We start from the raw sequence: 72,089 nt of genomic DNA on the forward strand, positions 1-72,089 counted from the left end.
TCTCGTTGCTAGAATCTTTGCTTCCATGAAAAGGTAAAAGAGTTTGGTTTTTATAAAAGTGAAGATGAGTCTTGCGTGTATGTCAAAGCTAGTGGGAGCATAGTAACCTTTCTAGTTTTGTATGTGGATGACATAATCTTAATAGGAAACAATGTTCCAGCCTTACCAGAAATAAAGTCGTGGCTTGGGAGATGTTTCACTATGAAGGATCTAGGAGAGGCTACATATATTCTTGGTTTAAGAATTTACAAGGACAGGTAGAAACGTTTACTAGGACTTAGTCAGAGTACATATTAGAATAAAATATTGAAAAGATTCAATATGGAAAATTCCAAGAAATTGAACTTACCCATTCATCATATTGTTAAATTGAGCAACGCTCAATGCCCCAGTAGTGATAAGGAAATAGATACTATGAGTCAAATTCCATATGCTTTAGCTATATGATCGATAATGTATGCTATGACATGTACTCCACGTGATGTGGCTTATGCTTTAAGCATGGTTAGCAGATATCAGGGAATCCTGGTTTAACTCATTGGACTATAGCAAGAACATTCTTAAGTATTTGTGAAAAACAATAGATATGATCTTAGTATTTTGTAGCAAAGGTGATCTTAAGGTGAGTGAGTATAGTGACGCCAGTTTTTAAACGGATTGAGATAATAATTATTCTCAATCTGGCTAGGTTTTCTTATTGAATGGTGGAACAGTAACATGGAAAAGTTCCAAGAACCAAACGATGGTTGATTCTACTTGTGAATCAGAGTATATCGCAGCATGCGAGGCAGTAAAGGAGGCTATGTGGTTAAAGAATTTTATTAAAGATCTTGGAGTTGTTCCATCAATCTATGAACCAATGGAGATGTTATGCGACAACGAGGGTGCGGTAGCTTTAACAAAAGAACCTAAATATCATGGCAGATCTAGGCACATTGAGAGGAAATATCACTAGATTAGACATAAGGTTGAAGACGGTGCACTCGTTTTGAATTGTGTATCATCAAAAAAGAATCCTATTGGTCCTCTCACAAAGGGTCTATGAAAGGTCAAAGACTTCGAGCATGCTAGGAGCATTGGGCTGAGAGAAGATATTATATTTTAGATTTTAGTTTATTATTTTTGAAACATGGTAACAATGATAAATTGTAAACGGGTGGTGATTAATTAAATATATATATTTATTTATATTCAGTGTGTATGATGTTGTTTGTCAATTATTCTGTCATTGTGTTTCATTTTGCATCTTTTACTTCCTGAATATTAAGTTATTCGAAACACCACATTCGCTCATGCTTTGGGAGTAAGTCTTGTTTTAAGACTGTCATGAATTGTTTGTAGCTTATCCATAGAGACTGGACATTGCATTGGATTGCTGCAAAATTCATGAGTACTCAAAAATAGAGAGTTTGAGTATTGGTTAAACTTGCGCTTAGAGATTACTTTATTGATTTAATCACAAATAATTCTAAAGACGATAGTATCTTATATTCTTAAAACATAGATATATAAGTCATGTTTTATGAATCGGTTGTGCATTGGTTTACTCTAACACATCTCATAACTGGGTGATATAAAGTGTAATTCCATGTATGACTCGATAAGATTGTATGATTATATAGTCAAAGTTTATTCGTTCCTTTTTCCTTAATAGGAAAAATGATATCTTTGGGCCCCTTGGTGTTTTGATGTTGACATTATAGTGTGGGGACCAACCAGGACTAAAATGATGTGTTCGATTGGTCGTCTAATGACATCATCCTTAAACTAGATTATCGGGAAATAGAATCTTGGTCAAAGAGATTGATTCTAATCCATGTCTCATGTTCATACGATATTGAGAAAAACGAAGGAATAATTGATTACTTATTTTAGGACCAACAGAGTCTGGTAGTGTCTTTGAAAACACTCTAAACTAGTTATTTGGAGTTATACTTGCAATTGTAGTTAGCGACTTATCCAAGTGAGAGACTGTTGGATTAAGGCGTCTAAGATCCTAACTAAAATTGTATAATATTGAAAAATAAAAGTAAAGTTCTTTTTGGGTTGTCCTCATAACCAAGAAATTTTTTAGATTGATTATAGGAGAGGGATACATGATTTATTAATATATCATATGGTTGATATATTAATTAGAAATAGTTATAATAAATTTAGAATTCACTAGAATTAATTTGTAATTAGTTCTGGGTTAATTAGAATTAATTAAATGTTGAAGGACTAAAGTTATAATTGTTCAAAGGCTGAGTATATGTGAGGTTCCAGAACATTCCTCCAACGGACGGTTTTTAGGAGACCCTCTAGGTTTTCTGGAAGCCTCCATTTTGATAATCAAGAAACTCAATAACGGCCTTACTTGAGATAATATTATTTTATGTTCAAATTAGTGTTTCCAGATGTTTTCTAATCAGCTATAAATAAGGTCTTATGCCTCGAAATTTTCGGCCATTCCTATTGATATACCAAATCCAAAATTTTGCTCATCTCTCCCCTCTCTCCTAATATTTCTAGGGTTCTTGTGTTGTGGGTGTAGACCATTAGAGACCCGCACACAATTGGAGTTTGTTTTCAAAGAGACTTTTGTTTGGAATCAAATGATTTATTTACAATAACAAATCACATGTATGTAACTCTTATGAATTCGATTTCTAGTAGGGTTTAAAAGCTTTGTTGTTCAATAGTATTTTGCTTCATTAGTATTATGACATAGATCAAAATTAGGTTGCATGTACCTTACATGTAAAACCGATCACTCCTTTCACCACGTCGTGACACAAGACTTTTCTCAAGAGCTTTACTTCTAACCCCTCAAGACCTTCCACACATCTATTTTGGGAAACAAATGTTATAGAGTTGGGGTCAGGGACCACTGGTGCAACGAAATCAAACCACACGGGCCAACCATATTACGAAATCAAGGGCCAATAATATGAATTGGGGCAAACCATAGGGACCAAATATGTAATTTACTCTAGATTATAGAAATTATAATATTACTAGTCGGTCGGTAACACTTCCATAAGACTAGACAATTATTTTCCAACTACAAAATCATAATTGACGATTGGGTTGAGTTTTCATAGTTTTTTGAATGACGAACACAAAAATATATTACGAAACGAAAAAAAAAAACCATGACGGTGGAAAGGTACATTGTCAAATAAACCAAACACGGGTAAACATATTGAGTATCTATATAAAGCCGAATAGTAGAGCAACAAAACACCTAATTACTAAGAACAAAATTCAAATTAATAAATAGCCTAGGGCAACACCAGTTATTATAATTCTTCAATAAGGGAAGACCATTAATATTTTTGTGTTTCTTGATCATCGGGGTGTTTGGCTTAGCTTTTTAGAGGCCAAAAGATCTTTTTGGAAAAGTTACAAAAAATCAGGTTTTCCTGACTTTTCCAAAAAGTTGATTTTCCTTCTTTGCAAAATCCAAAAGTAGCTTTTAGAAGTCTTTTGCCAAACATCTTTTGCCTATGATCTTTTTCTAAAAGGACTTTTGGTCATTCAAAAGATAAGCCAAACACCCCCTAATAGAGGCCGAGCTAATGGAGCCTCTCACATAATCCACTCGCCAAGCATTGTCTTCAAACGGTCAATAAACATCACATGGATAAATTTCACCAAAAAATTGTGTTTTCATAGGTTCATCAAGCTTTTTGATGATTTGACTCATGAGCTTTCAAAACCAATTGTTGTATTTTAAACTTAAAATAGAAATATAATTCGATGATAAATATTGTGAACTAATATCCAACCGTTAGCAAAAAAGTTATTAAATAGCATTGAGAATTACATGTTAGTTTGTTGTAAATAATAATTCTTGGTATAATATTTAATTACCAAATTTTGTACAAACATCAAATTAATCCATCATGATAAAATATGATTATAAGAAAGCTACAAAAAGACTGACCAGATGTCAGAATTAAAAGGTGAGATAGAAAAAATAAAACGAACCTACAAATCGTAGATTATTGACCGTTGAAAGTTGCATGAAATAACTTAAAATTTTGATTTTAAGGTTTTATGTCACTTTATGACTGTAAGGTTCACCGTAAAACCTAAAAGTTAGATGCAATTTATCATTTTTCATAGTATAATGCTAGTTTTAATTGGTTATAGTCTTTTAAGACGTATTTAACAAAACTAAATGAAAAATGTTTTTTTTTTTTTTTTTTTCTGAAACGGCAAATTTAACGTGAAGTTTCTTAAACTACACCTTAAATTCATCTAAGTCCACAACGACATTTGAACACTCAACTTAAAAAAAAAAAGAAAAAAAAAAAAAAAACATTAGATACTATTAGGCTATAAAGCGTTCGGTACCGAATGAAAAATGTAACTTCTATTTTTAGAGTTTAGAAGAATAACACATATATCCGAATCCGAGTTTTTTACATCAACATAGTATTTACCAAATATATTTACAAACAAGGTGAGTACCCGCGCGTTGCGCAAAAAGACATATATAGTTGAAATCTTTAAAAATATATGTTTTTTTAAATATAACAATAAGGTTGTTGTTAAATTTAATATAATAATTCGTATACTAAATTGATATAATATATTGATTATTTTGAATTATATGATAATATATACATCTATTATAAACGTACAATTTCAATTGTTTGAATGACTTCTACCTACGAGTTACTCATGAATAAAATTAAATGTAATATATGGTTTAATGTTATTTATAGTTGTTGTTATTGTTAATTAATTTTTTAATATTTATTTGTTTAACGTTTTAATTTCTATCATTATAATTATTTAAAACATCAAACATTGTTTTTTGATTTTAAATATGACAATATAATTATTTATATAGAGTTATTTTTAACTATTGTTATGATAAGTTATTTTAAGCTACTTATTTGAAAATTTTTAACGACTATAAAAATATCTTTATGAAATATTTTAGTTAAATTGAGATTACAATTTAGTTTTTGCATTTAGCACTACAATTTATTACTTTTAACTATTCATAAAATATTCATTGGGTTTTTAAGTAGATTTGAAATTTATATATAAGTTGACACTGTAATGTTATATTTAAATTAACAATTTAAGTATTTTGTCCAAACTGTTCTAAAGTTGCAGCTTTAAACTGATAATGGTTTACATACAACAACATATTAAATTTAATAAATTAAGTATAACATGTTAAAAGTTAAAGTCATAACTTTATAAGTAGAAGTAAATATATTACTTTAATATTAAAATTTAGTTTATTTATGGTTACACTTTAGGTTTGATATTTATTTAACCTTATTAACCAAATTATAATTATTATTAGAAAGAAACTACAATTTATTACTTTTAACTATTTACAAAATATTCTTTAGATTGTTTATGTTGAACTAAAATTTATATTTAAGTCGATCATGTAAGGTTATATTTAAGTTAACAATTTAAGTATTTTATATAAATTGTTCAAAAGTTGTAGCTTTAAAATGATAATGGTTTATATCCAACAACATATTAGACCTAATAAATTAAGTATAATATATTAAAAGTTAAAAACATAACTTTATAAGTAGAAGAAAATATATTATTTTAATGTTGAAATTTAGTTTATATATGATTACACTTTAGGTTTGATATTTATTAAACCAACTTATAATCATTATTAGAAACAAATTGAAAAGTCATGAGAGTTTTAAATGAATGTGGTGAAAGGAAAAATGCATGAGAGTTCCAAATGAATGTGGTGAAATGAAAAATGGTAGCTTTATAAGATATATAGATATAAATATTGATATAGATATAGATATAAATATAGATATAGATAGATATAGATATAGATATAGATAAATGTATTGTACTTCCGAAAATATTTACCAAAAAGTGGTAAAATTATCGTAGCCCACTAGACTTAATGTTTTTAATTACTTATTAGTTAATTATCTATTAATAAATATGTAAAATTATTAGACCAATCAATCCTTTCATCTTCCTTCTCTCCTGCAATATTCATTCCCCAGTTTCATAATCTTGAATCATTTAGCCATTTGCCATTTTGTTGTTAAACCGGAGGAAGCATGGAGAGTGTTGATGGAAGGTCCATAAAGAAGCTCTCATCATGTAGTGGTAAAAAGTCCCAATAGACACTGATGATGAACCTCCAACATGGGTGTAGTATCGGAGAACCTACAACACTGATGAATCATCTTCCCACAAAGCACAGCCGGCTTTCCCACCATCTTTTTTCACCCTTCTGTCATCTTCTTTACGTCGGCTGCTACTCAGTACATAAACATAAACTACGGTAATCTATCAATCCACGTGTTTTGTATTTTAAACTTGGAAACAATTTTACGAGATCGATATTCAAACCACAAAGTCGTGGTTTATGATTTATGTATAGCATGTGCTAGCCAGATTCAAACATGCATCCCGTTTGTGTGAAAACTAATTTCTCAATTTTAGTCGCGGTTTATGATTTATGTATAGCATGTGCTAGATAGATTCAAACATGCATCCCGTTTGTGTGAAAACTAATTTCTCAATTTTTGTATGTCTGTTGATATTAACATGAATGAGCTAAAAAGAATTGAAAGCATACACATGAAATGCTCAAGGGATACTAATTTCTTATTTCTTTTCTCATAGTCGTGTTGCTTGTAATGTCTTCTCCTAGACCTTCGATTCATGCCATATGTAGCGTTTTTGTTTAATGTTAAATTTAATTTTGATTATTATTGATCTTGTATGTTTTTATTTGCTTTCTGTGCCGGAAAAAATGGATGTGGCCGGATATTATGTTAGATGTTGAAAAATGGCGATGGTGGCGATAAACTAGGACAGATTAACTAAAGTTTTTTCAAATAATAAAAACCATTATTAGAAAACAATTTACTATATTATTGTAATTAAGTTTGAAAGTACTATGGATTCGTAAATATTTTTTAAAAATACAATCCTTGTGTACAAAACTCAATCCGAATCCAAAGCGGCATTACTTTTCAGGGCAATTTAAATGAGGTTACCATAAGCCAACATTTTAGGGGCTTCAAATATTAAAAAATTGAAAGTACCGAAAGTACAAAATCACCCTCTAAGTTTTACGTGTATTAATAATGTTCCTCTCATTGGTTTAAAACTGACCCCCCACCAGTAGTTTCCACAGGTTACTTATTCCACCCTACCCGACCCCCACCTCCATCAATCATCTTTTAATTTCTTGATTAGTCTTGAACAAACTGATTTCGCTCTCTCTGGCCGCGCACCATTCTCTCCATCTTCTAACACACGAACACACACACACAGTGAAGGACAACGGCGGAGGGAAGAAAGAGATGAGCCGTAATTGTGGTGGCCCATGTGGAGCATGTAAGTTCTTAAGGAGGAAATGTGCAAAAGGGTGTGTATTTGCACCCTATTTTGAGCCGGACGACCGTGGTTTGACTGATTTTGAGGCTGTGCACAGGGTGTTCGGAGCCAAGAACGCCGCCAAGCTCCTCCTAAGAACACCGGAAAACAAGCGCCTTGACGCTGTTGTTTCTCTGTGTTATGAAGCTCTCTCTAGGGTTAGAGACCCTGTGTATGGCTGTGTTGGTCGGGTCTTTAACCTCCAACAACAGGTCTACTTGCCTTTAATTTCTTCTAGTATAATTTGTGCTTCTAAAATCAAAATATTAAACTAAAACCTTGTTATTTTGATATTTTATACAACTAGTTATCGTGCTTTTCATGTCGAATCTTATGTGTTTATATAAAAATAATGATGTTTTGTATATATATAAACTCAGGTAGAGAAGTTGCAGGCTGAGTTAGCATACGTTCAAGCTCGTGTTTCGATCTTGAAACATCATCCATCCAGCTGCCAACCGGCGACAAACCGTCCGATGTTGTCAACTGAGACGTTGATATCTAGTTCTATGCTATCGTGCGTACACTTTGGAGTTGAACAACCTTCACCTGTAACACTAACACCATGTTTTTCTAGAGAAAATGATGCATCGATAGAGGAGACATTATTTGAAGAAGATAATATTGAGATGTTAGCTCGAGAGCTCTTGAGTAAGTACTTACCGGTTTCAAAGATTCGGCATGAAAAACACGATTACTATTGAGGAGGAATAAATACTCTATTTTGGTAATTATGAGGGTTGTCTTTGTAATGATGTTATATTATTATTTTAATAGAAAATGGTTTTCGACCATAAATTTGTATTATAGTTGTAGATTAACCCGTTTTGCCTATTGGCCTTTTCCACTAACGCAATATCATTAGTTTAGGTTATGTTTGTGTTAGTGGAGAGTAGCTCACTAAAAAACCTCCAACCAAACATTTGTATATAACTTACTTGATTGAGGATCGATGGATGGCTAGCATCCTTCTTTCACAATAAAGGAAAAAATATTACCTTCTCTATAACCCACTTATTCTGATCAATGAAATGAAGGGAAATTAAGAACAAAAATGCTATTGGATTCACTATATTCCATTACAAACATTTAGTGGGTTACTCATACTTACAGATCTTGATAAGTCTTTCTTGCTAAAACTGCTCACCAAAAACAAAAGTATTTTGCTATGAAAGTAGGATGCTTTATAGTACATTTCATGAAAGAGGATGCTAATTTATTAAATAATTTGGAATTTAAATTAGGTTATATGGGGACAACTTTTTTACAATTTGGTATTTTAATGCAAAAACAAAAGAATTAATTCAAATTCTTACCACACACCTTAGGAATGATGAAGTGAAGTCCTTTAAGGACAGATTTTGAAAGAATCACATCCAAATTTCCAAACCAATTTTTTTCATTTTTAAATTCGTATAAAAACCTTGTTCATAAAAACCATATCAAGAAAATCACAAATGTCAAATACAGATCATCATCAAAATATCATGAGTGTCCCAAAATATTTGGATTCATAAACTGCAAGCGAATGTGTACAATCAAGTCTTCGCCTTCCTGCAATCCTCAAAAGTACTTGATACACATTTAATCGACAACTGTAAGCATGAAACTTAGTGAGTTCCCAAAATACCATATACAACACATCACAAAATAAACAGCTATGGGTAATCAGCAATCCTGGATACTACCCGGAGTCTTATTGGACAAATAACAGGCCCTATGGATTATCAACAACCCTAGAGACTACCCGAAGTCTCAACACACACAATAACATATATCATAATAATAACACAGAGACCCAGTTGGCCATTACATATATAAATATATTCCACCACACATGTAAGATTACTAAAGCGACTCACCACGCACAGATGTTGAAACATGAAGTGACCCTCGTAACTTAGCCTACCACAGCCCACAAGGATCCACAGTCAAACTCACATCAGCAGCCTCATCCGGAGTCATCTATCCAACCGCAGTCTTCTTACTTACTTAGTTTAATTTTATCTATCTTTCCTGTAATACTCTCTATTGTCTAGTATGTCTTGCATGGCTACTCTTAGAGAGTGAATCACATGTAATTCTTGAGTCTCTATAAATAGAGCTCATTCCTTCTCAATTAAACAAGTCTTTCACTTCTATCTATCTGAACTATCTTCAAGCATATCAATTACATTACGCATCTCATATCTTTCTTACTCTAAATCCTCTCGAACATAACTGATAAATATTTCTCTTCGGAGCAAGTCATTCGTGACTTTATCACTAAGCTTGATCTCACTCACTAACTTGGTTTGAATGCATTCCATGTTATGAACCAACTTATATGTTTACTTGATATATCACCTGCTTTCATTTATGCTTCCTTACATTTCCGCAATTAACTATCTAACCATCTAACTCATTAACTTATTATTTTTGAGCTTTTAGATCCTTTGAGATTAACTAATTTCGCAACTATACTTGTTCTAATGTTTGTTCAAGTATGTCTCAAGTTTTTCTCTCAACAATTGGTATCAGAGCTATAGTGGTTGCTTTTTGAAAAACAAGACTCTGATTTTCAAAGGGCCTTCTATACCACTGAAGCTCATTTCTTAAAAAAAATAATAAAAAAAAAACAAGGAAGAATGGCACAAGCACTTTCTCTGAATGTTTCCAACAGTGTTGGTGGTTCAAATCGAACTCCAATATTGGTGGCAAATGAATATCATCACTGGTCTCAAAGAATGGAAAGATACTTAAGGAGACTTGGTAGAGATGTTTGACGATCTGTTGAAGAAGGACCACATGTTCCTGTTCTTACACCTGTTCAAACTGATGGCGCCACAGCCAGATTAGGAGGAGGACAACCCGTCATGAATCGTCTCACCAAAGATGATCTTGATAAAATCGAAAATGATGCTGTTGCTTTTTATGAAATCTCGTGTGGAGTTGCTCCTGACAACTTCGACATTATCATAAACTGTAAATCAGCAAAAGGGATCTGGGATGTTCTCAAGTACTTGTATGAAGGTTCAGAACAAGCTCAAGATAAGAAGCTTACAACTGCACTCAATGAATTCAACAACTTCAAAGCTCATGCTGGCAAAAGTTTAGAAGACTATTTCAAATGGTTCAATCTGATAGTCACTAAGTTATCAAATGCTGGCACCATCCGTAGTAACCATGAAACAAACCTTCAATTTCTCAACGGTTTGGGAAGACATTGGACTACTGCTAAGATGATAGTTCAAGGAGATAGAAAGATTCATTCCCTGTCTCTCTATAAGCTCTATGGGGAATTATAAGCACAAGAATTCACCGTACTCAAAGACTGTGCTAACTTCGGAGGACCACTTTCTCTTGTAGCACAAGCTCCTCATAATCAATCTTACTCTCCCTCGTATGACACTACACCATAGTCATATGAAGCTGACTCAGAGTATGATGACGAAGAGGAATTTCAGAAGGCTATTGCTCTTGTTAGTAAACAGTTCAACCGGTTGTCACCTCATTCTTTTCGCAAGAATCAACAATGCAACAAACCTCCTTTCAACCGTAACTTCAACCCACAAAACAATCACTCTCATTATCCTAAAAATTCTCACCCACTACCGCAATCTCAAAACACTCAACCAAAGGAGACACCGCAGTCTATTCAAACCTTTGACTCCGGTACTCCTTCAGAAGATAAAAGTGATGTTGTAATATGTCACAAGTGCAACAAAGAGAATCATTTTACAAAGGATTGCAAAGCTAATGTCATGAAAGACAGAGCATTCTACCTTAGAATGGCTCAAGAATTGGAGGAAAAGGAAAAGGCTACGGCATATGTGGCTCATGTCAAAAGAGACCATCAAGTTTGGTCATCTGGAGATGAAGAAGAAATCATCAGCAATATCAAAAGAAAAGGCAAGATCTGCATGCTAGCAACTGCTGATGATGATGGGTCTACAAAGCTGGAAAAGAGCTAATGCTACATGGAAAAGGATGGAAATCTAAGCATCGTCGAGCAGGTAAAACTTTTGATCCAAACTCTAAACTATAACATGCATGACTGTCAACCTTTCGTAGACAATCTTAATGACACTTGTGTTGTCGTCCTTACAGACTACAACAAAGCCTTAGATGAGAAGAACATAGCGTCCCAAGAGATGTTTCATGTGAGAGGACCACTGGACAACAAAAGACTCAAAATGGCTATGTTAGAAAGAGATTTAGAGTTAGAAAAAGATGCAAGAATGTTGAGTGAAACACAACTAGAAATAGCTTTGAACCAAAGAGATTTACCTCAAAATGAGATTGTATGCTTAAATCTATTAATAGAAAAATTGTTCAATGAAAGTGAAGCTATTGAGAATTTGGTTAATAATGGACCTGTCGAAAATACATACAATTGGGGTTGGTCCAATGGATATCCTACCGTAGAGGATTCCTCACCTCGGTTTAACAAAGATCGACTTTATGTCTCTTCGGACCGAGAATTTCATTTTCCAGTCAATGACAAGACTTTTCCCGAAGATATCAGAACCCACTTCGGTAGACTTCATAATCTAAGTAATAATTGTGTCATTGAGAAAATTGTGTCTGAGGCTTTGGATCACACATGTGATCAAACTCCTATCTATGGCACAATCAACTCAAATTCTCAAAACTCATCTGTTGTTGATGAAGAAATTGTCATATAAAGTCCCAAACTCTTACAGGACTTTCCACCTTTGTCCTCAGACCACAATGTCTCTCACTGCGGTCATGATCCTCAGAAAAATCCCACTCAGAATTACGCTACGGTAGCTAAGACTTCCTTACCAAAGTTCACAATCAAAAGCTCTATGACTCTTCAACCAATTCATCATGATCTACCCATAGAAAACTTTGAAGTAGGTTAATGCTCTCAAAATCCTGAATTTTCAAGTTCTGATGAGTCAAGCCCTTGTTGTCAAAACCTTTCAAAGGTTTCCAGGAAACCGTAGTTGAATACTAATGACTGCGGTTATCCAAAAACGTTAGCAAAAAAGGATTTTATTAAGGATATTCGATCTCGAGGCACAAATCGACATACTTTTTTCTAAAAATAAAAGACATACCAGATTTCCAAAATCTAAGAGTCCAGAAAAGTTTGTTTTTGATCATTATGTTTCAAAAAACTCTCCCATCAAGAAAACATGCAAAAAGGAATGTGCAGTTTCAACATCCATTCCTAACTCATCTGACAAAACCCAAAAGAAAGAAAAGTCCTTTCGAAGCAATAGTTTTCAAATCTATTACTCAGATGACCCAAAATGGAAGGGTATCTTACCCACTCCAACACTTTTAAAATCACATCAAAATTTCAACAAGAGGAAGGGTATTTTACCAAATCCCAAGAAAAGGTCCAAAGTATCTACACGGGCTAAATCTTCTTCGAGACAAACTTTTTCTAATTCCAACAGCACACATGTCAAATCTTACCAACCTCGGACCAGTCACAAATGAACCACATCCTTCCTACCGTTGACCAAACAAAGTGCCGAAACAAAAGAAAAAATTTCAACTTGTCAGTGTCAATGTAGTTGTCAGAAAAGGTTATCTCATGTCACAACTGATCCTTTTTAGAAACCTCGTAACTTTTCAAAAAGGCACAACACTCCAAAAACTCACAAACACCCAGGACTAGGATTAAAATTTGACACGTAACCAGTCCCTGCAACCTCGTCTCATGCATCAATCAGAAACTCATCTGTTGTCCCAGGCTCCAAACTAGTTTGGATGCCTAACCTAACCGTGTAATTTTCAGGCCTTGTGCAAGGAGGAACAACAAGAAGAAGAAGAATGGTTAATCGACAGTTCCTGCTCCTTGCACATGACGGGAAGGTTAGAATACCTTCTAGATTTCAGGCTAATTTGCAATGGTAGTAATGCCACATTCGGGAATAATGCGAATGGGATAATCCGAGGTTATGGTGCTCTTACTACGGGAAACTTCTCTATTCAAAAGGTTGCTTATGTAGAAGGCCTTAAACACAATCAAATCAGTGTTTGTCAACTATGTAAAGCAGGCCATCGTGTTGAATTTGATGACCAATTTTGCTATGTAATGACAAGCGATAGGAGCAATTGTCTGATCAAGTCCAAATCCGAAGGTACTATGTACCCTTTGGATGTATCTCTGATCATAGGCAAACCGCAGTTTTGCTTCCTATCCAAAGCTTATCCGAAGTCAGCTGGCTATGGCACCGCAAGCTCGCTCATCTTAACTTAAGATACATCAACAATTTGGTCACCGGAGAACTAGTCAAAGGCCTTCCAATCCTCAAGTTCAGCAATGATACTCTCTATCCTACATGTGAGTGTGGAAAACAATTCAAGGCAAATCACCCTGTGGTGATTGACTCCTCAGTTTCAGAACCATTGGAACTCTTACACATTGATCTCTGTGGTCCATCTACCATAGCCAGTCTTCATCACAAAAAACACATACTGGTTATAGTGGACGACTTCACTCGTTTCACATGGGTCTTCTTTCTTCGACTCAAGTTAGAAACACCGCAGGTGTTGATCAACTTCATCAAGGAAATCGAACTTCAGATCAAGTTACTACTTAAAAGTATTTGAAGTGATAATGGAACCGAGTTTACTAACCATCTCCTAAATAGTTCCTTGGTTTCCAAAGGAATTACTCACAACTTCTTAGCTCCTTACACACCACAACAAAATGGGGTAGTAGAACGAAGGAACCGCAATCTAGTAGAAGTTGCCAGATCTATGCTTAACTTTGCACACCTTCCTCTCTACTTCTAGGCCTAAGCAGTGGCCACAGCCTATTTTGTACAAAATCGAAGCATTGTGTGCTAACGTCTCAACAAAACACCATATGAGGGCCTTAACAACCGCAAGCCAAATGTCTGATTCTTTCATATATTTGGGTGTAGATGCTTCTTAATCAACAACAATGATCACCTCAACAAATTCGCACCAAAGTTTGATGAAGGCATCTTCCTTGTCTACTCCACGAACATGGTTGCTTATCGAGTTCTCATTAGACGCACAAGGTTGATAATTGAAAGCCTCGATGTGAAATTTGATGACTATCACGTCCGCAACACCGCTCCTTCAAAGGAAACCACAGCCATTCCAGAAAGTGATATTTCTGCCTCTTCGGGTCCATTAAATCTAGTTGAAGTAAACTATGATGATCTCTTCGATCCGGTAGATACAACCAAGTTATCCAAAGTTCTCGAGTCTCTAGAAGCTCAACAGCAGCATGCTGATGTATCTGGTCCAACAGTGTCCGAAGAAGTATCACTAAACGCTTCCACCTTGCCAGTTGAGGGGGAAAACTCAACTCCGGACTATACAACAACCATCGAGGTTCAAGTACCAGAAGATGAAGCTCCAATCCGTAGAGAGTTTAAACCATCAAACGTCTCTTCGGATTCAGATGACGAAAACATAGAAAACATTGACACAAGAACATATTCAAGGATTATCACACTCCTATCTGAAGCTCTATTTATAGCCAAATTTGGGGTGTACGACGTGCAAAAAGGGTGCACGTAGCGCATTTTAAGGCTATGTCTCCCCATCCACGTTGTGCCACATGTCAGGCTCTCTGTGGTCCACGTTTTCACCTTCTAGAAGCACACAACATGCACCCAACGCACACCTGGTGTGCACTGTACGGGGTGCAAATCGCAGATTTTGTAAATTCCATAACTTCGTTATATGGACTCTGTTTTTGACGTTTTTTCCGCGCGTAGCTCTGGATGAGTACTACAACTTTCCTTTAGGTTCCATCAGTAATTCTAACATTATTTTTAGCCATTATTTTTATACGCTTTAATGATTTTGCAAACATTTCTATCTTAAAGAGTACTACGACTTTTATTTTGATGAATTCACCCAAAGTCAACTATTCTTTTCGTACCTTTTAACATCACACATTCCTTATGCACGACTGACTTATATATATATATATATATATATATATATATATATATATATATATATATATATATATATATATATATATATATATATATAGAAAACATATATTATATCTTAATTGCTTAGCCCGATTTTGTGGGCGATACACTTTTGCTACTACCCAAGACCTACAAAAGATATTACCAAATCAACTAAAAATAACACCTTAAAGCAGTTAATTATCCCTTAAAACTTTCTAATAACTCAAATATATCTAGAAACATTAAAAGTGTAACTTTTTTATTTCCTAGTATTTAGATTATGATTACTATTTTCTACTCACTTATTACACAATCACAATCTTTTTATAACTGACATGATGTTCTCAAGTTTCTCAATTTGAGATCATGTAAATCATTAACATTTTCCCTAAATTTGAAAAATGGTGGCTAATGATGAAAAAAAGTAAGTCAGCTTACCTGGTTTAACCACATGGCAATTAGTTAGTATAATTCCCCGATTCTTATCAAAAATAGACCTCGTAGCATAGCTAACACCTGCATATGGATGCAAACTGAAACTTAATTTTACCCGAAAATCTTGATATCTTTGGATTGAGCCCCAAACGACACCCATCAACTATGATGTTAACCTCCATATCTCTGATTTCTTGAGTCTTTCACTTCTTTATGATGTTTAACATCATGTTCGAGAGGATCAATATATGAGAAATTATTTGATTTTTTTAATCTTCTACTGGTGGTGCATCGGTGACCGGATCCCTACCCAATCGATAATGGTTTGCTCATCTAATACTCTTGAAATCAATAATTATTCAGTCAACAGATATTTTCAGGAGATGGAATCTGCAACGCAATGATTGATGGAGAGGGAAGAAGAATGGTTTAAGAGAGAAGATAGAGAAAGAAGATGTATTTAGCGAGCTTCTGGATCTATACCATCAGGATTTGTGTGATTTATTGATATTACATCGGATTTCAAGCAATTAAATGAGGAAGTAGTATAATGTATTCAAAGGAAATAAGTAAAAAGTAGGGGCATTTTAGGAAATTCATTTTGAGAAAAATGGGGGCTAAGGAGATGACACATGTCAATATGGTATTCTTTTATTAGAATAGGGATATCAACCCAACTCTCTCTCTCTCTCTCTCTCTCGATACACACACACACACACACACACACACATATATATATATATATATATATATATATATATATATATATATAAGTAGGTTCATTTAAGAACATAAATTAGTGTGATACGTGAGGACGATTTACAGCTAATCAAATTTTATCATTTAAAAAACTAATTAAATTTAATTTTAAGGTTAAGCATGTCAATTTACATAAAATTCAAACAAGTAATTAAAACAAATTGCCTGAAAATATGTTAATTGATCTTTCCATAATCCACAACTGCAACCCAAGTATTAATCATTTCGTATTATCAGTCGTATGATTCATCGTTCTAGAAACGATTTGATTATTCTATCGATCCATATGGATGCTCATACAGAAGGTGGCGGCCATGCTGATTTCGATTCAATGCAGGATGGAATAGATCATACTTATCATGATAGTCTGGTCGATGACCAACATCATGGAATTGATCAAAATCCAGGTTTAATTTCTTACACTTTTTCGGAAATGTTAACTTCATTTTCTCTCATTCTGGTTGTATATTTCTGTTAACTCATCATCATTTCTTTTAAGGAGAAGATTGTGATATTTATGATAATATTGATGAAGATGTAAACGATTTACATGATATTTCAATTGAAGAGGAGACATTGGGTGGATTTGATGATAATCAATCTAATGATAATCATCAACATTCTAATCATCGGCATGTGATTATTAATGAAAAACAATATTGGATTCCAAAGGTACCTGATGAAGTTAAGCCAAAACTCAAAGCCATTACAAGTCATATGAAGATATGACATATATGTATTACAAGTACACTCTTGCAGCAGGTTTTGATTGACAAAAACGATGAATAGAAAAAATAGACATGGTATTATTAGATTGAGATACCTCGTGTGTAACATACAAGATCATCCTAATACAGCTCATGTTGATACATTGAACCCAAACAAAAGTAAGGTTCAAAGAACGACTGATAGTCAAACGACTAGATGCAATGCTTGTATCAGATTTAGTATGATAAAAGGAAGCTTTACATAGTTTCTATAGGAGTTTGTAGAGGAACATAATCATGAAATTATGTCTCAAGATAACATATTGTTTTCTCGATTCCATAGACAGCTTAATTCATGGCAGTAATCGTTCATTATCAGTCTTTCTAATTAGAACGTTGGTACCACCCAAGCTCAAAGGCTCTTTACTGCTATTAATGGTGGATAAATATATTATTGGAGGCACGGTTGATGATTTAAAAAATTTGATGAGGGATATTAACTACATCATAGGTGGAACTGATGCTCAGATGTTAGTCGATAACATGACTAACAGAACAAAAAATGTTCCTAATTTTTCAGTCGACTTTAGAGTTGAAAATAAGCATCTCGACGCTATATTTTAGGCTGAAGAGACCTCAAAAACTATAATGTCTCCTTTGATGCCACATTCCGAACCAACAGGTTATGTATATTTTATGTTTATGTTTTTTGTTTTAATTTTAATTCCTTAAACTTTTCAATTTAAATTTTACCACTTTTTACGTATAACATGATATTTGTTCCTTTCACCAGAATCAACAATCACAAAAAGTGTGTTACTTTTGGTGCTGGTTTTCTTAGCAAAGAGGAAATCGACTCATACACATGGTTGTTGAAATCTTTTCTTAAAGCATTTGGTAAACAACCAATATTGGTGTTATCTGATGAAGACCCGGCGATGAAAAACGCTATAGCCAAGGTTTTCCCAGAGTCAATTCATAGGTTGTGTATGTGGCAAATCACTTCCAAATAACCATTGAAGGTTACATGCTTTTATTTAATAAGCTTTCAGTCAAAGTTTCATTTATTTATGAATCACTGTTATTTTAATTTTATATTCTGAAAAGAATCATTGATAATAGTTTTGTACTCTAACATATAGTTCTACATTGAGTACTGGTGTATAATATTATTATACATTCAATAACATTAGTGTCGTTTGCCTTTATATATTCTCGATTGATTAAACGATTTTGATTTTTAACACTTTGCACATGTTCTCATTGTAAGGTATCATTGGATATTGTCAACGACGAGGAATTCAAGTTACAATTCAACTCCTTGATTTTGAATTCTAAGCTTGAAGAGAAAGATTTCGAACAGGGATGGAAAGCACTATTGGATGAACATGATCTTAACGATAATACTTGGTTAAGGAGAATGTACAACTTGAGACATTCATGGATTACTACCTTTTTCAAAAGAGTACATATGTCAGGTTTCATGAGAACAACATCTCGTTCTGAGAGTCAGAACTCAACCTTTCATCAAAACACTCATTATGGATCAACTTTAGTAAACTTTATTATTTCGTTTGAATCTGCCACGAAACGACCTGAGTCCGATATTGATAGTGATGATGATGATGATGATGATAAATTGGATAAGCTGATAAAAGACTCTATATATACGCTATTATTTTAAATTTTTATATCATTTTTTTTGCACGCCAAATTTTGCATATATATATATATATATATATATGTGTGTGTGTGTGTGTGTGTGTGTGTGTGTGTGCGTGTGTGTGATTATTTTTGTATTCAGGTTAAATTTGACCAAAAAGAAGACACATTCATTTGTAGTTGTATGAAGTTTGAACAATCTGGGATTCTTTGTCGCCACATTTTTATTGCAATGAAAGCCTACAACATCCAATTCATACCAACAAAGTATCTTCTAACGTGGTGGCAGAAGGATATTATTCCACCTGAATTGTTACGAAGATGTTTCTGGTAGTCAGATTCTGATGAGAATATTCAAAAAGTTGCAATCGACATATTTTCAATGGTTTGATAACTGTCTCTCTTCTTTCAGCACCAACAAAAAAAGAGTTGAAGAGTATTATGAAGCACTTAAGGAATTGGAGAGCAAATTTATGGCTAGCATTACTATGCATGAACGCCCAAACAAGTCAACGGACTTTGGAAATTTACTTGGTGTGTCGATACCCGCATATGTTTAAATTCAAAACCCCACTGAAATTAGGAATAAAGGGTCTAGAACTAAAAAAAAGGATTAAAGGTGCTCAAGAAATTACGGTTCAAAAATCACGTTGTAACTACTGTCGTAAGGGTAACGATCATGACTGACGGAATTGTCCTTTTAGAAAGGAAGATGTAACGCTCGGTTCCTGTTATGTATTAAATAAAAAATGTATTCACTTTTGTATTGAAAATCAACAAGTTGGAGGCCCCAAAATCGTCGAGTAGGAATAGAATTAGACGCGGGTTGTAAAGTCTACTCAACGAGTTGAGAACCTCAACTCGACGAGTAGGACTGACAGAGTGAAACCCTCATTTTCAAGGTTTTTCACCCTATTTAAACACCTTAACCTTCAACAGCTGGCCTTATTTACAGCCTCCAAGTCCCCAAACCCAAAACCTCGAAGCCCGAATGCATTTTTTGAGTTTCTGAGCCATCCTTGAGAGAATGTTTTGTGTTTAAAGCTTGTGTAAGAAGAAGAAGAAGTGTGAGGACTTAGGAAGGAATTAGTAGATCCAAAAACTTCACCCCATCCTTGTTACTTTTTGGTAAGCAAGTCTCAAACTTGACAAATGATTGCTTAGATCTCTTTCTTTACACTTTATTAAGTTTTAGGTCCAAACATCTTGATCCTTGGGAAATGGACGTCCCAAGTGAATACCCTTTCAGATTTAGGACCTTGAAGGACTTTCATGGCATAAAAGTGCAAACTTTATGGCCATTGTAGCCCCATGCAACCTTTAGGATGTTATTTTGGCCTTTTAAGCTCCCAAAGGCCATGCATGGAGAAAAAGTCAAACACTTTACATGTTCATGTAGTGTCTAGGGTCTAGATATCAGTTTGTATGCCTTAGATTGAAGTATTAATGGCTTTTGGATCAAGATCTAGGTCTTAAAGAGTTAGGGTTTGAGTTAAATCCACTAAAGAAGGGTATTAATGGGTAACGTGGGAAACTTTACCCTTCTAAGGACATTTCCAGTCTATATCTAAAGTATGAAGCTTAGATCTGAAGATTAGCGACTTAATCCAATAAGAAAGCTAAACAGACTGAAGAACTGGACGAGTTCATTGAGAAACTCGCCGATTTGGGTTGAAGTGCCCCGATTCTGTAAAGGGAGAACTCGACGAGTTAATTGGGGAAGTTCTGATTTTGTTGGTAGGAGGGACTAGACGAGTTGTGAAAGAACTCGACGAGTTGGATCGCGATTCATGGTTTTATGATTCATGGAACTCGACGAGTTGATGGACCAACTCGGCGAGTTGAGTCAACCCAGGATGTTGACTTTGACCATGATGTTGAATTTGAATTTGACTATGACCAAAGTTGACCCTTAAGGGGGTTATGAGTATGAAAGGGGTAACTAAAGGAAATCTTTTTATGTATAGGAGTTTAGTGGGGTTGATTTCAGAGCCAAGGACAGTTCAGCTACTTCACGACATTTGAGGTAAGTTACCTTCTAGTAAAAGTGGGCTGAAAAGATGATTTTCTTTGTGATAATTGTTTGGTATGCCACTATCTGTTATGCCACTATCCATGAACAAAAGAATGAAAAGCTAAAAACCGATACGGTTGTATACACCTATATATATATATATATATATATATATATATATATATATATATATATTTATATATGAACCGAATACAAAAACCACAAAAGGCCCAAGCCCATCATGACCAAAATTACCAAAGTGATTTCGGTCCTTACAACTGTTAACAAAATAAACCCAATAATAGATTACTATTCTAAGCTAAAGAACAAAATTGTTGGATAAGGTGTCTAAGTCCATAACTATTTCTGGTCAGTACTTGACCCGACCCTGCATGGTCCATTTGGGTTGCATGACACCATTCAATTAGATAGACTAAATGAGAGAAATAAAACTTGGAGATTATTAATATATTATAAGTTCTAATATATTAATAATATTATTTGATTAGTTTGATCAAGAATTAATTTAGAATTAATTAAGTGATCAAAAGATAACTAATTAAATATATGGGTTGATTATGTAAATCATCCATATCTTGTACAGTGGGCTAAGAGGCTCCATGGATTATCAAGTTGGGCACCCATAGGATGCTCCATGGGAGTTACAAACCCATGGGTCATGGAGATGAAGAGTCATGACACATTAGGGTTTACATGGTGTAACCCTAGATGTGTCAACACTATATAAGAGTCCCATTCTCCACCAAAATCGGTTACACACATATGAAAGAAGAGGGCTAGGCCGATTTTAAGAAGTGTGTATTCTCTCAGAAGTCTTTCCAAGAGCATTTGGTGTTGTGTGAAGCATTTGAGGCATCACACTTGGGGTGCTAGGCTCACAAGGTTTCAAGGAACATAAGCAACAACAAGGTAATTTATTCTATCTTTCATTCAAGTTAAAAATTGTTCCCTATGTATGCTAGATAGGAATATAACCTTGGAATTCAACTTTGCATGATAATTAGACAAACATAGATCAACGGTTATTAGGGTTGCATGTACACTTAGGAAGTGTTAGAATGCTTAAAACCCATCAGTGGTATCAGAGCCTAGGCTTGTTTGTTTGTTATTTGTGCTAAATTGTTTGAAAAAGTCGATATTGTGTAATGTTCCTGATGAACTCGCCGAGTCCATGGGGGGACTCGCCGAGTTCATGTGTATCTTCATCCTACTCGCCGAGTAGGTTCGTGCACTCGGCGAGTAGGAGCCTCAGAATGCAGATTTTCGACTTTAGTTGCTGGAAATGGACTAGAAACATTACCCTAAACTGTTTTGGTACTTGAAAACTTGTTTTAGATGGTGTAATGTCCTTGCTAATCCATTTACAACAACAAGTTATCAAAATTACAAAGTTTTAAGTGTAATTTTGATTCATGAAAGTGTTCATGTTCATGGTCTTGATCTTATGATGTTTAGATGATCATAGGAATTGTTTGTAACCTATGTGGTAGATTAATTCTTGATCATTAAGTGTTTTAATGGAGTCCATAACTTGCCCTCAAGTTATGGAAAACCAAAAGTCACTTTGCTTTAAAACCATTAAAAGAACACATGGGTTATAAAAATGAAGAGTCTTCATTTTTAATACCCTAATAAACTCATAAGTTACAAGAAATGAAAAGTTTTGAAAGTTTACAAAACTTGCCCTCAAGCTTTGGAACAAGTAAAGTCATGTTTAAACTTTAGTTCCAACCCTTAGAATTTTAAAAGTTAAGATTCAACCCTTATACTTATACTATTATAAGTTAATAATAATATATATATGTATAAGATCAAAGTCGTCTTACCGCTAGTACGCCTCATTCACGAAGCCGGTCTATAAGGTGGGTATAAGGTTGTTGCCTATAAAATGGCAACTTAATGGGTGTCCACTCTCACCCACCGCTTGCTTGACTGGTGGAGGGTCGTTAGCCGAACGTGTAGGACAAGGACTTATAAATTCTCATTAAAAGTATGATGAATATTATAAAGTAACTAAATGTTTTTATTAAATTTCCAATCTTAGTTACTTTAGGAAAAATGTGAATAAGTTGCTAATCCATGAAATTACACTTTACACTTTGTTTAAGTCGTTGGTGGAGCGTGTGTGGTTAACCGGCACACTAACTTGGACTTAACAAGGTAGGTAAAGGGTGACTTAAGGTTTATCATAGTATCGGTGGAGCATGTATGGTTTACCGACACATCGATTGAGTGATAAACTTTAAGGGTACCAAGTGATTTGCATGGTTACTTCACACCTCGTTTTGTGATCGTCGGTATCCCAGTCACAAAACTTGGAGGGCACACTCGAGATTGAAAGATGCCTTTGAAAAGTTCATTGAATCTCAAAAGAATCTAGGAATTTCTAAGAACCAATCAAAAACCTAATATTTAATATTTCGGTTTTCGTGGTGGAAATTGGTGAATCGTCATTCACCTACCTTTCAAATATGTTATAGCTTGGATTACGGCATACCTCTTCTAAGTTATAATATATTGTGATTGGATCCTAGCCTTAATATTACATTTGGGTGTTTTATTAAGGACTCTCTTAATATCTAAAATAATATTGTCCTCTTCCTTCAGATGTCTTCAAACAATGCTGCTTCTGGCTCTAATCCTAATGGCTCCTTTACCCTTATGAACTTGTGTGGGAAAGTCACTTTTGATGGATCCAACTTCAATGAGTGGATCAGAAACATCAGAATGATTACCCGCTACGAGGACAAAGAATATGTCCCCGACAAGGAGCTTAAGGAGATTGATGAGACCACTGCAACTCCCCAGGAGATCGCTGACTTTCAGGCACATGAAAGGGATGCTACCAAAGTGGCATGCATCATGATGGCCACGATGACAGCGGAACTCCAAAAGTACTATGAGGAATTCTACCCTTTTGAAATGCACCAAGATCTGATGGAAAGATAACATCAAAGTTCACGACAAGAGAGGTATGAAATCATCTACTCCATGATAACAACCATGATGAAGGACTGGGAATCCGTCACGAGCCACATGCAGAAAATGCAAAGGTATGTGGATTGGTTGCTGAAGCTTAATGTGAACTTCCCTGAGGAGCTTGCAATAGATATCATTTTGCACTCCTTACCATCGTGCTATGATCAATTCCGCATGACATATCACATGAAGAAGGAAGAGATCACACTCAGCAAACTTCAGGGTCTTCTCAAGACCGCAGAAATAGGTCTTAAGGGGAATTCGGTTGTTAACACTCCTACTCCAAACTCCGCTCCGGTTTTGGCAATCACAAAAAGTCGAGGGAAGTAGAGAAAGAGCTCTTCGAAGGGTACCAAGGCTAGGACCCTTGATGGCTCTTCTTCAAGTGGAACCAAGAAAGGTTTCGTCACTCCTTCTTTTGATCCAAAAGAGGCTGAATGCTTCTATTGCCATGAAAAATCACATTGGAAGCGAAACTGCCCAAAATACCAGCAAGATGTGAAGGATGGGAAAGTTAAACCCAACTATGTAGGTATTTACATTATCTTATCTAATAACTCACCCCATTCTAACTCTTGGGTCCTTGATACCGGTTGTGGTATTCATATCTGTTCTGATTTGCAGGGACTAAGAAGAAGTGAGAATGTGGAGCAAGGAAGAATAAACTTAATCATGGGGAATATGAAAAGCTTTACCTGTCACCAAGATTGGAGTTTATACTTTATCGCTAAGTAGTGGGTTTAGTTTAGATTTGAATAAGTGTTGTTATTCGCCAGAAATGGCAAGAAATATTATTTCCTTTCATGCATTGTATAAACAAGGTTTCACCTTTTCATTTGATAATGAAGTTGGTTCGATTAATGCTTTCTTTAATAATGCTCTTTATTTTAAAGCATTACCTTGTGATGGCGTGTATGAAACAGTATTTGTGGTTGATAACCTAGGAAATATGTATTGTGTATTGATTCTGTTAATAATAACTTGGATAAAGCATCATTATGGGATTATCGTCCTTGACGTATAAGCAAGAAACGCATAGGACAACTCCAAAAGGATGGAGTCTTGGAGTCATTTGACCTAAAGTCAGATGATAGTTGCGAATCATGCTTACTTGGAAAAATGACAAAGTCACCCTTCACAGGTTCTTGTGAAAGGGGTGAAGGTTTGTTGGATCTTGTACACACAGATGTGTGTGGGCCCTTCAAACACGCCACAAGGGATGCTAATCATTATTATTTGACTTTTACTGATGATTACAGTAGATATGGATATGTCTACTTAATCAAGCATAAGTCAGAGACTTTCGAAAAGTTTAAGGAATTTAAACAGGAAGTCGAGAATCAATTGGGCAGGAACATTAAGATGCTTCGATCTGATCGAGGTGGTGAGTATCTTAGTTCAGAGTTCCTTGACTATCTTAGGGAATGCGGGATTGTCTCACAATTGACACCTCCCAGGACACCGCAGTTGAATGGTGTGTCTGAGAGGCGTAATCGAACCTTGTTGGATATGGTTCGTTCCATGATGAGTCGAGCTTCTCTACCAATCTCATTTTGGGGGTATGCCTTAGAGACTGCCGCCCATATCCGTAATCTAGTCCCTACAAAGAAAGTTGCCAAAACTCCTCATGAGATGTGGACTGGTAAAGTACCCAAACTAGACCACATCAAGATTTGGGGTTGCGAGGCTTTTGTGAGACGCGAGACTCATGATTAACTCGAACCTCGAAGCGAGAGGTGTATTTTCATCGGCTACCCACAGCAATCCTTTGGTTACCTCTTCTACAGACCTAGTGAAAATGTGGTCTATGTAGCTAGGAGGGATTTCTTTAGAGAGAGAGAGAGAGTTCATAAGCCAAGGAAACAGTGGGAGGCAAGTTGATCTTGAAGAAATTCAAGAGTCAAGCGGTAAAGGAACTTAAAACCCTAGCACTCAACATTAGGAGGAAACTCCTGTTGAGCCAATTGACAAGTCTGTACCTCTGAGGCATTCCACAAGGGTTAGGAATGCATCTGAGCATTACTATGGATTCCATATTACTGCAGAAGGTGATACACTTATCAGTGACGAGACCCTGATAGGTCTGGATGAACCTATCAGTTATGCGGAAGCCATGGCAGGCCCTGAGTCTGCTAAATGGAAAGAGGCTATGGATAGCGAGATACAATCCATGTATGACAATCAAGTCTGGAACTTGGTTGAGAATGTACCAGGTCGTAAGACAGTAGGGTGCAAATGGATCTTCAAGAAGAAGACCGACATGGATGGTAATGTACACACTTATAAGGATCGACTGGTTGCAAAGGGCTTCTCTCAAACTCCTGGAGTGGATTATGATGAGACTTTTTCTCCAGTAGCCAAGATTAAGTCTATTAGGGTTATGTTAGCCATAGCTGCATTTCATGACTATGAAATATGGGAAATGGATGTCAAAACCGCTTTCCTTAATGGAAAGTTGGCTGAGGATGTCTACATGAGTCAGCCAGAGGGTTTTGTCAGTACAGAGTACCCTACTAGAGTGTGTAAGCTTGAGAAATCCATTTATGGATTAAAGCAAGCACCTCATACATGGAATCTTTTCTTTGATGAGTAAGTCAAAGAATTTGGCTTTTCTAAGAGTGAAGATGAATGTTGTGTATATGTCAAGGCTAGTGGGAGTATAGTTAGCTTTTTGGTATTGTATGTGGATGACATACTACTCATAGGAAATGACATCCCAACTCTGCAGGAAGTTAAGTCCTGGCTTGGGAAGTGTTTCTCTATGAAGGACCTAGGAGAAGCTGCCTATATTCTAGGGATAAGGATCTTGAGAGACCGGAGTAAAAGACTAATTGGACTTAGTCAGAGTACCTACTTGGATAAGGTGCTGAAGAGATTCAGCATGCAGGACTCCAAGAAAGGAGAGTTACCCATCCAAAGTAACGCCAGATTGAGTAAGACACAAAGCCCTAGCACTGAGGATGAGATAGCAGAAATGAGTCGAATACCTTATGCTTCGGCTGTAGGATCGATCATGTATGCTATGACCTGTACTCGACCTGATGTAGCCTTTGCCCTGAGCATGGTTATCAGGTATCAGGGGAACCTTGGCAAGGCACACTGGACTACGGTAAAGAATATCCTCAAGTACCTATGGAGGACTAAGGACTGGGTCCTTACCTTTGGTGGGAGTGATGACTTGAGGGTTGTAGGGTATAGTGATGCTAGCTTTCAGACTGATAGGGATAATTTACGCTCTCAGTCAGGCTGGGTCTTTACCCTAAACGGAGGAGCAATTTCTTGGAAGAGTTCCAAGCAAGAGAAAGTTGCTGATTCAACTTGTGAATCAGAGTATATTGTAGCTAGTGAGGCAGCAAAGGAGGCGATATGGCTAAAGAACTTCATTGGGGACCTTGGAGTTTTACCGGTTATTAAAGAGCCAATGGAAATTTTCTGTGATAGTGAAAGCGTTGTTGCCTTAGCCAAGGAACCAAGGGATCACGGGAGATCCAGACACATCGACAGAAAATAACATTTTATCAGACATCAAATAGAAGAAGGACTCCTCGTGGCAAAGAGGGTATCATCAGATGAGAATCCAACAGATCCCCTCACGAAGGGACTGACTCGGGTTAAGCATCTCCAGCATGCTCGGAGCATAGGGCTGAAGGATGATATTAGATTTAGTAGTTAGATAACCTCGAAAATTTTAAAGTGTAATTGACATTAGATGATGAAGAAAAGGTGTTTTATTTATGAGTAAAGTGTTGCTATCTCTTGTCGATCGTTTACTATATTTCTTTTGCATGTTTTAACTTCCAGAATAATAATGTTTGGTATATAATATTATTCAAACCTCCACAGTCGGTCATATGTCGGAAGTAGGTATGAATCAAGACTGTCATGATTTGTTGCAGAGGTTTAAGGTGTTGGACATGGCTACAACAATCATGAGTGCTCATAAGTTCTGAGCGTTGGACTCAACCCACGCTCACTGGAATCACTTCATGGAATTTATCTCGAGTGATCGTGAGACGGTAACATCATATAATTCGTCAAACCTAGAGATATGATTTGTTACTTACGAGTTGGTTATGCATTGATTGTACGAAAACGCATTGGTAACTCGATGTTATAAAATGTGCTTTTGTGTATAATTCAATGAGTGGTAGAACAAACATATAAGTCGAAGTTTATCTGTTCCTTCTTGGATTAGAAGCTGATATTTGGGCCCCTCGATGATTTTGTTTTGACCTATGTACCGGGCCCGGTCAGAACTAAGTTGATGTGTTCAATTAAGTTCTTTGTCAAACAAATCGGAAATTGGGAAACAAACTGCTGGACAATAAGTAAGACATTGTTCCATGTATTTGTCCGGCTGATATCTAGAACAGAGGATTATATGATCACTTATCTTAAATGGCGTATCATAATCTTCTCAGTTCCAAGAGACCTTGAAAGAGCTACGATTGCCGGTCGGTTCCTGAAGTACTGGAATTATAGTTATTAGACTTATCCAAGTGGGAGACTGTTGGATAAGGTGTCTATGTCCATAACTATTTCTGGTCAGTACTTGACCCGACCCGGCGTGGTCCATTTGGGTTGCATGGCACCATGCAATTGGATAGACTAAATGAGAGAAATAAGATTATTAATATATTATAAGTTCTAATATATTAATAATATTATTTGATTAGTTTGATCAAGAATTAATTTAGAATTAATTAAGTGATCAAAAGATAACAAATTAAATATATGGGTTGATTATGTAAATCATCCATATCTTGTATAGTGGGCTAAGAGGCTCCATGGATTATCAAGTTGGGTTCCACCCATAGGATGCTCCATGGGAGTTACAAACCCATGGGTCATGGAGATGAAGAGTCATGACACATTAGGGTTTACATGGTGTAACCCTAGATGTGTTAACACTATATAAGAGTCCCATTCTCCACCAAAATCGGTTACATACATATGAAACAAGAGGGCTAGGCTGATTTTAAGAAGTGTGTATTCTCTCAAAAGTCTTTCCAAGAGCATTTGGTGTTGTGTGAAGCATTTGAGGCATCACACTTGGGGTGCTAGGCTCACAAGGTTTCAAGGAACATAAGCAACAACAAGGTAAGTTATTCTATCTTTCATTCAAGTTAAAAATTGTTCCCCATGTATGCTAGATAGGAATATAACCTTGGAATTCCACTTTTCATGATAATTAGACAAACATAGATCCAAGGTTATTAGGGTTGCATGTACACTTAGGAAGTGTTAGAATGCTCAAAACCCATCACAAATAACAATATAAGCCCAGTATAAACCACAAAAATAAGACCCTACACTCTCCCCCTTGGTTTATTGTTGGCTAGCTTTATGGTTTCACCACAAGATGAACATCAGAACCAGCTAAAGCTCCTGCCCACAAATTCTGATCAATAGTCTTCGCGATCGTGCAGTTAAAGTGTGTATGTCATGTTCACCAAGTCTCAGCAAATCTATAGGATCAACAATATGGAACTGATCCTTTTCCATCTTGATCACCAAAGAGGTTGTTGCCTCATCATATACCAAGAATTGAAGATTATTTAAAAAACCATTAGGTATAGGCTGAGAGAAAGGAATCTTTTTTGTTTTCTTTATAGGCGGCCACATAACGTTCATCATGGTTTTGTTGGTGCGCGAATCGATAACACCTTTGACATTTCTAACGAATGAGGACGCTGTCGACAGACCTGCAAAGTTATACTTCGATTTGTCTTCTAGAAATTACTTAAACTCCCAGGCATTGGGATCATTTGTAGGATTGTGAAAGGGAGCATGGACTAGCTCTGCAAGATCAACCTTAGTCCAAGAAAAAAAATCAACCTTCTTCTCATAGTATTCAATATTTCTGCTCCTCCGTTTCACAACCCGCATGTTCTTGTCAGCTTCAAATCCCCACATGTGAATACCTGAACGATCGTCGTATCTATCAGCAAATTTTCTTTTCCCAACTTCTTTGATGAACATCTGAGGTTGACCACCAGTTACATTCTGATTAGAATTCTTCATTAGAAGCATTTTATTTTTCTTTAATACACTTACTATATTTTGCTTCTCCCTTCTCTCTTCAGCTGTAGTAGGACCGGAAGACAAATATTGATCAATGTTGGAATTTGGGGCAGGTCTAACCACCACCCTCTTAGAAGTCTCAGGTGCTTTTCCACTGTCAGAACTAGATCACTTGAACTCATCACCAAAATTTCCAATCATTTTGTCTTTGAGATCAAAGTAGAAAGTTGTTAGTCCACCAAGATTAGCTTGGAGTTCTGAGATATGTTTATTCTTTTGAGAATTTTCTTGTTCTAGCTCTGAAAGTCTCACATCAACTTCTCGATTAGCAAATCCTTTTCAATTGAATCCTGCTTCAAAATCAATATCTCTTGTTTAAGCTCAGAGATAGTATGTTGTAAGTCCTCATCACCTCCTTGTTCGGAACCAATACATATACCCTTTCCTCTAGACAGAGGAATAGAATCTTGAAAGGAAAGAATCTTGGCCAACTTAATTGATGCAACATCGTGCTCTGGAGGTGGTGGAGCAGAAGAACTTCCTGAAGCAAAAGTTTCCTTATTTGCTATCAAATTAAAGTCATCGTCAAAATTAGGGCTCTAAATGTTTTGATGAACCTAGGCTGATTGAGCAATTGGGCCTTGAACATCTTCTTGAACCTGGGTTGGTTCAATGATTAGGATTTGAACATTTTCATGAACCTGTGTTGGTTCAATGATTACGCTTTGAACATTTTCATGAATCGGGGCTGGTTTAACTATACAAACTGATTGTCGTACTATCTCAGGGATAAGCACTCCCGGCCTTGGATCTCTCCATCTTCGCTTCTTTGGCATCAGTGAGGCATTTGGTTCATCTTTATCCCTCCAATATGGAGATTCAACAGTAACAAAAACTGCTTGGGGAGGCTTCCTTGCAATAGACTGTAGTTCGTTGATAAGTGCATCCATCTATTCGGGCGTTGGAATATTCGGTTTCCTGAAAATAATGATTTCAGTCTCTGTCTCAGCCGAGGTAATCACGACTTCGTTGACTGGATCCTTTAGTGGAACAAACAAATGAAATCTCATATCATCAATATCATCAGAATCATCATCATCATCATTGTTATCATCATCATCATTATTATTATTATCATCATCATCATCATCAGAGACTTCAACCGAACTACTGATATTTGACCTTGACGGTGTCATGTGTTCTTCTGCCACTATAGCAATTGGAGTATCAGAAACTTGGACACCTTCTGTCTCTGCAAAATTTCCAAATTTAACCAACTCTTTTAATCCTTGAAAGGAAACTTTGGCAGATTGTCTTGATTGCTTCATGAGCCTAATGGTGTTAGGACCCAAGGCTTTCATGTCCAAAGTATCAGAAGATCTCTTGATCTGAGGATATCTTTCATTCAGGATCATCTGAAGAAACTTGGGATACTTTAAGAACGAAGCCTTCTTCCTCCCTTGGAGATTCCTTTTCATTTCTTAAAAAACATAGTTTTAAAAGTTGTAATCCAGTTCATTGTTAATGCAACAATGGTTGTGGTTGCAGTATGACTTATCTAATCAAACCCTCTTGATATTTGCATAATTAGTCATATTTTTAGCATGCATTTTTACTCATTTTTAGCTAATTATGTGCATAATATGGACAAAAGGTACTTAATAATTCTTAAATTATGTTTTCAGTCCAAAAGGGCATGTTTGGAAGTAAAAGGAACAAGGAGAAGCAATTAGAGACCAAAGATTGAAGAAAGAAGGAATAACACACTCCTACTCGGCGAGTAAACGAGAGTACTCGGGGAGTAGACGAGAGTACTCGGCGAGTACCCAAGAAGATTCCCAAAGATAAGTCAAGACTCCTGGCAACATACGGATTGTACCTGTACTCGGCGAGTCCATGAGTCTACTCGCCGAGTAGCCCCTGTTTTGTGATAACTATAAATACCAAGCCTTTATCCGAATTGGGGGATTTTTTTCTGGCTTTTTGGAAGGTGCATCTGCGATTGAAGAACCCTTTGAGGAGCTGAGAAACCCTAGTTTTCAATCCTTTGAAGAATTAAGCCAATTTAGGTGATACATTCCACTTAATCTTAGAGATTCATCATGTTTAGCTTAGTTGAACTTGTTTTTGTGTTTGTTTTTACTGCAACTATGAACTAAATTCATTTTTGTTTCTGTTTGGGAAGACCAAGTAACTCCTATGGTTTAATTATTACTTTTTGATTGATTGTTTATTGGTGATCTATTAAATTAAGTTTGTTAAAGAACCTTATGCATTAACCACAACTATTTTCTGTTAATTGGAAGACAATTAAGCTGCATGAACATCTCTTAGTTGTTAACCTCATATGTTTATGTGAACACTTATCATATGCTTAGGAATAATGAATATGAAACTAGGATTAACAAGAGAATGGGTAAATTAATGTGTGAGCTTGTTTGAGAAACCAACAAACAAGAGGTTAATTGAAACACCAATTTGATTAACCAATTATAAATCTTATTTAATCCAAATAATTAAACTAGGGAATTAATTAGTTTAAACACTTGATCACTGCTTGAATTAATTAATTGTCTAAGGGTTAGTAGTAATGAACATGAACTTAACCACTATAGTTGGTAACCAATTGCAATTAATCTATCATAAATTCAAAATAACCATAGGAGTGAATTGGTTGAACCTAAACAGAAACATCTTTATCAAATTTGGTGAATTAGTTACTTGTTTTCGTTATTTAGTTAATTAAGTGCTTAAGTGGTGTGTTTAAGTTTCTAGTGTTGTAAAACTAGAGAAAAACCTGTTTACTTTTATTACTTGCTTAGTTGAAATTAGTTATTAGTTTAATTTCCATTCCCTAAGTTCGACACCCTACTTATCCAACTATACCACTAAAAGACAGGTTCACTGCCTTTGTGTGCTAAATTTATTAATTAAAAGTTGGAATAAAACTAGTGCATTTTACACACATCAAGTTTTTGACGCCGTTGCCGGGGAATGGTTCCAAAGTTAAATTTAATTCCTAATTTTATCGATCCTTTGTGTGAGTTTTCTTGCACAAAGTTATATTTTTCAGTAATACAGTAATTAGGCTAGGTTTTAGAAATTATTAGTTTAGTTTTAGAAGTCTTTTAATTAGCTTTAATTTTTTTAGTTGTAAACAGTCCACTCGTCGAGTGCAATCGCACCTACTCGGCGAGTTGATCGCTGTTTACAAAAGTATTTTTAATTTTTGTACTGTTTTATTTTTGTTCTTCTTACGCGTTTTTTCCTGTTTGTTTGCAGTTGTTTCATGACCCGAGGATCTGAATCACCTCTGGTCCCTCCTCTCGAAGACCCAGAATCCGCATTAAGGAGGAGCAAGGGAAAAGTCGTTGGAGAATCCGCTTCTTCAAAGAATTCTCCACTAAAGAACCTCAAGTCCATTTTCAGCAAGAAGAAGAGCAACAAATCAGGAGCATCCAGCGCCTCTTTGACAATCGAAGACCCGATTAAAGAAGACACTGAGTATGAGACCGAGGAAGAAGAAGAACATACGTACGAGCACGGATCCGATTTTGAGGATGAGTTAGCTATCATGGCTAATATCGATGAAGTCCCCATGGGGGAATGGAAGAAGAGGATGCGCGATGACACTGGCACGGGACTTGTGCAGCCCGCAATTCCCGCGACTGCTACTTTTGAGCTCAAGGGTCATATCCTAGCTTTACTTAAGGAAATCCCTTTCACTGGCAAAGATCACGAAGACGCCTACAAGCACTTGGATGAAGTTAATGATGTAGCTGATTATTTCAATGTTCCTAATGTGCTTCGGGAAACTCAGCTACTTCGCATGCTTCCGGTTACTTTGAAGGGTTCTGCAAAGGATTGGCACAAGTCACTAACCCACGGATCCATCACTACATGGGCCCAGCTGAAAGAAGAGTTCATTGATCAATTCTGCCCACCATCCAAGATATCCAAGATCAAGAAAGCCATAGCCAACTTTGAACAACAAGCTGGAGAGTCACTATATGAAGCTTGGGAGAGGTACAAGAGCTTGTTAAGGAATTGCCCACATCACAACCTCAATAGTCAGCGAGAAGTCTTCATCTTTTATGATGGAGTAAATGTTAGAACAAGGCAATTACTTGACTCGCAAGGTCCACTTACGAAGAAGGCACCTCCAGTGATAAAGCAGCTAATTGAAGAATTCTCTAAGCATTTTAGAGAATACCATAATCCAAGAAATGATGTAGCTAGGGGGTACGCCTATGCAGCTTCAAAAGACTTATCAGCAGTGATGGCCATGTTGAAAAACATGGATAGGAGGATGGACAAAATGGACCAAACGATACATGCTATACGGGTGGGGTGTGAAAACTATAATGGGCCTCATCTTACTAGAGACTGCGACTTGGATGAAAATGGCAACAAGAAGGTGCAAGTTTGTTACTCAAGTGGGGACCGATATGATGAAGATTGGCGAAAACCAAAGAAAGAGTGGATCCCTTATGAAGTGTACAAGAAGGATAAGGAGGAGATGTTCAGGCAGAAAGGAAGAGGTTTTTACCAAAAGGAGGAGCCAGAACAAGAAAGAAAACCAAGTTTGGAAGAAATGCTAACCAAATTTGTAGCTGCTTCAGAAAAGAGACATAGTGATCATGATGCTGTAATTCAAGAAACAAGGACCATGCTTAGAAACTAGCAAGCATCTATCCACAACATAGAAACACAGCTAGGGCAACTTGCTCAACAAATAAACCAAAGATCACCAGGCGAACTTCCTAGCAAAACCGAAAACAACCCACGAGGCGCGCACATAAACATAGTCACAACAAGAAGTGGGAAGATAATCACTCCTCTGGCCCCTATTTAGAATGAAGCACCAACTGAAATGCAGAAGGAAGATGAAGAAACTCAAGACAAAAGTCAAAACCTTCAATCTGCAGATCCTACTCGCTGAGTCCAGAATATGGACTCGATGAGTCCACTGCCAAATCCGAAAAATCAAATTCCTAAAAAACCCTTTCAGCCTCCAATGCCATATCCAGCCCGAGCTAAGAGAGAAAAACAGGAAGAAGAGTACCAGAAGTTTCTTGACCACATTATGGCTCTTCAAATCAACATACCCTTCATTGAAGTTGTCGCACAATTGCCGAAATATGTGAAATTCCTTAAGGAACTTCTTACAAATAGAAGGAAGATGGAGGAAGTGAAAAAGGTGGTACTTAATGAGAATTGTTCAACTGCCATGCTCAACAAACTACCAAAGAAGAAGGGTGACCCGGGAAGCTTGACTTTGCCTTGCCAATTTGGCAACTTAGCTACCACTCATGCTTTGGCTGATTCAGGAGCAAGTATGAATTTAATGCCTTATTCATTCTTCAAAAAGCTGGATCTCCCGGAACCAAGACCAATTCGTATGGCGATTCACTTAGCAAACAAGACAGTCACTTTTCCAAGAGGAATATGTGAAGACTTATTGGTCAAGGTAGACAAATTTGTATTTCCCACAGATTTCATAATTCTAGACATGGAGGCGGATCCTCAAGTCCCAATCATCCTTGGAAGACCCTTCCTCAACATGACAAGTGCTATAGTGCACATGAGAGATTCGAAGCTCACTTTGCGGGTAGGAGATGATTCGGCTACTTTTGGGGTGGATCAAGCTATGAAGCATGCAAGGAATAGTGATGACATGGCATTCTCAATTGACATGCTGGATGAATTGATGGAAGAAGGTGAAGATGAAGATTCCAGCAAGACCACCATTTTTGATGAAGAATTTGATGCTGAAAAAGACTTAATGGAGATCGAGAGGTTGTTGGAAGAAGCTGAGTATGAAGAAATATTGAAGCAATCTGAAATATCTACTCGGCGAGTAGGGCCGATCTACTCGCCGAGTCCAATCGAAGAAAAAGCAAAATTTGTGAATTCAGCTATAAACTCGCCGAGTACCTTACCTGCACTTGGTGAGTCCCTCATGCAGATTGAAAAATCATAGCTTGAATCGTTACCAGATCATTTGGAGTATGCTTTCCTCGAAGATGGTAATCAAAACCCAGTGATAATAGCATTTGACCTCTCTGAATCTGAAAAGGAAGAGGTAGTGCAAGTTTTGAAGAAGCGGAAGCGGGCCATAACATGGAGCGTAACTGACATCAAGGGGATAAGCCTCTCTTATTGTGCTCACAAGATTAACCTGGAAGAAGGAGCAAAGTAGGTTGTGCAGCACCCAAGAAGACTAAACCCAAATATGCAAGAGGTGGTCAAGAAAGAATTGGTCAAGCTTTTAGATGCGGGAATCATATATTCCATTTCCGATAGCCCGTGGGTGAGTCCGATCCAAGTGGTGCCCAAGAAAGGAGGGATGACGGTCATAGCCAACGAGAAGAATGAACTTATTCCGACACGAACGGTAACCGATTGGAGAGTGTGCATCGATTATCGTAAGTTAAACGATGCCACTCGTAAAGACCATTTTCCCTTGCCTTTTATTGATCAAATGCTAGAAAGATTATCGGGCCATAGTTATTATTGCTTTTTGGACGGGTTTTCGGGTTATTTCCAAATACCCATAGACCCAATGGACCAAGAAAAGACCACATTTACTTGCCCAAGTGGGACTTTTGCTTATCGACGCATGCCCTTTGGGTTATGCAATGCACCCGCGACATTTCAAAGGTGCATGACAACCATATTCCACGATATGGTGGAAAAATTCATGGAAGTCTTTATGGACAATTTTTCTGTCTTTAGATCTTCCTTCCATGATTGTTTCACGAATATTGACCTAATGCTTGCTAGGTGTGAAAAGACCGACTTAGTCCTTAATTGGGAAAAATGTCACTTTATGGTCAAGGAGGGTATAGTTTTAGGCCGCAAAGTTTCCAAATTGGGAATTGAGGTGGATAGGGCAAAGATTGACACCATTGCCAAATTACCCCCACCAACTAATGTGAAGGGCATAAGAAGCTTTCTAGGACACGCGGGTTTTTACCGGCGTTTTATAAAAGTTTTTTCTAAAATAACTAGACCTCTAACATAATTGCTTTTAAAGGATGAACCATTTAATTTTACTAAAGAGTGTTTAGAGGCATTTGAATTCTTAAAAGAAAAATTGACTAATGCCCCAATTATTGTTGCCCCAAATTGGGATTTACCGTTTGAAATAATGTGTGATGCTAGTGATTTTGCATTAGGAGCTGTCCTTGGTCAAAGGGTTGATAAGCACTTTCGACCCATATATTGTGCTAGCAAAACTCTAAATCCGGCCCAAGAGAATTACACCACCACTGAAAAAGAATTATTAGCTGTGGTGTATGCCTTTGATAAATTCCGTCCTTATTTGGTTTTATCCAAAAAAACTGTTTTTACTGACCACTCTGCTATCAAGTATTTGTTTGCCAAACAGGATGCCAAGCCAAGATTGATACGATGGGTTCTACTTCTTCAAGAGTTTAATATCGAGATACGCGACAAGAAAGGAATGGAGAATGTAGCAGCCGACCATTTATCGAGGCTAGAAAACCCGCAATTGCAAGAAGATAAAGTTGGAGATGACTTCCCGGACGAGTACATTATGGTGACCGCGGGAGAAGAGCCATGGTTCGTAGATATATCTAATTACTTAGCTACCAAATACATCCCAAAAGATTTTAGCAGTCAAAAAAAGAAGAAATTCTTTTCTGAATTAAAGTATTACTTTTGGGATGAGCCATACCTCTTCCGAAGCTGTGCGGATGGGATCATACGAAGATGCGTGTTCGGGAAGGAAAGCCGAGAGATTTTGGAGCATTATCATAGCGGGCCCACGGGTGGTCATCATGGAGCACATTACACTGCTAAGAAGATCTTTGACATTAGGTTTTATTGGCCCACGATTTTTAAAGATGCAGCCCAATTTGTCAAAGAATGTGATGCATGTCAAAGAGCGGGAAACATTTCATCCTGAAATGCAATGCCACAACAAAGTATTCAAGTGTGCGAAGTATTTGATGTGTGGGGTATCGATTTCATGGGACCATTTCCCATGTCCAAAGGCAACAAGTACATTTTAGTGGCGGTAGATTATGTATCCAAGTGGGCGGAGGCACAAGCTTTGCCAACTTGTCACAACTGTAAATTTTGAGCCATGTAATCTATACATTCAAGTTAATGTGAATCAAAAACTTCAATCAAATACATCATGCAAGTACTACAAATAGTCATCAAACAATTGGAGACCCTAGAAGTTCTTATTAAGTCTAATTTAGGCTAGAACTTCCTTATTGGATCCAAATGGGCCAATAAGCTTCCAATTAGACTATCATGGGCTTAGAGCCCTAATTGGACTCTAATTGGACCCACACTTATTTATTTTAACATCTTAGGCCATGTTGGGCCTAGAATGAAATGGATTAAGAGCTTTGGTACATGAGAAACCTAAAACTAGTTCAAGAAAAACATAAAAATCCTACTACATTCTCTTAAGCTTAAAACACACCCTAATTAACACTAATATTGGGCTTAGGAGCAAAAAGCCCAAAAATCTTTTTTTCTTCCTTCCCATTCTCGGCCCAAGGCCCAAACCCAAGAAGGAGTTGACTTTCAAGTGACACCTCATCTTTACCCATAGGATATCCATGCATTTTTCTCATTTCTCCATGCATTTCACTTCAAAGATCACTTCCATTCTTCCCTCTCCCTCCCCATTCTTGTTTTGGCCGAGAGCATCACCACACACACACAAAACACTCACAAACTCTCTCTAAAATTCACTCAAGACTTCTTCCTCTTCCCTCTCCAAAATCTCGAGTTCTAGGAAGCTTTCAAGAGGAAATCTCTACAATATTCTTCATCTAAGGTAAGATTATGCATAGATCTATGGTTTAAATTCTTTTGTTATCAAAATCCTTCCCTAATCTATACAAAAATCGTGATCTTACACCCTAGAATCATCTCAAAACTCAAGATCTTCATCAAAGGGAGCCAAGGCCAAAAACACTTCATTCTTCTTCCATCTTTTCTTCCAAAAACCGAGTCAACACCCCAAGGTGAGCTTCATACCCCCTATTTTCTGTTTTTATAAGTTTTGTGGGGGGGGGGGGGGGGAATACAAGTGAAAGTGTAGATCTATATGTGTTTTGTATGCCTTGTATGATTTCCATGCTTATATGTATGCTTTTATGTGTTTTTATGTTGGATCTAGCCTTAAAACCCATCAAAACCGAGATACATCTTGTGTTAAATGATTTTAGCTTCAAATATATTTCTAAACACAAAGTGCTTCAAGAAAAATGGCTAAGTGGTTTAGTAATAATTTTCTTTGGGTTAAAAACACAAATTTTGGGCCTAAAATGTGAAAAATGCAAAAATAAGGGCCCAAATTGACATTTCACAGATTCTGATGGATGAAGTGTGCCAAAACAGTTTCTATAAATAAATTTCTGGAAATATACTCATTTAGGGGATTAAAAACATAAATTCCAAGCTTAATGGGCTAAAAATGAAAATTTCGGCCCAATAAGGCCCATTATGCGAATTTTTCTGTTTTGGAGGGCCAAAACTGTAACTTTCTGTAAAACAGTGGACTATAAGTGTTCCAAATCCTTTTCAAAGGTTTAAAATGCTTTTTAAATTTAAAAAGGACCAAAGTTGCAAAATTTTTCCAATTTGGGCCAAAATTGTCAAAATTGCGAAAAGATGGGCTAAAACCGAGAAAAACTGCATTTTCAGGGACTTAAACTGTTTTCTATGAAAAATATGCTGAAAAATATTAATTTCAATAATTTTTGGTGTTAAAATGTCAAGAAAAATAGTTTAAGGACCAAACCGGGAAGTATTTAATAAAAAGGGTTGAAAATGTAAATTTTACAAATAATGAGGGGCTGAAAACAGAAACATTTCAAGGCTAATTCAATATGTACAATTTGATCAAGTAATGACACCTCGAATATCAACGAAATACAACTCATTACAATACCAAAAGTCGTTGTTAAACGAATTGGCTCGGTCTCGAGCCAATGGAAATCTACAACTACTAACTCTTCGACACTACGAATCATACAAGTAACGTTTGGTAATACATAAACATGCGAGTGTGCACAGACGTCTACGCACCATCTTTGGGCCCCACAAGTGTAAAATCTTGTTCGTTGAGCCTAGCTAGCCCAATGACCTGATCTTAAGGCCCGAAGACATTTTTTTTACGGAGTGTTGGGTTTTACCGATCCGACACAACGTAAATGGACTTTCAATGGCTTGTATACTACTGGTCCCCAAGGGTCCTTTGGTATTGCTAGTAAAGTCTACATTTCATGCGAGGCGGGTCGGGGACCCCTCGTACATTTTATCCCCAACCGGCTAATGGAGTTACCGGGGTCTTCGTGACCTCTTTCTCTTCGGATGTGGGACTACACCTAGTCAGGGCGATTGGATAACGTGATTAGTACGGACGACGCCTTCGGGTTCGTTAGTATAACTATAAACTGGGCGTTTGTGTAATGCGGGTTTGTAGTAAATAATCATGCTCGAGAACCTTCCAACGTCGCCCGGGACTGACACTATACGCTATGCAATGGTTTCAATGTAACATCACGTAATTCAAGGAACTAGGAGAACATCGGGTTTTCCTAGGGTTTTCAACACGTACAAATTTGAAATGCATACATATTCAATGAACATTTTTTTTTACAAGTATAGAAACAAACAAGCATACCTATGGATCTTCACAAATGTTTTCAAAAGCTTATCTTTTCAGAAAATATCGGATTTTCTGGTGGTTTTTCAAACAATACAAACATTCGATTTCAAACACTACTTATGAACTCACCAACATTTCATATGTTGACGTTTTTCAAAATACTTGTATTCTCAGGGAACCAGTGAATCAAGGGAAATCATATTCAGTGACGGTTGCAGTTTATTTTGTATGAATTGAACAAATTAATTTTTGGGAAATGTAATGTTTAAACAATGTATGATATGTAAACACTACTGGTTGTACTATGTTGATGAATGGTGACGAATGTTGTTATGTTTCATATATATTCAATGTTATGGTATTCAATTGAGTCACGACAGCCCCCGGACGTTTCCGCCGTCTGGTTCGGGGGTGTGACAGGTTGGTATCAGAGCTTTGTTTATAGTGAACTAGCATGTCGAGCCATACATTGATATGCAACTATAAACCAAAAGAGGGACTAACATAACTCTGAACAGAACAAGTAAATAAAACACACTTGCTTGCATTAGGAATAAAGATCCAACGCTGAATCAAACACCATAATGCTGGTATCCCGGTTAACTCGGGAGTGTTCTTAGTGATACCAAGGAGTGAATGTAGCCTGATCAACTACATTCTCTCCAAGGTAAAACTAACACATGTCTTGATGAGATCGGAATAGCCAGGGAACCTAAAAATTATACCCTCTATCACCCAAAAAGAGAATAATTGCTTAGCCTGTGTAATAGTCATAGTACCCTAGGAATAATGTAGCATAATTACGTACTCGCGCAGACAGCATGGCTGGTTTTCATCACCCTGGAGACCCCTACTTCCCTAATCAGGGAAACAACGGGTGGCTAGAGGAGGAGGAGGAGCCCGAGGAGGAGCAGCAGGGTATCCAGTTTCATCAGGCCTTAGTAGCTCACGGGATGCTTGTGGATGAGCCAGAAGGGAATCCAGGCGAAGCACGCGATGTCGGACCCGACGGATACGTAGACACTGACTACGAATTTGGAGAGCTCGACGATGACGACGAAGACGGCCGGGTCGGGGACCAGGACCCCATCCCGCCATGCGAGGACGAGGCACAACCAGATCACCCTGCCCCACCAGTGAACCCCCCAAGAGAGAACCGTTCCCTCGAAGATGAGATCGCTGCACTGCGACAACAGCTGTATGCTATGGAGGCTCGGGCAGTGCAAGCAGAGCATGAGAGGGATGAGGTTATAGGAGACATGGCAGAGATGGCGCAGCTACTGGCACAACATTTCGGCATATGACTTCGGCACCACCTCCTGACGCAGCTCATCGCGGTTAGGGATAGACTTATCATAGTAGGTTACTAGGAACTATGTTATGTACTCCGGCTCTATGTTTAAGTGACTACACTACTCATGGAGCCGTTATGCTGTCGGAATAGTGTTACTTATGTATGCTCCTACGAGCAAATTTTCTTGTACTAAATGCGGATAATATTAATAAACTTTTGTGTGTTTTGCTAAATTACTCTCAGTTGCTATGTGTTGAGACATTATGATTGCATGCTTGATGATAGTGATGTTTAGCTTCGCACCATACACCTAGTTAGTAGAGTCGCCACCTCACAGAAACCACGTACACTCAACATCTTTCCGTTTCATGACAGAAAGATGCCTCGCCCAGCTACTCGTGGAAATCCCGAACCAACCCCGCCGGAAGTTGACTCCACTGCTTTCCAGGCAGCCGTGTCTGCTGCAGTCACAGCGGCTATGGCACAACTTCACCGAGGGAACAACGGAGGAGGTAACGGGCAAGGATCCGGAAGTTCGAACAACGGGACGAACCAAGGACTCACTAAAACGTGCACCTACAAGGATTTTGCGAACGCTAAACCCCGAACTTTCAACGGTACCGGAGGAGTGATCGCCCTAAAGCGATGGATCGAGAAGGTAGAGTCAGTATTCGAGATATGCGAGTGCCCCGAGCAAATGAAAGTGAAGTTCGCGGCCTGCACTTTTGTGGACCAAGCACTCACTTGGTGGAATGGTCATGTGGAAGCTATGACACTCCCTGTCGCCAACTCTATTCCCTGGGCAGAGATGAAAGAGATGTTGACGGCTGAGTACTGCCCCCGAGGCGAAATACAGAAGATGGAGCAGGAACTATGGAATCTCACGGTGCAGAATGGGAACATCGATGCTTACATATCGAGATTCAGCGAACTATCTCTGTTGTGCCCGGGTATGATCACATCAGAGGGGAAGAAGATTGAACGATTCATTTGGGGACTGACATCCCCCATTCAAGGGAATGTGATAGCTGCGAACCCTGAAACTTTTGACAGTGCGAAGAGATTGGCAAAGAGGCTATATGATCATAACCACAAAAAGGGCGAGAAACCGGTAGAGACTGAGAAGAAGAAGGAGAGCGATGGTAAGAAAGGATGGAACAACAAGAGGAAGGGGCGTCAAGGTCCCGAGACCTCTAAAAAGCAGCAAACGGTGGCAGTTCACGCTGTCACTGCGCCGGTACCAGTCACATCACATGCTCCAGCCTCAGCTGCTTCAAATACTTCAAGACCCTATTCCGGCAATCATCCCAAATGCAACAAGTGCGGTTTCCATCACCAAGGAGAATGTAGGGAGTTCCATTGCACCAGTTGCAACCGAAGGGGACACACTGCAAAGTTCTGCAGGACTTATCCTTCTCAGAACCAGAGTCAGGGAAACAACCAGAACAACAACAACAACCACCGCAATACCAACAATACCAATGCCGGCAGCAACAACGCAGGGCCTAGCCACACCTGTTTCGGGTATGGGAGGACGGGACATTTCCGTCGAGACTGCCCTAACAACAACAACAACTCAGGAAACAGAGGAGCAGGAAGAATGCTGACTATGGGTCAGAGTGATGCAGTTCAGGACCCCGCAGTTGTGACCGGTACGTTCCTCCTAAACCACACTTATGCATGCATCTTATTTGATACCGGAGCGGAGCGAAGTTTCGTAAGCGAGAAGTTTAAACATTTATTAAAACAACAACCCCAAAAGCTAAATGAAACCTATACGGTGGAAATGGCCAATGGGAAGACCGAATCCACTAGGGAAATCTACGCTGGATGCACCCTAACCCTTAACCAACACGTCATACGAATAGATCTGATGCCAGTGTCAATTAGGAGTTTCGATGTGATTATCGGCATGGATTGGTTAAGCTCCCACCATGCTGAGATTATGTGCCACGAGAAGGCCGTTCGCCTACGTCTCCCGAATCACGAAACCCTAGTAATTTACGGAGACAAACCTAGCACGAATCTCCGCCTTATCTCGTGCATCAAAGCACAGAAACACCTGCGAAAGAACAACTTAGCGTTCTTGGCCCACATAGTGGACAAGACCAAAGAAGAAACTAAACTCCAAGACATTCCGGTAGCGTGTGAATTTCCGGACGTGTTTCCCGAAGATCTTCCAGGAGTACCCCCAGAGAGACAGGTTGAGTTCCGAATCGACCTCGTCCCAGGAGCAACTCCTCTCGCTAAATCACCATACCGACTGGCTCCTGCTGAAATGCAGGAATTGTCCAGCCAACTCAGTGAGCTTCTGGACAAGGGATTTATCCGACCTAGCTACTCGCCGTGGGGAGCTCCGGTGCTCTTTGTCAAGAAGAAGGACGGATCTTTCAGAATGTGCATCGATTACAGAGAGTTGAATAAACTCACTGTTAAAAACCGCTACCCACTCCCACGAATCGATGATCTATTCGACCAGCTCCAAGGGGCTAGCTATTTTTCTAAAATAGATCTACGGTCCGGATACCATCAACTCAAGGTCCGAAAAGAAGACATTCCTAAAACCGCTTTCCGAACCCGCTATGGACATTATGAATTCGTCGTAATGCCCTTCGGTCTAACAAATGCACCTGCCGCATTTATGGACCTAATGAATCGAATCTGTCGACCGTTCCTGGACAACTTCGTCATTGTGTTTATCGATGACATCCTCGTCTATTCTCGAAACAAAGAGGAGCATGGTCGTCATCTCCGACAAATTTTAGAGACTCTGCGCACGGAAAGGCTTTACGCCAAACTCTCTAAGTGTGAATTTTGGCTACGGAGCGTGAATTTTCTAGGTCACGTAGTTAGCCAAGATGGAATTCATGTGGATCCCTCTAAGGTCAAAGCTGTGGAAGGATGGGCAACTCCGACTACGCCCACGGAAATTCGTCAGTTCTTAGGCCTAGCAGGCTACTATAGGAGATTCATCCAAAACTTCTCTAAAATCGCCAAGCCACTTACCTTACTTACGCAAAAGAGTGTGCCATTCAGGTGGACAGACCGACAAGAGATTGCGTTTCGAGCCTTGAAGCAAGCTCTTTGTAGCGCTCCTGTACTATCTCTACCCGAAGGAACGGAGGATTTTGTAGTTTACTGTGACGCGTCAAATCAGGGCTTAGGTTGCGTTCTCATGCAACGTGGAAGAGTAATAGCATATGCGTCCCGCCAACTAAAGACGCACGAAGTAAATTACACGACCCATGACCTAGAACTGGGAGCCGTGGTCTTCGCCCTGAAAATTTGGAGGAACTACCTGTACGGCACAAAGTGCACCATCTTTACAGACCACAAAAGCCTCCAGCACATCTTGAATCAGAAGGATCTGAACATGAGACAACGAAGATGGGTGGAGTTGTTAAACGACTACGAATGCGAGATCAAGTACCATCCAGGCAAGGCCAACGTGGTAGCTGACGCATTAAGTCGGAAGGAGTACACAAACCGCCGTACGAAAACGCACTCGATAACCATTCAGTCTCATCTGACCACTCAAATTGCATCAGTCCAGGCAGAGGCTATGAAAGCGGAAAATAGAACTAGCGAGGCATTACGCGGAATGGAGAAGAACCTGGAAGTCAAAGAGAATGGGGTATACTACTTCATGAACCGTATTTGGGTTCCAAAAACCGGAGGATTCAGGGAGATCGTTATGAAGGAAGCCCACAAGACACGATACTCCATTCATCCTGGTTCGGACAAGATGTATTTGGACATTAAGCAGCACTATTGGTGGCCTAACATGAAGGCGGAAATTGCAACTTATGTTAGTAAGTGCCTTACGTGTGCCAAAGTAAAAGTGGAATACCAGAAACCTTCCGGATTGTTACAGCAACCGGCAATCCCTGAGTGGAAATGGGAGGGGATTTCTATGGACTTCGTGACCAAGCTGCCCAAGACGTCGGACGGATTGGACACCATATGGGTAATAATCGACCGACTGACGAAATCTGCCCATTTCCTGCCCATCAAAGAGTCCTACAAGATGGAGAGGCTGACGCGTTTGTACCTACGAGAGATTGTAAGACTTCATGGAGTGCCAAAATCCATCATCTCAGATAGGGACAGTAGGTTCACGTCACGCTTTTGGCAGTCGCTCCACAAGGCAATGGGAACTCATCTTGATATGAGCACCGCGTATCACCCACAGACGGACGGTCAAAGCGAACGAACCATTCAGACGCTTGAAGACATGCTTCGTGCATGTGTGATAGACTTCGGAAAGTCTTGGGATACCCACCTACCGTTGATCGAGTTTTCATATAACAATAGTTATCATTCGAGCATTAAGGTGGCCCCTTTCGAAGCACTGTACGGGCGTAAATGTAGATCACCGTTATGTTGGGCTGAAGTAGGTGACACCCAGCTAGCAAGAACCCATACGTCGGATAGGGCAATGACAGGACCGGAAATCATTCGCGAGACCACAGAAAAGATTGTCCAGATCAAAGCTCGATTACAGGCATCGCGTGACCGGCAAAAGAGCTACGCTGATAAACGGCGAAAGCCCTTAGAGTTCCAGGTCGGTGATCGAGTATTGTTGAAGGTCTCACCCTGGAAAGGAGTTATACGTTTCGGAAAACGAGGAAAGCTAAACCCACGGTACATTGGACCTTTCGAAATCGTCGCCCGCATAGGTCCGGTAGCCTACAGACTACAACTACCCCCGGAGCTAAACGGTGTGCACCCCGTGTTTCATGTTTCTAATCTGAAAAAGTGCCTATCAGATGAAACCCTTGTCATTCCTCTTGACGAAATCGAAATCAATGAGAATCTCCTGTTCGTCGAAGAGCCAATCGAAATCATGGACAGGGAGGTGAAGCGTACTAAGCAGAGTCGCATCCCGATCGTGAAGGTACGGTGGAACGCAAGGCGTGGGCCAGAATTCACGTGGGAACGCGAAGATCAAATGAAGCAAAAGTACCCTCACCTATTCTAGCATTCTCAAATCTAGCTTTCAAACAGAATTTCGGGACGAAATTCCCTCTAACGGGGGGATGATGTCACAACTGTAAATTTTGAGCCATGTAATCTATACATTCAAGTTAATGTGAATCAAAAACTTCAATCAAATACATCATGCAAGTACTACAAATAGTCATCAAACAATTGGAGACCCTAGAAGTTCTTATTAAGTCTAATTTAGGCTAGAACTTCCTTATTGGATCCAAATGGGCCAATAAGCTTCCAATTAGACTATCATGGGCTTAGAGCCCTAATTGGACTCTAATTGGACCCACACTTATTTATTTTAACATCTTAGGCCATGTTGGGCCTAGAATGAAATGGATTAAGAGCTTTGGTACATGAGAAACCTAAAACTAGTTCAAGAAAAACATAAAAATCCTACTACATTCTCTTAAGCTTAAAACACACCCTAATTAACACTAATATTGGGCTTAGGAGCAAAAAGCCCAAAAATCTTTTTTTCTTCCTTCCCATTCTCGGCCCAAGGCCCAAACCCAAGAAGGAGTTGACTTTCAAGTGACACCTCATCTTTACCCATAGGATATCCATGCATTTTTCTCATTTCTCCATGCATTTCACTTCAAAGATCACTTCCATTCTTCCCTCTCCCTCCCCATTCTTGTTTTGGCCGAGAGCATCACCACACACACACAAAACACTCACAAACTCTCTCTAAAATTCACTCAAGACTTCTTCCTCTTCCCTCTCCAAAATCTCGAGTTCTAGGAAGCTTTCAAGAGGAAATCTCTACAATATTCTTCATCTAAGGTAAGATTATGCATAGATCTATGGTTTAAATTCTTTTGTTATCAAAATCCTTCCCTAATCTATACAAAAATCGTGATCTTACACCCTAGAATCATCTCAAAACTCAAGATCTTCATCAAAGGGAGCCAAGGCCAAAAACACTTCATTCTTCTTCCATCTTTTCTTCCAAAAACCGAGTCAACACCCCAAGGTGAGCTTCATACCCCCTATTTTCTGTTTTTATAAGTTTTGTGGGGGGGGGGGAATACAAGTGAAAGTGTAGATCTATATGTGTTTTGTATGCCTTGTATGATTTCCATGCTTATATGTATGCTTTTATGTGTTTTTATGTTGGATCTAGCCTTAAAACCCATCAAAACCGAGATACATCTTGTGTTAAATGATTTTAGCTTCAAATATATTTCTAAACACAAAGTGCTTCAAGAAAAATGGCTAAGTGGTTTAGTAATAATTTTCTTTGGGTTAAAAACACAAATTTTGGGCCTAAAATGTGAAAAATGCAAAAATAAGGGCCCAAATTGACATTTCACAGATTCTGATGGATGAAGTGTGCCAAAACAGTTTCTATAAATAAATTTCTGGAAATATACTCATTTAGGGGATTAAAAACATAAATTCCAAGCTTAATGGGCTAAAAATGAAAATTTCGGCCCAATAAGGCCCATTATGCGAATTTTTCTGTTTTGGAGGGCCAAAACTGTAACTTTCTGTAAAACAGTGGACTATAAGTGTTCCAAATCCTTTTCAAAGGTTTAAAATGCTTTTTAAATTTAAAAAGGACCAAAGTTGCAAAAATTTTCCAATTTGGGCCAAAATTGTCAAAATTGCGAAAAGATGGGCTAAAACCGAGAAAAACTGCATTTTCAGGGACTTAAACTGTTTTCTATGAAAATATGCTGAAAAATATTAATTTCAATAATTTTTGGTGTTAAAATGTCAAGAAAAATAGTTTAAGGACCAAACCGGGAAGTATTTAATAAAAAGGGTTGAAAATGTAAATTTTACAAATAATGAGGGGCTGAAAACAGAAACATTTCAAGGCTAATTCAATATGTACAATTTGATCAAGTAATGACACCTCGAATATCAACGAAATACAACTCATTACAATACCAAAAGTCGTTGTTAAACGAATTGGCTCGGTCTCGAGCCAATGGAAATCTACAACTACTAACTCTTCGACACTACGAATCATACAAGTAACGTTTGGTAATACATAAACATGCGAGTGTGCACAGACGTCTACGCACCATCTTTGGGCCCCACAAGTGTAAAATCTTGTTCGTTGAGCCTAGCTAGCCCAATGACCTGATCTTAAGGCCCGAAGACATTTTTTTTACGGAGTGTTGGGTTTTACCGATCCGACACAACGTAAATGGACTTTCAATGGCTTGTATACTACTGGTCCCCAAGGGTCCTTTGGTATTGCTAGTAAAGTCTACATTTCATGCGAGGCGGGTCGGGGACCCCTCGTACATTTTATCCCCAACCGGCTAATGGAGTTACCGGGGTCTTCGTGACCTCTTTCTCTTCGGATGTGGGACTACACCTAGTCAGGGCGATTGGATAACGTGATTAGTATGGACGACGCCTTCGGGTTCGTTAGTATAACTATAAACTGGGCGTTTGTGTAATGCGGGTTTGTAGTAAATAATCATGCTCGAGAACCTTCCAACGTCGCCCGGGACTGACACTATACGCTATGCAATGGTTTCAATGTAACATCACGTAATTCAAGGAACTAGGAGAACATCGGGTTTTCCTAGGGTTTTCAACACGTACAAATTTGAAATGCATACATATTCAATGAACATTTTTTTTTACAAGTATAGAAACAAACAAGCATACCTATGGATCTTCACAAATGTTTTCAAAAGCTTATCTTTTCAGAAAATATCGGATTTTCTGGTGGTTTTTCAAACAATACAAACATTCGATTTCAAACACTACTTATGAACTCACCAACATTTCATATGTTGACGTTTTTCAAAATACTTGTATTCTCAGGGAACCAGTGAATCAAGGGAAATCATATTCAGTGACGGTTGCAGTTTATTTTGTATGAATTGAACAAATTAATTTTTGGGAAATGTAATGTTTAAACAATGTATGATATGTAAACACTACTGGTTGTACTATGTTGATGAATGGTGACGAATGTTGTTATGTTTCATATATATTCAATGTTATGGTATTCAATTGAGTCACGACAGCCCCCGGACGTTTCCGCCGTCTGGTTCGGGGGTGTGACACAACTAATGATGGTCGGGTGGTGGTGCGGTTTTTGAAGAAACTATTTTGGAGATTTGGGGTCCCAAAAGCTCTTATTAGTGACCGAGGCACTCATTTTGCCAATGATCAACTAGAGAAGGTGCTAAGGAAATATGGGGTAACCCATAAATTTTCTACATCCTACCATCCACAAACTAGTGGACAAACCGAACTGACGAATAGAGCTTTAAAGAGAATCTTGGAGAGATCAGTGGGAAGCAATCGGAAAGAATGGTCGGACAAGCTAGATGATGCACTATGGGCCTTTCGAACAACTTTCAAAACACCTATTGGTACTACACTATATAGGCTAGTTTATGGAAAGCAATGCAAATGAATGTTCTTGAGGAACTTAGGAATGATGCCTACACTAGCTCTCTAATTTATAAAGAGAAAACCAAGAGTTGGCATGATAAGAGGATCAAGGACAATAAAGAGTTTCATGAAGGGAAAAAGGTGTTGCTTTTTAATTCATGACTCAAACTTTTCTTGGGCAAAATCAAGTCAAGATGGGATGATCCTTTTATAGTGAAGAAGGTGTTTCCACATGGTGCTATAGAGTTATTTTCAAAAGATGGTACCCCTTTCAAGGTCAGTGGACATAGAGTCAAAAGGTATGAAGAAGGAGTCCCAAGAAATGAAGACATGGAAGAAGGGCTATTGCTGGAAGGAAATGCAGCAACGTAGAAGGGAAGGAGTCCAGCTAATGACTCCTTAAAAAGAAGCGCTTCCGGGAGGCAACCCGAGATTAAGAGTTTGCCTTTCTTTTTCCTTTATTTTCTTTTTAATTTCTTAGGATTTGTTTTATTCTCATTTTTCTTCTGAAAATACGTTTTTAAATGATTGCTTAAGGGAAAGCAATGCTTAGAGTGTGGGGTGGTGGTTTAAAAATAAGAAAAAAATCGATTTTTGTTCAATTTGCATGCTTTACTCGCCGAGTACAAGCACAAATCCCAAGAAAATCGCGAATACGCGGGTCTACTCGGCGAGTAGCACTTTTCTACTCGGCAAGTAGCCAACTTACACAGATGGTTTATAATATGTAAAATAAGGGTTTCACTCATTTTTACACACACACCCGCCGTGCACAGCCTCTCTTAAGCAAGTTCTTCACTTTTTGCAAAATATTCAACTTTCAAGAGTCAAGGCACCATGTCCAGAAGAGGTCAAACTTCAAGAGGGGGAAGCCAAGGAGATATCCCGTGGCTATCTTTCCGCCAAATCACCTCGAAATCATCTCAAGCCCGTGCCAGAAACAAGCTAGAAGCTTTAAAGCAGAAAGAGATATACTTACCGAATGCAATAGACTGGGATTGGCTGGGAAAGGTTGGCCCAGAGGAGGAATTGACACCATATTTGGTGAAGGAACGTAACATGGGGGATTCTACCATCATATGTGATGGTTGGCTTCAATTGTTTAAAATCCAGGAACCGGTTTTCGCTGAACTATGTTGGGAGTTCTTTGCTACCATCTCATTCCGGGGTGGTAGTGAGTACTACAATCTTAATACAATTTCTTTTTCTCTTGGTGGGGAGCTGCGACAATGAAGCATGGCTGAGTTTGCGTGGAGGCTTGGAATCTATGACAAAAGCGCCATGCTAAATGAAGACTTTGAAGCTTTCTTGGAAATTTTCCACAAAGATCTCCCCGAGACAGTGGTTGCATCTACCTGGTGGAACACTATTGCCAACCTGGTATACATTCCATCCACCGCGCAGGAGGGCCACATCCGTTCACCAGTCCACCGTCTCATTCATCGCTTTGTCGCCAGCACGATTAACATGCGAAAGGACGATGACAAGGTCCCGACCCTTGACATCTTCTATCTTTGGAGGATTATCACTCCTGATGTTTTCTGTAACCTCCCTTACTGCATCGCGAAATATCTTGCGGAGGGGGCGGTTAAAGAGAATGTGACCTCCAAAATCCATGGAGCAATGTTCGTGACAAGACTTGGAAGGTCCTTTGGGATCTTGGATTTGCAAGAAGCAAGGGCGTTGACGTTCATTTCTCCCCCTCCATTCAACACCACGCTATATAGGAGGGCAAGGATTATGGAGAAGTTTGGAGATTCCTTTTCAATTCCACATGCAGATGAACCGGTTATCTCTGAGGAACCGGGAAGGCGGGTGAGACAAAGAAGCAAGCAGGTACGGGAAGACCCACCGGTTATTCCGGTGGAAGAAGAGAACGATGGTTGGAATCAAATTGAGTACCGGCGCTATTTGGATGATATTGGAAGAGGAGTCAACTATAACAATCAATCATTTGAATATCTCTTCCAACAAATGAACATCGCACCGAGACCCGGACCCGACTACCCCTACATTATGACTTGGGAGGAAAGGATGAGGAGAAGGCATGAAGAAGGAGGAAGTGGAGCTGGAGGAACTAACATGGAGGAAGAAGAATGAAGAATGTTTCTTTTGTGTTTTTAATTTATTTTCGTGATGTTTGATTTGGACAACATGTTAAACTTGGATGATTTTATTTCTTGTTAGGACCTTTATTGCTTTCACTTTGGGTTGCATATTTTTCAGGGTTGGAAGGTTAGGATGCATATAGAAGTTTTAAGGGTCAAGGCTCAAGTGAGGAAGTGAGAAATGTTCAATAAGAGTGTGAAGTTTTGTCATTAAGGTTGAGTCCGTTAGAGTTGGGAGTGATAGAGAGAGTTGCTACTGAAGTAGGGTCACTAAAATACCCCCAATTCAGATCCTTAATCGAGAAGAAAACAAGCTGGAAAAGTTTTTCTCAACACAGCGCCTAATCGCCGAGTGCACAATTTCTACTCGGCGAGTACATGGGTAAATTCGCGACACACTTGCAAGCTGGCAACAAACTCGCCGAGTACACGATTATACTCGCTGAGTTTGTCAACATTTTTCGAATTCCAGAGCTGTTTTGGGCACTTCCACTGTAGTACTTGTCCATTTTTCATGAAGAGTCATTGCTGGAGGTATCTAGGAGCTTTGTCCTACATTCTTGAGTTATTTGCATGTCTACCATACGAGATTTTGACACCGAAGACATGGATGAGTTGTTCCCATGTCTAAAGTCAATTGAAGATGGAGTTAAAGAGAAGAGATATCAACCTAGCGACTGCTAACCTAGGGGAGTTTGTTCCAATTCTCTCTATATTTCATGTTTTTATTTTTCATGCATAATATGCAATGAGGGCATTGCATAAAATAAGTGTTGGGTAGGGGTTGGTTACATCTTAGTAAATTTAGAATCTTAATTTAGGACTAATTATAAAAATTTTGCATACCAAAAATGTGACTTAGGAATTAATTTAGAAAATTTTGGTAAAATGTAATTAGGATTCCATGTTAGAGTTATGTTGATGATTGCATGAAAACCGAAATGTTTAGTTGAGCATATATATGTTCTAGTGCATTTGTGGCTTCCTTATTCTAGTGAAATCATGGGACAAAAACACGACCTCGCTTAGCCCGAAGGATGCAATATGTTTAGCATCGTGTACCAGAAATGTATCCAGGAAAATTATTATCGTTAGCCAATAAAGGTTGAAGCTGAGCGCCCCTGCTTAAGCATGTAGGGTTTTGAGTGAAAAAAGTGAGGTACATGTAAAAAAAAGAGAGAATTACAAGAAAAGTTTGAAGAATTTTGGAGCAATTAAAGTGAAGATCAAAAGATCAAAATTCCAAGAAATTCAAAAAGTTGAAGATACCAAAAATCAAACAACAAGGTGGTGAATTCAAAGAAATCAAAGAGCAAATTCCAAAGAAATAAAGAATTCCAAAGAGCTCCAATGTGGTATCATAAATCATAATTCTAGATTATGTATGCTTGGGTTGCTCAACCAAAAATACCTTGAGGGTAGGAGGTTTTCTGCGGATGGATTCGGAGGGATGCATAAAATGAGCATTGTTCGGGATGAGTGGGAGAATGTTTATGAGGATTGTGAGTATTTAGAGTATGGGGGTATTTAGGAAAATTTTAGACACAAATGCATGCGTTGCGGTCTTGGCATAATGGCTGGGTTAGATTGGAGTTGTTATATATGGTTCTAATATGTTAAAATTCAGTTTTGCTTGGGGGCAAGCAAAAGTCAAGTGTGGGGTATTTTGATATTTGCATAATTAGTCATATGTTTAGCATGCATTTTTATTCATTTTTAGCTAATTATGTGCATAATATGGACAAAAGGTACTTAATAATGCTTAAATTATGTTTTCAGTCCAAAAGGGCATGTTTGGAAGTAAAAGGAACAAGGAGAAGCAATTAGAGATCAAAGATTGAAGAAAGAAGGAATAACACACTCCTACTCGGCGAGTAGACGAGAGTACTCGGCGAGTACCCAAGAAGATTCCAGAAGATAAGTCAAGACTCCTGGCAACATACGGATTGTTCCTGTACTCGGCGAGTCCACGAGTCTACTCGCCCAGTAGCCCCTGTTTTGTGATAACAATAAATACCAAGCCTTTATCCGAATTGGGGGATTTTTTTCTGGCTTTTTGGAAGGAGCATCTGCGATTGAAGAACCCTTTAGTTGAACTTGTTTTTGTGTTTGTTTTTACTGCAACTATGAACTAAATTCGTTTTTTTTTCTGTTTGGGAAGACCAAGTAACTCCTATGGTTTAATTATTACTTTTTGATTGATTGTTTATTGGTGATCTATTAAATTAAATTTGTTAAAGATCCTTATGCGTTAACCACAACTATTTTCTGTTAATTGGAAGACAATTAAGCTGCATGAACATCTCTTAGTTGTTAACCTCATATGTTTATGTGAACACTTATCATATTCTTAGGAATAATGAATATGAAACTAGGATTAACAAGAGAATGGGTAAATTAATGTGTGAGCTTGTTTGAGAAACCAACAAACAAGAGGTTAATTGAAACACCAATTTGATTAACCAATTACAAATCTTATTTAATCCAAATAATTAAACTAGGGAATTAATTAGTTTAAACACTTGATCACTGCTTGAATTAATTAATTGTCTAAGGGTAAGTAGTAATGAACATGAACTTAACCACTATAGCTGGTAACCAATAGCAATTAATCTATCATAAATTCAAAATAACCATAGGAGTGAATTGGTTGAACCTAAACAGAAACATCTTTATAAAATTTGGTGAATTAGTTACTTCTTTTCATTATTTAGTTAATTAAGTGCGTAAGTGGTGTGTTTAAGTTTCTAGTCTTGTAAAACTAGAGAAAAACCCGTTTACTTTTATTACTTGCTTAGTTAAAATTAGTTATTAGTTTAATTTCCGTTCCCTGAGTTCGACACCCTACTTATCCAACTATACCACTAAAAGACAGGTTCACTGCCTTTGTGTGCTAAATTTATTAATTAAAAGTAGGAATAAAACCAGTGCATTTTACACACATCACCTCCCTTCCTTCAATAAATGCAACTCACAAAGTCGTTCCCCAGAAACCTCCAATAAAGTGGAAACAACTTCTTGATGGTGGGGGGGGATAGGTTCCTTCATAGCACATCTTCTCTAGTACTTCATTCACTTGATTAACAGGGTACTTAATTGGGAATGTAGGGGCATCACCAAATTCAAGCACTTTGCGAATAACTTGCTCAGAAACAACTACTTTAGTTCCCTTAACCACTGATTCAATAGAACCAGCTCCATCCGCTCCCTGAGTATTGATTGAAGCATTTTTCCAGAAATCATCAATCAGGTCCTTGAAGATGACTGGATTTGAATGCAAAGCATGAGAGATTCTGCAATTATTCAAACCCACGATCATAGATTTGAATTCTTTATGAACAGCAGGTGGATCCATAAGATATCCAACAACATTGTGATTTTCGAAACACTTTAACTGATTTGCCATTTATCTGCACCAAACTATTCAAATGAGAATATATAAAAATTAAAATTAGAATTTATTTTCTCAAAAAAAACAAGTTTGGTCCAAAATTTTGATTTCGGTCAGTCTAGAGTAGTTTATGGTTGATCAAATTCGAGATTTCGGTCAAAGTCAAGCCTTCCACTGTTTTCGGTCAAACCACATTTGACCAAAACGTTTTTAGTCAGCGTAATTGGTTTTTCGGGTGAATTACTTGATTTCGGTCAAATGAAAGGTTTTCGGTCAAAGCAAATGGGTTTTTGTCGGATCCGGATCAAACCGAAGACTCGAGAAAAAACCCGACAATTCATATGTTGACAGCTTTGCCGGAAATTACCGTCAACACACCGGAGAATGCCATTAGCTAACTGTAAACACCTCAAAAACACAGTAAAAGGGAAGCAAGATGTTCGTACTATGCATACCTAGAGAAAATTTTCAATAAATCGGGTGAGATTTGATGATTTTTTGAACCGAAAATGAAGTTTTCTCGATGAACTGCAGAGGTTTTCGTCTAGGGTTTTTGAGAGAAAGCAATAATTTGATTTTGGTGTGGATATTGAGAAATGAAGCGTAAAGGAAAAGAATCCTTTTATATTTAAAGAGATTGGGTTCTCGGCCTTTTGGGCCACCAAAATCAATGGGCTTCTCTTAAAAACTTAATTCGTTTCATAGATAAACAAACAATAAAATAAAATAAAATTTGAAGTAGAGTAAAATAAAATAAACACACTTAAATAAATAAATAAATAATGCACTCAAAATAAAATATTTTTAGATTTTTAGATTTTATGATTTTTGTTTGAATTTTTTTTTAATTCTCTCCCTAAATTTGTGCATAGAGGAAAAATATGAATAAATTTAACAGAAACAAAAATATAATACGAAATGTACAGAACATAGACTTTTGGGATGAAAATTGTCAAGCAATTCAATATCGTTTATCACTACACACATATATGTTTAACTCTGGTCAATCACCAATATTGTGATCCACTTAAAGACAATGGACATTGACAAATTTGACAAATTATAAATGACATGACATTGTGATTACATTCCTAAACAATATTTATAAATAGACCATTTTGCTGACGAAGACCAAGGATATTGTTGTCCACGTAAATTCAGCAGCGAGATCTACAAACAACCTTTAGTTAATTTAATTTTATGTACACTAGAACGTGTTCCCCAATTCACAACATACCCTAGCAATCAAGGAATTCCAAAGAGCTCTTTACTTTAGGTGAGTGCTCAATTATTTAAGAGATAAGATAGATATAGAGATGCATATGTTATACCCCAGGTCGGATCTTTTTCAATCACGCAGAGGGGATAACAGATGACTAACACAGATAGAGTGATATAAAGATGCATATGTTGTCTCCCAGGTCGGATCTTCCGATCACACAGAGTGGAAAACTTATGACTAACATAGATAAATAGAGAAGTGCATAGAAATAGAGGTGCAAATGTTGCGTCCCAGTTCGAATCTTCCGATCACACAAAGGGGGCAAGATATGAATTACAAAGAGGATAAGAAAGAAAAACAATTTCACACAGACCTACTTTATCAGAACCCCCAATCACCCTATCAGCACCAGAATTAAGGACATAAGTTCATACATCAAAGTAGTGTTGAGCCATAGTTCTAGATAATTAACTTTAATGTATCTCATAGGCTCCCTTGTTTATCTCATTGCTCGATCTATTCAAGCGTCGTATGGTCAGTCCAAATGTAACTATCTAAGTCCATATGAGTTAACACTGTTAAGTCCTTTCATTGTCAGTTGTGTCTAGTCCTTTAATTTTGAATCCTTCGTGCCTACCAGAACATTGAACACAAAGTCTAAACAATTTAGCTTCATTGCATGACACGCATTTCAGATTGCTCTTTAACACTAAACTTCATATCATCCCTAAATTTGTGCATGCAGAAGAAACTAAATAAAGAAATATGCAACATTAAACACACAGAAAATAAAAATAATAAAAAGTAAGTATATATTAGAAACTTAATCTTCAAAACGAATCATTTTTAAAGCCCACAAGCACATCAAAACGAGCTTTACTAAAGGGTTTGGTAAACAAATCCGCCACGTTGTTATCAGTGTGAATTTGTTCCAAACGAATGAGTTTCCCTCATAACAGTCTCGAATAAAATGAATTTTAATGTCAATGTGCTTGGTTTTGGAATGTTGAACCGGATTTTTAGAAATTTGGATGACCGCATCATTATCATAAAAAAATGGAAGTGTTAAGAGAGTTCAAATTGTAATCCAGCAATTGGTGTTGAATCCAGATAACCTGAGAGAAACAGGCTGAGGCAGCAACGTATTCCGCCTCAACCGTTGAGGTCGACACCGTTTGTTGTTTCTTGCATTGCCATGACACCAATTGGTCCCCTAAAAACTGACATCCACCCGATGCAGATTTCCTGTCAAGATCACCCTCCATAATTATTGTCAGCAAAAGGATATAAATCTAAATCGGGATTTTTATGATACCATACACCTAATTTAGGGCTACCTTTAAGGTACCTAAAAATCCTTTTAACAACAATTAAATGGAAAGTTTAGGATTAGCCTGATAACGAGCGCATTAACAGACGTTAAACATGATGTCAGGTCTGCTGGCAGTCAGGTACATCAGATATCCGATCATCGATCGATATTCAGTTTGATCTACAGATTCCCCATCTGGATCTGGAGTCAATAGTGGTCTTTCTGCCATTGGAGTCTAAAAATATTTTGAGTCTTTAAAACCAATCTTTTCTAGCATGTCTTCCACATATTTGCCTTGATGCAATAAAATTATAGTCGAATCCTGTCAACCCTGTAACCCTAGGAACATTGTCATCTCACCCAATGAGCCCATTTCAAATCTTTTCTTCATTAAATCCTCGTACTCTTTGCATAGCTCTGTGTTGGTCAACCTGAAGATGATGTCATCTATGTAGATCTGTACGACAATCAAATTTGCATCCACTTTCTTGATGAATAATGTATGATCGATCGTTCCCCTTGTGTATCCGTGCTCAAGTAAATGTTCAGTTAAGGTAGCATACCAAGCTCTAGGAGCCTGATGCAACCCATATAGAGCCTTATCCAGCTTGTAAACATGATTTGGAAACTTTGGATTGATAAACCCTGGTGGTTGATCAACATAAATCTCCTCCTTCACGACTCCGTACAAGAAGGCTGTCTTGACATCCATTTGATACACTATAAATCCCATGTAGGAAGCATATGCTAGGAATATACGAATGGCTTCCAAACGTGCTAAAGGAGAATATACTTCTGTGTAGTCAAGACCCTCTACTTGCCTGAATTCGCGAACGACCAAACGAGCATAATAGCCCCGCTATCACCTTGCTTATTTCTGAAGACCCAACTATTGGATTAGTGTCTAAGTCCATAACTATAATTGGTATTTACTTGACCCGAGAGTAGCATGGTCCATTTGGGTTACATATCATCATGACAATTTGATAGGATGAACTTTTGAGAAGAGGTTATTTATGATTTATTAATATATTATAAGTTCTAATATATTAATGTGAAATCATATTATTTAATTAGTATTGACCAAGAATTAATCTGAAATTAAGTCTGTGATCAAAAGAGACTAATTAAATATATGGGGATTGATTGTGTAAATCATTCATTCTTATAAAGTGGGCCTATGATCCATAGTTCTTTACGTTGGGCTAAACCCATGTAGTGACCTATGGATACTCCATGGAGGTTAAAACCTGTAACAGCCCGGATTTCTAGGTATCTTTTATGCTTATGTTTTTGGTGTTTTGTGAGGGGACTCGGCGAGTTGGAGCTCAGACTCGCCGAGTAGGATCGCGGTTCTGGACGCGGGTTCGCGCCTGGACTCGGCGAGTCCGCGCTGTTTAATGAAACCCTAATTTCTCGGGTTTGGGACCTATTTAAAGGGCCTTAAAGCCGTCATTTGTGCTAACCAGATCCCTGAGTGAAACCCTAGCGAGAGTGAGCGTTTGGAGCAAAGCATGGAGCTATTATTGACCTTGGAGGTGTTACATTGCAAGGGAAAGGGAGCAATAGCTAAGGGGAATCAAGAGGAGCCACTTTCTGAAGATTTGAGGTCCAGAACATCACATTTGAGGTACTACCTTCGAGCTATTCTCTGTTATGTTGATGTTTATATTGATTTATGGCTTATTGAGCCCTTTTTTGGCTAGATCTAGTACTTCCTTGGTCCCTTAAGTGAGTTAGGTTCTGGATCTGAACCCTTGGAGGTCCAGAGTGTCCCTTTGTCCCAGCTTTTTATAAATCCATGGGGATTTTGGATTGGGGTCTTTATGCTTAAGGTCAAAACACCATTTATGAGTCATGGGGTGTGTTATGAGCACCAAGACGTGAACTTTACGTGATGAATAAGCTTAGGAGGGCTAGATCTATGAATTGTTGGAACGGATCTGACCTCAGAAGCAAGTTTGAGTTGATGCATGGCATGGACTCGCCGAGTCTAAAGAATAGACTCGGCGAGTAGCATGAAGATTGTCATTAACCACTCAGTGAGTGGTCCTGCCGAGTTATGGGTTGACTTAGTGAGTCTGGGGGAGTCAGAGAGGGTTACCAGGTGGCCTGAGTCGAACTAGAACTCGCCGAGTTGTTCTTGAGACTCGGCGAGTTGAGTCGGAGTGGCCCCGCGATTCATACCAGGTGGAACTCGTCGAGTCAGGGGAGTACTCGACGTGTCAAAAAGGGAATCCTAGAGAGTTGGTGAAAACGCTTAGACTCGCCGAGTCGCTCTAGTGCACTCGCCGAGTCCGGTCAAAGTTGACCGTTGACCATTGACCAGAGTTTACCAAGTGTTGACTTGTAGGGGTAGTCAACCTTAGTGGTAAAAGTGTTAATCGGAGACATATGATGTTATAGGAGGATTATAGTTCGGAGGATCGAGCACGAGTGATTTCCAGGATTCGCGAGTTATCGAGATACTCGAGGTGAGTCTTCTCACTATACTATACCCGGAAGGGTTGACTGTGTGATCGGAAGGTCGGATATGATATGAGATATATGTGTTATGTGTGATAAGTTAATTGTTATATGTGCCATGTATGATATGCTTGATATGGGCCGGAAGGCATTATGTTATGGGCCGGAAGGCGAATATGTTATGGGCCGGAAGGCGTTGTAATGTGGACCGTAAGGTTGGCGTGGGTAGGACCGGAAGGTTTACCTAGTCGGGACGGAAGTCCCCTGAGACACATGGACCGGAAGGTCAGGGCCTGGAAAGGCGTATGTGTGTAGGTTGTATTTTGGGGAACTCACTAAGCATTTATGCTTACATATTTTGTGATATGTGTTTCAGGTACTAGCGAGGACCGTGGGAAGGCGCCGGCGTGATCTGTACACACTGATGGAAGATTTATGATCTTGGGATTTATATGATTGTATTATGACATGATACATTGGATCGTAATGACTTATTTGATGGAAATATATTTTAAGAAATGATAAATTTGTTTTAAATTTTCCGTTGTTACAAGTTGGTATCAGAGCCTAGGTTTGAGGGATTCGGGTACACCTTCGGGCGTAACTGAACTCAAACCGAGGATTAGAGGAATCTTAAAAAAAAAGCATAAAATTTTTATAAAGGATTTTGTGGTAAACAAGGATGAAGCAGTGTGTACGATCAGCCAGCGGCTGAACGGTAAAGATCCCCAAAATACCCTTATAATATGTGTTATGAAATATGATATGATATGCATGCTAGAAGACTAGGTATTCATATTAGGACTAGAGTGGCCTGATTTATGATGCCTTAGCCTAGGGAAATCTGTTACTATGAGATGCTTCGAGAGTGAGCGGGTAGCTAGTGCATGGCAAGAATAGAGTACTCATGATCTGGGGTTTGGGGAGGAGGACTTGGGGTGAATGCTGATGCTGTGAAGTCGGTAGTATTGGGTCCGTACTACCGAAGACACCGGGTCAGTGGGCAACCCAAGTAAGAATCCTTGGGTATCGGAGACTGAGTAGGGTTGAGTTATCGAGTGCGATTATGCTCGATAGAGTCTCTGATATTTCTATGTTGTATTTCAGAGGCATCATGGTTGGACCACGCCACAGACCTAGTACGAGCAGTGTGAGTGACGAGGAGATTTGTCAAATGATTCATGAGGAGGTGGCTGCAGCGATCCGGGCTGAGATTCCGGAGATGTTTGGGTCTATTAAGACCACTCTGATGGAGACATTTGATGAGTGGTACGCCGTGTTGACTGACCACAGGATCCGATCGCTGCGATGAGATGGATTGCTGATATCGAGGGATGCTTCTACACTTGTTCATGTCCGGAGCATCTGAGGATACGGTTCGCCTTGAACCAGCTCCGCCTGGGAGCAAAGGATTGGTGGAAGTTCGTGACGGCGAACTTCACTCTGGCAGAGGTTTCAGCTGTGACATGGGAGAGGTTTACCACTATGTTCAGAGACGAGTACGTTCCCCCGGTGGAGAGGGAACAGTTGGTTCAGGAGTTCTTGACCCTCAAGCAGGGTAATGATTTTGTCACGGTGATCACGCGGAAGTTTCATGAGAGGGCGATGTTCTGCCCCGAGCAGGTGTCCACGGAGCAGGCTCGGATGAGCCGGTATTTGGGTGTGTTGAGGAGGGATATCCGGGAGTTCATATCGAACTCGACATATCAGACTTTTGTTGAGCTTCAGGCGAATGCCAGGAAGCACGAGATCGAGTTAGAGACCCAGGCCAGGGAGGAGGCCGAGTCTCAATGGGTGGATCGGCGGCCGGCTCAGTCTCAGCCAGCAGCCAAGCGGACTAAGTCCGCTGATTCGAGGACGGGAGGTCAGAAGGGCCGCACTTGCGGAAAGTGCGGTAAGGGACACGAGGGGATATGTCGATCAGGTGCTTGCTACAAGTGTGGCAAGGAGGGGCACATTGCTAGGGATTTCCCCAAGGGGTTTATGGTTTGCTTTCATTGCAACCAGACCGGCCATCGGAAGGCCGAGTGCCCTCAGCTTCTCCAGGGATCTGCACCTGCTGCTAGGGCTGCTGAGACTCGACCAGTGAAGGCCGAGGCCCCGAGGGCTCGCGGGAGAGCTTTCCAGTTGACTGCGTAGGAGGTCCGCGCGGCGCCTGATGTTGTGGCTGGTATGTATTATTTCATGTATTTATTATTCTTTTATGAGATGTTGTGCTTATGTCATGTTATGCGTAGGTACTTTTCTTGTGAATTCTGTACCTGCTTTAGTACTATTTGACTCGGGTGCGAGTCGGTCTTTCGTATCTTTGGCTTTTAGTCAGCACCTCGGTATTGATCGGGAAGTGATGAGTCGACCTTTGAGGGTTTCCATAGCTGATGAGAAAGTGATATATGCCGCATACGTGATTCGAGGATGTGTGCTCAAGATTTTCAGTGTTAAATTCCCTATAGACTTGGTTCCTATAGCGATGGGGGATGTCTGCGTTATCGTGGGCATGGACTGGTTGAGTAAGTTTGGGGCAGTTATTGACTGCGAGGGACAGCGGGTGACGATTCGAGACCCTAGTGGGGGAATGCTTATGGTGCATGGCGAGAGGACCCAGTGTGGGTCGGCGTTTTGTTCGGCTGCCAGGGCGAGGCAGAGTTTGCAGCAGGGCTGCAAAGGATTCATAGCCTATGTGACGAATAATCGAGTGGCCGTGGGGAGGCCCAATTCGGTTGATGACGTTCTTGTTGTATGCGAGTTTTCGGATGTGTTCCCCGAAGAGTTACCAGGTGTGTCTCCGGAAAGGCAAGTGGAGTTCCGTATCGATTTAGTTCCGGGAGCGGCGACTATCGCCAAGGTGCCTTATCGTCTCGCTCCACCGGAAATGCAGGAGTTATCCTCACAACTTCAGGAGCTGTTGGGGAAGGGGTTTATCCAACCGAGTAACTCACCTTGGGGAGCGCCGATTTTGTTCGTCAAGAAAAAGGTTGGTTCACACCGGATGTGTATCGATTATCGGGAGTTGAACAAGTTGACAGTTAAGAACCGGTATCCGTTACCTAGGATCGACGATCTGTTCGATCAGTTGCAGGGGGCATCTTGGTTCTCCAAGATAGACTTGAGGTCGGGTTATCATCAGATGAGGGTTCGGGATGAAGATATTCAGAAGACTACTTTCAGAACTCGTTATGGACATTATGAGTTTGTGGTGATGCCTTTTGGGCTCACCAATGCCCCAGCTGCGTTCATGGATCTCATGAACAGGGTGTGCAGGCCGATGCTGGATCGGTCGGTGATCGTATTCATTGATGATATTCTGGTATATTCGAGGTCTAGGGAGCAGCACGAGGAACATTTGAGGGAGATTCTTGGAGTTCTGAGATCGGAGAGGCTATATGCCAAATTCTTAAAGTGTGATTTCTGGTTACGAGAGGTCCAGTTCGTAGGGCACCTCGTTAACCAGAAAGGGATTTTGGTCGATCCGGCCAAGATAGAGGCGGTGATGAGATGGGAAGTGCCGAGATTGCCCACCGAGATCAGGAGCTTTCTAGGTTTGGCTGGATATTATTGCAGGTTTATCAAGGATTTCTCCAAGATCGCCATGCCACTTACTAGGATGACCCGGAAGGGTGTTGCATATTCGTGGGGACCGGAGCAGTAGTCCTCATTCGAGACCCTTCGTCAGAAATTGTGCGAGGCTCCGGTGCTTGCACTCCCGGAAGGGATGGAGGATTTTGTGGTGTACTGTGATGCCTCTATATCGGGTTTAAGGGCGGTGCTTATGCAGAGGGGGCATGTGATAGCGTATGCTTCGAGGCAGTTGAAGCCTCATGAGTCGAGATATCCCACCCATGACTGGAATTGGGGGCTGTGGTGTTTGCCCTCAAGATCGGGCGACATTATCTTTATGGGGTTCGGTGTACCATTTACACAGACCACAAGAGTCTGAAGTACTTGATGGATCAGCCAAACCTGAATATGCGACAAAGGAGATGGTTGGATGTGGTGATGGATTACGATTGTGAGATCCTGTACCACCCGGGCAAGGCTAATGTGGTAGCCGACGCGTTGAGCCGTAGGGCGGAAAGCTCCCCGATCCGAGATATTTGTATGAGGTTGACAGTGATGACCCCGATTTTAGATGCCATTCGTGGGGCACAGGCCGAGGCTGTGAAACTTGAGATGCAGAAGAGGGAACAGGTTGTTGGTTTGGTATCAGGATTCGTTACGGATGGTCGAGGGCTTATGACATTTCAGGGGCGTATCTGGGTGCCGTTTGTGGGAGGAACGCGTACCACTTTGATGGAGGAGGCGCATCAGTCGAAATTTTCGATCCATCCAGGGGCCACTAAGATGTATTTGGATTTGAGAAAGGAGTATTGGTGGCCCTGTATGAAGAGGGACGTCGTGTGGTTTGTTGAGAGGTGCTTGACCTGCCGTAGGGTTAAGGCCGAGCACCAGAGGCCACATGGCATGTTGCAACCATTGGAAGTTCCCAAGTGGAAGTGGGAACAGATCACCATGGATTTCATCACCAAATTGCCAAGGACTGCCAGAGGAGTTGATACAATTTGGGTGATTGTGGACAGGTTGACGAAGAGCGCTCACTTCCCTGCCATCAGTGAGAGTTCTTCAGCAGAGAAATTGGCGGAGGTGTATGTGAGGGAAGTGGTATCTCGGCATGGGGTGCCGATCTCGATTGTTTCAGACCGTGATGTGCGTTTCACTTCCAGATTCTGGAAGAAATTTCATGAGGAGTTGGGTACTAGACTGCATTTTAGTACCGCATATCATCCCCAGACCGATGGTCAGAGTGAGCGGACGATTCAGACGCTTGAGGACATGCTTCGAGCATGTGTGTTGGATTTCGGGGTTAGCTGGGATGCGTATTTACCCTTGGCAGAGTTTTCCTACAACAACAACCATCATTCGAGCATTGGTATGCCACCCTTTGAGCTGTTGTATGGGAGGAATTGTCGGACCCCCATTTGTTGGGGAGAGGTTGGGCAGAGAGTGATGGGCAGTACAAAGATCGTGCTTCAGACAGCAGAGCAGATTCAGCAGGTTAGACAGAGGTTGTTGACCGCTCAGAGCCGACAGAAGAGTTATGCAGACAGACGCCGGTCCGAGCTTGAGTTTCAGGTCGGCGACTTTGTTCTCCTGAAGGTCTCTCCTTGGAAAGGAGTGATTCGATTCAGGAAGTGGGGCAAGTTGGGGCCCCGGTATATTGGTCCATTCCGTGTGATCGCGAGGGTAGGCTGGGTAGCCTATCGTTTGGATTTGCCAGCAGAGTTGGGGCAGATTCACGACACTTTTCATGTGTCGCAGCTGAGGAAGTGTATAGCCGATGAGTCGGCAGTGGTTCCATTAGAGGATATTCAGGTGGATGCGAGCCTGAATGATGTCGAGAGACCAGTGGCCATCAGAGATCGGAAAATCAAGGTTCTGAGGAACAAGGAGGTACCCCTGGTGTTGGTTCAGTGGCAACACCGGAAGGGATCAGAGATGACCTGGGAGCCGGAGCGTGAGATGCGTGAGCAGCATTCAGAGCTATTTTCAGAGCGAGACTTCGAGGACGAAGTCTAGTCCTAGTGGTGGAGAGTTGTAATAGCCCGGATTTCCAAGTATCTTTTATGCTTATGTTTTTGGTGTTTTGTGAGGGGACTCGGCGAGTTGGAGCTCAGACTCGCCGAGTAGGATCGCGGTTCTGGATGCGGGTTCGCGCCTGGACTCGGCGAGTCCAGGGTATGGACTCGGCGAGTCCGCACTGTTTAATGAAACCCTAATTTCTCGGGTTTGGGACCTATTTAAAGGGCCTTAAGGCCGTCATTTGTGCTCACCAGACCCCTGAGTGAAACCCTAGCGAGAGTGAGCGTTTGGAGCAAAGCAAGGAGCCATTATTGACCTTGGAGGTGTTACATTGCAAGGGAAAGGGAGCAATAGCTAAGTGGAATCAAGAGGAGCCACTTTCTGAAGATTTGTGGTCTAGAACATCACATTTGAGGTACTACCTTCGAGCTATTCTCTGTTATGTTGATGTTTATATTGATTTATGGCTTATTGAGCCCTTTTGTGGCTAGATCTAGTACTTCCTTGGTCCCTTAAGTGAGTTAGGTTCTGGATCTGAACCCGTGGAGGTCCAGAGTGTCCCTTTGTCCCAGCTTTTTATAAATCCATAGGGGTTTTGGATTGGGGTCTTTATGCTTAAGGTCAAAACACCATTTATGAGTCATGGGGTGTGTTATGAGCACCAAGACATGAACTTTACGTGATGAATAAGCTTAGGACGGCCAAATCTATGAATTGTTGGAGCAGATCTGACCTCATAAGCAAGTTTGAGTTGATGCATGGCATGGAATCGCCGAGTCTGAAGAACAGACTCGACGAGTAGCATGAAGATTGTCATTAACCACTCAGTGAGTGGTCCTGCCGAGTTATGGGTTGACTCAGTGAGTCTGGGGGAGTCAGAGAGGGTTACCAGGTGGCCTGAGTCGAACTGGAACTCGCCGGGTTGTTCTTGAGACTCGGCGAGTTGAGTCGGAGTGGCCCCGCGATTCATACCAGGTGGAACTCGTCGAGTCAGGGGAGTACTCGACGTGTCAAAAAGGGAATCCTAGAGAGTTGGTGAAAACGCTTAGACTCGCCGAGTCGCTCTAGTGCACTCGCCGAGTCCGGTCAAAGTTGACCGTTGACCATTGACCAGAGTTGACCAAGTGTTGACTTGTAGGGGTAGTCAACCTTAGTGGTAAAAGTGTTAATCGGAGACATATGATGTTATAGGAGGATTATAGTTCGGAGGATCGAGCACGAGTGATTTCCAGGATTCGCGAGTTATCGAGATACTCGAGGTGAGTCTTCTCACTACACTATACCCGGAAGAGTTGACTGTGTGACCGGAAGGTCGGATATGATATGAGATATATGTGTTATGTGTGATAAGTTAATTGTTGTATGTGCCATGTATGATATGCTTGATATGGGCCGGAAGGCATTATGTTATGGGCCGGAAGGCGAATATGTTATGGGCCGGAAGATGTTGTAATGTGGACCGTAAGGTTGGCGTGGGTAGGACCGGAAGGTTTACCTAGTCGGGACGGAAGTCCCCTGAGACACATGGACCGGAAGGTCAGGGCCTGGAAAGGCGTATGTGTGTAGGTTGTATTTTGGGGAACTCACTAAGCATTTATGCTTACATATTTTGTGATATGTGTTTCAGGTACTAGCGAGGACCGTGGGAAGGCGCCGGCGTGATCTGTACACACTGATGGAAGATTTATGATCTTGGGATTTATATGATTGTATTATGACATGATACATTGGATCGTGATGACTTATTTGATGGAAATATATTTTAAGAAATGATAAATTTGTTTTAAATTTTCCGTTGTTACAAAACCCATGCAGCCTAAGGAATGTGGAAAGCCATGCACATTAGGGTATGCATGGTGTAACCCTAGTTGTGCCATACTATATAAGAAACCCTTCGGTTGGTGAAATTGGTGCTAGATAGACTAGAGGTTCTTGGAGAGCTGTAGAGTCGATTGCTTGTGTGCATCATACTCTCTCAAAAGTTATCCTTTGTCCTGGGTGTGTTGTGATTCCATTTGAGGCATTCATACTATCGGTGCTAAGCTCTTAAAGGTTCAAGACTTTCAACTTCAACAAAAAGGTATGTCATCTAACTAGAATTTTGTAGTATAGATACTCCATTGTATGCTAGTTAGGGTAATACCTTGGAAAGTTCAAGTTTGCATATATATTAGAGAAAACATAGATCCAAAGCATCTAGGGTTGCATGTACACCATATGAGTGTTAAAATGCTCAATACCCTTCAGTGGTATCAAAGCCTAGGGTTGTTTTCTTATATACATGATGCTACTTGTGTTAAATGCTTGCAAAAATCATTTTTCTTGCTGTTTGGACAGTGGACTCACCGAGTCCACAGACAGACTCGTCGAGTTGCATGCATTTCGCCTCTAACTCATCGAGTCCAGTAATAGGATCGATGAGTTGGCAATCCAGAATGCAGATTTTCGATGTTTTTGGTTGGAATTCGACTAGGATCATTACCCTAAGCTGTTTGTGAACTTATAAACCTGTTTTTGATATGATACTGATCACGCTCATCCAATTTAAAAGATAATTGTCAAAGTTTCATGTTTTGTATTAGTGTATATGGTTTGGGTAATTACATAAATTTTTTTTATATGAATTGTCTTGTTCTTATGAGTTTAATTTAGATCATAGACACAATTGTTTGTTTTTTTTTTGTAAGTTATAATAGTTGATCTAAATGTTTTGATGAATTCCATAACTTGTCCTCAAGTTATGGAAAATGAAAAGTTTTTCTTTTAAAGAGATCATTAAACTTATAGGTTATGAACTTGAAGAGTCTTTTTCCATAAATGTTTTGTTGAACTCCATAACTTGTCCTCAAGTTATGGATTTTCAAGAGTCTTTTCATTAAAACCTATATTAAACTCATAAGTTATGGATTCCAAAAGTTTTTGAATAGTTCAAAACTTGCCCTCAAGTTTTGGAATTTGTATATCAAAATGTCTAGCTTTTGAAACATTTAATTCCAAACCCTAGAATTTTAATGTTTAAAATTTTACCCTTATACTATTATAATATTATAGATTTAACATTTATATATATATATATATATATATATATATATATATATATATATATATATATATATATATATATATATGTATGTATGTATGTATAAGAACAAAGTCATTCTTACCGTTAGTAGGCCTCATTCACGAAGCCAGTCTATAAGGGGGGTATAAGGTTACTGCCTATAAAATGGTAGTTTAATGGGTGTCCACTCTCACCTACCGCTTCCTTGACTGGTGGGGGTCGTTAGCCGAACGGGTAGCCTATGAATCTAATTCTCCTTTCATTAAAAGTATAACGACAAATATAAAGTAACTAAACACTTATAAATTCCCAAATCTTAGTTACTAAGGAAAATGTAAATATGGTGCTAACCCATGAAATTCCACATTGCACCTTGTTAAGTCGTTAGTGGAGCGTCTGCGGTTCACTGGCACACTAATCTGGACTAACAGTACGTGGCACAAGGTAGCTTAATATTAATCATAGATCAATGGAACGTGTTTGGTTAACTGACACATTGATTGTGTGGTTGTAACATTGGGTGTACCAAGCTAATTTGCATGGTTAGTTACACGTTGTTTGTGATCCTCGACATCCCATTCACAAACTTGAAGGACACAATCCAGATTTAAACATGCTATTGAATCGTTCAATGAATCTCAAAGGATCTAGGAGTTTCAATTCACTTAAAACCTAAAATTCTTTTTTCGTTTTTCGTGATGGACATTGGTAAATCGTCATTTAACTACCCTCAAATATTTTTTGCAGTTTGGATTACGACATCCCTCTTCCAGATTGTAAAATATTGTGTTGAGTCCTAGCCTTAATATTTCATTTGGGTGTTATATTAAGGACTTAAATCAACTAACTTGAATTTCTCCCATTTTAGATGTCTAATTCAAACAACTATGGTCTTCCCATGAAACATCAAGATGGAAGGCATGTGTGTACTTACGTCTTGGAGATGACGTCACATATTGACAGGATTAGAGTATTGGGTGTCGAAGTCTCAAGGAAGTTGGCTATTGATTGGGTTCTTCAATCACTTCCTGAGTTATATAGTGAGTTCATTAAGGACTACTATGTGACCGACCATGACATGACCCTTGTTGATCTTACCTATTTGCTTGTTGCTGCTAAACTAGAAATGATTTGGCGTACTAGAAAAGCAAATTTGATTGGAAGATCTACTCCCCAAACTTCCGTGGAGATTAACAATGGAAACATTGGAAGTCTAGAAAAGATTTCTCTTTCCAAGTGAAAGAGAAAGGCAAAGTCTTATATTGTCTCGTGTATCATTCCCAAAGAGTCTATATGTTTCTATTGCCATGAGAAGGGGCATTGGTTGCGAAGCTATCCTGACTACCTGAAAGATCTAAGAAAAGGTAGAATCGAAAAGTTTGACTCTGCTTCAAGTAAGTCTACTGTCTAACTCTATTAAGTTCCTAATTGTTTATTCTTAATACATGATGTGAAAAGGTTGCATTTTGATGTTTTGTAGGATCATGCAAAGGGAAGGAAGCTTAAAGGAAGAGTATGATGAATCTGATCGTGAAGATGGATTTCAATCGCATGGTTCGAAGATCGGATTTTTGAGCTGCTGCTTAGGGGTTATGATAGATTGCTAGGAAATATGTAATAACATAGCTTTCATTTGTAATTGCATTGTATGGGAAAAAAATTTCTGCATTTTATAAATAAATAAAATTTTGTTTTTATTTTTTACCTCCTTACAATGGCATTTGTGAAATTGATGTTTCTACGTTTCTATGTTAGCAATATGAGTTTGATTCTTTTGTTTTTGGTAATGTCGAGTATTTTCCAAATAAGGAAAGATTCTAATCACCCAAGTTCGATTGGATAAAAACTTGGAATCATGCAAGTTGTATTGTATGATGAATGAGAATTTTCATCTTTGGTAAATTAAGACTAATTCCTTTTTCACATGTGTGTGTGAGTTAAGTGAAGGACTAGGGGATCGGGTACAAAAGTGTGTGCGTTGGTCAAGATCCACCACAAAGATCAGTAAGACTATTTGTCATGATTTACTAAAGTTTAATAAACATGATTATGCTTACAAGTTTAAGTATAATTCTGAAACAATGGAAAAGGTTCAGTGTATGGAAAAACGAATGAGAAGAATCAAATTAGGCAGAAAGATAAAAGTTTCTCCAATCTGAAAATATGGGAGAGTACTTTAGTATCATGTTTTATGATCATCTTAATGGTTATGGAAAACCATATCACAATTGATCTTCTAAAGACATCTTAGTGCATTTGTAGGCTAAGAAGAGGAATCGTGAATTGTTGAAATGGTTAAATCAAGAAGATGAGTCATACTTCGTTCCCAAAACAAGTGTTAGAGTCATACTCCAAGGTCGTAACCTTGAGTGACATAATCTTAAGAAAGGTTTAAAACACTTATCAAATGTAGATTAATTGTTTTCTCTACTCTCGTACATTCGAAATTGGTAAGTTGTGATGTTTTGGATATAACAAAGACCAACTAAGGCCAATTGTGCGAAGTGTTTGTCTTGATAAGAATCATCACTAACTCTTGAATATTTGTTTTGTCAAGGAATGATTCATGAAAAGTGAATCTTATATGTCAAGAGGGCAATCGGAGTCTTAAAGATCTTGGAAAAGCTTCAAGAACTAATCAAGAATAAAACCTATTGTTTATCACTAGCACACAACTTGAGGTTTATAACCAATCGTGTTGACATATTCTTGTTTCTGC

The 72,089-nt window shown here is 38.9% G+C and overlaps 2 protein-coding genes and 1 non-coding gene across 3 annotated transcripts; 2 read left to right on the forward strand and 1 right to left on the reverse strand.

The window, feature by feature from the left end:
• The first annotated feature begins 7,122 nt into the window (after nucleotides 1-7,122).
• Nucleotides 7,123-8,237, forward strand: LOC111921645 (LOB domain-containing protein 19). Its single transcript, XM_023917234.3, has 2 exons — nucleotides 7,123-7,598; nucleotides 7,767-8,237. The coding sequence occupies exons 1-2, from the start codon at nucleotides 7,314-7,316 to the stop codon at nucleotides 8,088-8,090; spliced, it is 609 nt and encodes a 202-aa protein (XP_023773002.1). The 5' UTR covers nucleotides 7,123-7,313; the 3' UTR covers nucleotides 8,091-8,237.
• Nucleotides 8,238-33,870: 25,633 nt separating this feature from the next.
• LOC111921653 (small nucleolar RNA R71) lies at nucleotides 33,871-33,977 on the reverse strand. Its single transcript, XR_002860243.1, has one exon. It is a non-coding gene; the product is annotated as a small nucleolar RNA R71 (small nucleolar RNA).
• Nucleotides 33,978-34,929: 952 nt separating this feature from the next.
• LOC128132958 (uncharacterized) lies at nucleotides 34,930-36,114 on the forward strand. Its single transcript, XM_052769977.1, has 2 exons — nucleotides 34,930-35,772; nucleotides 35,896-36,114. The coding sequence occupies exons 1-2, from the start codon at nucleotides 34,930-34,932 to the stop codon at nucleotides 36,112-36,114; spliced, it is 1,062 nt and encodes a 353-aa protein (XP_052625937.1).
• The last annotated feature ends 35,975 nt before the right edge of the window (nucleotides 36,115-72,089 follow it).

The sequence above is a fragment of the Lactuca sativa genome, chromosome 3 (genome assembly GCF_002870075.4).
Source record: "Lactuca sativa cultivar Salinas chromosome 3, Lsat_Salinas_v11, whole genome shotgun sequence".
Taxonomy (NCBI): Eukaryota; Viridiplantae; Streptophyta; class Magnoliopsida; order Asterales; family Asteraceae; genus Lactuca; species Lactuca sativa.

Coding starts and splice junctions, on each gene's coding strand:
- LOC128132958 (XM_052769977.1), top strand. CDS start 34,930: ATGCCATATCCAGCCCGAGCTAAGAGAGAAAAACAGGAAGAAGAGTAC. Junction 35,773..35,895: donor CTGAAATATCTACTCGGCGA/GTAGGGCCGATC, acceptor GAAAAATCATAG/CTTGAATCGTTACCAGATCA.
- LOC111921645 (XM_023917234.3), top strand. CDS start 7,314: ATGAGCCGTAATTGTGGTGGCCCATGTGGAGCATGTAAGTTCTTAAGG. Junction 7,599..7,766: donor TCTTTAACCTCCAACAACAG/GTCTACTTGCCT, acceptor ATATAAACTCAG/GTAGAGAAGTTGCAGGCTGA.